A 61,481-nucleotide genomic window follows, 5' to 3' on the forward strand; every position below is an offset into this window, starting at 1 on the left:
CCACCCCGTAGCACTCACTTCTGTCATCATGAAGTGCTTTGAAAGACTAGTCAATGATCACCGCCACCTCACCGGCCACGCTAGACCCACTTCAGTTTGCATACCGCCCCAACAGGTCCACAGATGATGCAATCGCCATCGCACTGCACACTGCCTTATCCCATCTGGACAAGAGGAATACCTATGTAAGAATGCTGATCATTGACTACAGCTCAGCATTCAACACCATAGTACCCTCCAAGCTCATCATTAAGCTGGAGGTCCTGGGTCTCAACCCCGGCCTGTGCAATTGGGTCCTGGACTTTCTGATGGGCCGCCCCCAGGTGGTGAAGGTAGGAAACAACATCTCCACCTCGCTGACCCTCAACACTGGGGCCCCAAAAGGGTGCGTGCTCAGCCCCCTCCTGTACTCCCTGTTCACCCACGATTGCGTGGCCATGCACACCTCCAACACAATCATCAAGTTTGCAGACGACACAACAGTAGTGGGCTTGATTACCAACAACAACTAGACAGCCTACAGGGAGGAGGTGAGGGCACTCGGAGTGTGGTGTCAGGAAAACAACCTCTCACTCAACGTCAATAAAACAAAGGAGATGATCATGGACTTCCGGAAACAGCAGAGTGTGCACCTCCCTATCCACATCGAAGGGACAGCAGTGGAGAAGGTGGAAAGTTTTAAGTTCCTCTGCGTACACATCAACGACAAACTGAAATGGTCCACCCATACAGACAGTGTGGTGAAAAAGGTGCAACAGTGCCTCTTCAACCTCTTCAAACTCAGGAGACTGAAGAAATTTCGCTTGTCACCCAAAACCCTGACTAATTTTTACAGATCCACAACCGAGAGCATCCTGTCGGGCTATATCACAGCCTGGTACGGCAACTGCTCCTTCCTCAACCGCAAGGCTCTCCAGAGGGTGGTGTGGTCTGCACAACGCATCACCGGGGGCAAACTACCTGCACTCCTTGACACCTACAACACCCGATGTCACAGGAAGGCAAAAAAGATCATCAAAGACAACAACCACCCAAGCCACTCCCTGTTCACACCGCTACCATCCAGAAGGCAGGGTCAGTACAGAGGTGCATCAAAGCTGGGACCGAGAGAATGAAGAACAGCTTCTATCTCAAGGCCATCAGACTGCTAAACAGCAATCACTAACTCAGAGGCTGCTGCCTACATTGAGACCCAATCACTGGCCACTTTAACAAAGGGATCACTAGTCACTTTAAACAATGCAACTTTAAATAATGCCACTTAAATAATGTTTACACATATCTTACATTACTCATATCATATGTATATTCTGTATGTTATACCATCTATTGCACCTTGCCTATGTCGTTTGGCCATCGCTCATCCATATATTTATATGTACATATTCTCATTTACCCCTTTCAGATTTGTATGTATTAGGCAGTTGTTGGGGATTGTTAGATCACTTGTTAGATATTACTGCACTGTCGGAACCAGTAGCACTAGCATTTTGCCACACTCGTATTAACATCTGCTAACCATGTGTATGTGACCAATACAATTTGATTTGATTTGATAATGTGTTTGTTTTTGAAAGGTTTAATTTACAGGGTTCATAGTACAGTGTATTGGCTGACTAAAGAGTACAGTTGGTAGGGGAGGCTTATAGAGAAGGTGCTTTTTGTTCACCATTTTCTTTCTAGCCTGTTATTGATGGTTTGACCAAGCTATCAGGAAAGAGTGTCCTATAACACTGTTCTAGGATCAGCTTTCCCAAACACAAAGCATCCTGTTATAAGCTATCAGGCTTGCTGGCCTTGAAACAGTGTTTAAGAGCACACTAGTAGCAACACTTTCTGCATTGTAATATGGCTGGAATAGTTATTGGGTCTAAGCATTTGTCAGGACTCCTCCTTTGTCTAATTTTTGTATATTTTTTTATTTTAAGCACTGGAAACACACATTGTCTACCTGCATTTTCCCTAATAATTTCTTTACAGTGGGTCTTGTATGTCTCTGTATTTCTGTATTTCTTGTGTTGTTGGATAGTCACTTTAAAAAGTGTAAACACATTGGCTGTGTTAATGTGTTAATGTTTCGAAATAAAAGTCAAACATTTTAGCATTTAAATATATTTACGCTTCTAGCCTACTCTTTATGAAAACACAATAATCTGACATAAATGTAATCAAATCAAGTTGGTAACATACATTTATTTCATGACATATGTTAGGATACCTTTTTCGTGTTTGTGTGTATTCAGGATAAGGCCATTGTGGAAATACTTTCAGTGAAAATACGATCAATATTGAAGGATATCCCAGCAAGTTCTCCTTCTGATGTCAACAGCTCCTAAAGCTTTAGACCAAAGAGCCATTTTCATGTTTTTCCCGAGATCAATTCATTGCAACTCTTAAGTGATTTCAGTTCTTAATTAATTAGGTTAATTTCGGTAGATGGTGTAATGGACCATTAATGGCACGTTCTTTATTTGGGAGGACCTGAATGACTTGAGCAGTTACAGAAAATGGACTGTTGGTGAAATGATTGGCCATATGCTCACTTCACTAACTGTTCGAATTGAATGGCAGTGTGGCATTTCAAAATAGGCCTATCAGTCAAAATAGGGCTGTTAACCACCGCATGTTAGTTATTCCACCTTTTCCTGCAGTATAGAACATTTCATTCCGATTTGCCTAAAAATGTAAGAGGAGAGGGTCAAATAAAATCCTAATGCTCGCGACCAAAAGCCCATGGCTAGATGTTATCAGTGGAAACTGGACAGGAAGGCAGACAGACAGTGGGAGAGTTGGAAAGATTTTTGCACGGCTTTTAGTAGCTTGGATCAAAGCGGCCACGGTCATTCACATGCCTCGCCGTTCGCACCTCTCCCAATTTGATGATCAGGTGTGAATCTGGACAGTTTCCCTCCTGCGGTGATGGTCACCTCTGGGGTTCCGCTAATCTGGAGTCGGCTACATCGTAAACTGACAACAAACAGTCTGTGAATGTCTCCTAATAATGTGGATTTCAGGTAGAGAATTAATATACAATTCATCCAATTCATTATAGTCACCTTAGCTAGGCTATATGTTATAGAGAAGGTGTTGGATTGTTGATATGTGTTATTTAAACGCTAGCTAGGGTACTCTTGCAAATGAGCCATATAACTTACTGAACGTTGCGTATAGGCTAATGAAATGGCATTATAACTTATCTTTAGACTTTTTTTCACATGCATGAATATGTATTCGATTATAAAATGAGAAGAACAATTATCATTGGAATAACGAAATAGTCTTTAGAAAAACATTGTTTATCGTCTGTGGTTTGGAAAACTAAGAGAGGAATAACAGGGTCTTAACATGTTTATGTTGGTGGGAGTTGAGACGTTGCTAGTATATGGAGGTGTCAGAAGTGACACTTAGGGACATCAGAGAAACTTCCAAGGTGCCACTAGGTCGTCCACTGAACCCGAAGAGAAGCGCTTTCATATTCAGTGTAGGTATCTGTGGTGGGCTGTTGGGGGTCTGTTGAGATCTTTCATGCTCAAACAGTATACTTCTTCAAAGATTACAACACATGTGCTAGTGCTTTCTAATTTTGACTGAACGGGAGGTCATATTATCTGAGGTCATATTATCAAAGATGGTGGATAAATAAAGATGTCTTACTTGGAGTCTCGGTCGTTAACCGTTGGGAAAAAAAGGTCACAGTTCTGGTCTTCTTCAGGGTGGCTCTCTGTGTCTGGTCTGCTTAGTTCATTGTCTGGATATGAACCAGAAATAAATAGGGAGTGGGATGGCTCACTTTACGTTTCTTATATTACCCCACACAACCTAGCGGTGAACTAACATCTCATGATATTGACATCTCCTTGGCATATTTCAAGGAATCAAAGCTGTCAGAATATCAATGAAGGCCCAGCCATCAAATGAACCAGCTGTCAGATCTCACTGCATTGTAGAGAAGCCCCAAGGCAGACATTCTCACCTCATAATGGCCCACTGGCCCAGCTGTGCTAAAATAGGACTAAATTAAAACTTCCAAGCCTACCTTCACACACAAATGCCATACAAATGTTCATGTATGATTCAGATCTTAAAAACAATGCTACCAGTGTAAAGCTGAAATGTTATTACTGTGGAATGACTGTTTGAGTTTAGCAGGCAATCATTTTTGCCATTTCTGCTCCCTGTTTTAGAAGTGTGCTATGCAGTAGACTTCCTTGAATGGATCGATAGTCCATTACTTTGTGTTCAATTCTTCACAGCTGTCAAGTGTTGGTCCCATATTTTATGAGCTGAAATAAAAAAGCCCATAAAGTTTCTATAAGAACAAAATCTTATTTCTCTAAAATGTTGTGCAGAAAAATGTTTACATTCCTGTTAGTGAGCATTTCTCCTTTGCCAAGATAATCCATCCATCTGACAGGTGTGATATATCAAGAAGCTATTTTAAAAAACATGATCATTACACAAGTGCACCTTGTGCTGGGGACAATAAAAGGCCACCTTAAAATATGAAGTTTTGTCACCCAACACAATGCCACAGATGTCTCAAGTTTTGAGGGAGCCCTTTTGTGGGGAAAAACTCATTCCGATTGGCTGGGCCGGGCTCCCCAGTGGGTGGGCCTATGCCCTCCAAGGCCCACCCATGGCTGCACCACTGATTGACTGATTTCATTAAATGAACTGTAACTCAGTCAAATCTCTGCCATTGTTGCATGTTGCGTTTATATTTTTGTTTAGAATAAATAGGATAAACTGAGTCCAATATGAAGAGAAAATGCTTTTAATAAAATTAACTAAGTCAGTGTTTGACAATTTATGTCTGAAATGAGATATGGACATGACATAATCAGGCACAAACACTTACAAAACGGTGTATTATGTTACAGACTAATGTTACATTTATTTTCCTCAACCTAAACATATAAAATAATTTACACATTACTATGTGTGGTTTAATGGGACAGGTAATTTTCTATACAGCCATTCTATTAACAATTACATATTTACATCTGCATTCAGGCCTACTGTACCCTCCCTTCACTGAAGGTAAATAAACCACCTATATCTGGCAAAAAGACATCTCAGATCTATAACAATGTGGAATTATTCAAAGTTGAACTATTACATACAATTAATTCATTAAATAGCTTGAATACATATTAGTTGTTCAAACGCATTATTAGAATGGTTCAAATACAAAAAAGAGCTTTTTAAAATGATGCCACCTCTAGCCTATTTGCAACACTTTGCATTGCCAAGTGAAGTTATAGTGTCCCACTTCACATGCTAGTCCTACAAAATCTCTCATCCAACAGCCTAACAACATTCCAAGGAATTTGATCTTCAGCATTACAGAATAAAACCCAATATACAAGAACTATTGCAGGCTATTCCTCTAGTACAGGACAGTTGTAGGCCTCATTTGGGGCTCTACCAGGGTCTCCACATGGACTCGGAATAAGCCGCTGTGGGCATGTTCAGAACATCCTGGTTCTCAGCGTCCACAGAGATGTGGTTCTGCTCAGAGTCAGTCTCCTCCAGATCCGAGCACAGGTCATCGCTGGAGGTAGTGGAGGGCGCCGGGGAGAGGGCTGAGGAGCTGCCGCTGGAGATGCTCTTTCCCCCAGGGGAGACCAGTGCTGCGTATATGCCCTCAGAACTGGGCCAAGTGCTGTTACTGTTAGTGGAGCAGTCTGTCATGATATCTTGGATCATCACCTGGAATTTGTCCTCGTCGTTTAGGGGCATACATTCGAGGAGGTGGTTCAAGAGCTCTGCCGCAATGGTCACGTCAATTCCAGGGCAGTTGGACACGAAGGTGTGCACCTCATGCATGCACTGGATGTAGCCCGCAGCAAACCTTTCGTGTGCTTCCCGGTTCACAGTGTCCACCTCTGACAAAGCACAGACAGAAAGGTACATTTATAACCATCTTCATTTTATCACCCTGTTGCAGGAGAACTTACTGCAATGCATGAAATGTAACACATGCTGTGTATTTGAGGTTTAAAAATTTATTCTGAAGTTTGTTATTAACGCTTTGAAATTTCAGACTTGAATCAACCTCTACAAAAATGTCCATTAATTATAATCCACATAATTCACATTTCCTGTTGCCGCTGGATTATGTTCCTGCTGTAGCAAACTGTTTTAAATTAAGATCCTACATATGTAGGCCTACACACTACTTTCCACTAGTTGTATGAAATGTCCACGTGCATAATACCATCGCGTGCATAAACCTAGCCTATGGGCCTATCTTACCTTGTGCTCGGCTTTGAATGATACTCTCCACTCGTTTCACAGTCATCTCCAGCACTTCGGCGTTCTCCATCTTTAATTGTAACTGTGAATGTCAGATTGATCAAATGTAAATAACTGGTTTACAATGTAACGACAATAGGCTACACAAAGAGAGGGAGAGTGTCAGATAACGTGACATAGAATGTGCAAAAACGTACATCTGTGTCTGCGAGCAGAACTCGGAGTTCTTGCAAACTTTCATTGATGCGAGCCCGTCTCTTTTTCTCAACCAACGGTTTTCTGGTCTGAAAAAAACCCAAACATTGACCGCACATGAATAAATTATATTAAGTTACACTAAATAACACTCAATACACAACAATCAGCGATACTTTGGCCTACCTTTCTGTCCACTTTAATGCCATAGTATTCACCCTCGTCTCTTCTCAGTCCGTTTTTATTATTGGGAGTGGGGGCCATGTTGGAGAAGTTTAACCCAGACACTGCCAAAAACGGAGGGTTGATAAATCCACACGACCGTTACACACCGTGAATGGGACAGATGGCCTCCGGTCCCTGTTGCAAACAAAGCCAAACTGTACTTGTGCAGACGGGCACTTGATTTGTTATGCAGCCTCAAGCGCAACGATAGTGCCAGTAGTAGGTATTTATAACGCCTCACCCAATTTACATGTGAATAGAGGGGCTGACTACGCGAGCAGAAGATTGTTGAGCGCAATGCGAATCAGCCAATCGCTGGTCTAGCATTTTGTCCTCTGAGCGCTATGGCAGTTGTCGGCAGAGAGAGAGAGAGAGGACTTGGCTCGACCGTAAGAGGGCTATTCTTTGGTTTGTGTCCCGGCCCGAAATAGTTTATTATTTCATAACCCACCATTCTAGTAGTGCTCCTGAGACCAATATGTTTTGAAAGAGATGGAATGAAATTATGATAATAAATAGCAAAGAGACAGTATTTTATCGTCAACTTTAAAAACAGCATTATAGGCCTATAACTTTACTTAACACATAAAACCAATATTTATTGAATTAGCAAATATAAAAGGCTAAGTAAAAAAAATACCTAAAGGATCATTTTGAATGTGCCCTATAAATGTTTTATATCGTAGGCCTACTCACCATACCTTACAACTCAAACAAGCACTTAGCCTCGTCACAACCAATTGCCAAATGCCATTAGCCTCTTGCAACAGTCACAGACAATTCTCATGGTATGTCATTAGTCACCTTTACGTGTATTTCAAGTTTAATTGTGGGCCATTGCATATGCTGTCCAAAGTTGAGGCCAATTCCAACCCAATCCAACACAATTAACAGAATGGGACATTAAATCAAATCAAAGTTTATTTGTCACGTGCGCCGAATACAACAGGTGTAGTAGACCTTACAGTGAAATGCTTACTTACAGGCTATAATCAATAGTGCAAAAAAGGTATTAGGTGAACAATAGGCAAGTAAAGAAATAAAACCACAGTAAAAAGACAGGCTAAAGACAGTAGAGAGGCTATAAAAGTAGCGAGACTACATACAGACACCGGTTAGTCACGCTGATTGAGGTAGTATGTACATGTAGATATGGTTAAAGTGACTATGCATATATGATGAACAGAGAGTAGCAGTAGTGTAAAAGAGGGGTTGGGGGGGGGCAAACACAATGCAAATAGTCCGGGTAGCCATTTGATTACCTGTTCAGGAGTCTTATGGCTTGGGGGTAAAAACTGTTGAGAAGCCTTTTTGTCCAAGACTTGGCACTCCGGTACTGCTTGCCATCAAATCAAATCAAATGTATTTATATAGCCCTTCGTACATCAGCTGATATCTCAAAGTGCTGTACAGAAACCCAGCCTAAAACCCCAAACAGCAAGCAATGCAGGTGTTGAAGCACGTTGGCTAGGAAAAACTCCCAAGAAAGGTCAAAACCGAGGAAGGAACCAGGCTATGAGGGGTGGCCAGTCCTCTTCTGGCTGTGGAGATTATAAAAGAACATGGCCAAGATGTTCAAATGTTCATAAATGACCAGCATGGTCAAATAATAATAATCACAGTTTTTGTCAAGGGTGCAGCAAGTCAGCATCTCAGGAGTAAATGTCAGTTGGCTTTTCATAGCCGATCATTAAAAGTATCTCTACCACTCCTGCTGTCTCTAGAAGGTTGAAAACAGCAGGCCTGGGACAGGTAGCACGTCTGGTGAACAGGTCAGGATTCCATAGCCGCAGGCAGAACAGTTGAAACTGGAGCAGCAGCACAGCCAGGTGGACTGGGGACAGCCAGGAGTCATCATGCCAGGTATTCCTGAGGCATGGTCCTAGAGCTCAGGTCTTCCGAGAGAGAGAAAGAAAGAGAGAATTAGAGAGAGCATACTTAAATTCACACAGGACACCGGATAAGACAGGAGAAGTACTCCAGATATAACAAACTGACCCTAGCCCCCAGACACATAAACTACTGCAGCATAAATACTGGAGGCTGAGACAGGAGGGGTCAGGAGACACTGTGGCCCCATCCGATGATACCCCCGGACAGGGCCAAACAGGAAGGATATAACCCCACCCACTTTGCCAAAGCACAGCCCCCACACCACTAGAGGGATATCTTCAACCACCAACTTACCATCCTGAGACAAGGCCGAGTATAGCCCACAAAGATCTCCGCCACGGCACAACCCAAGGGGGGGCGCCAACCCAGACAGGAAGGTCACATCAGTGACTCAACCCACTCAAGTGACGTACCCCTCCTAGGAACGGCATGAAAGAGCAGCAGTAAGCCAATGACTCAGCCCCTGTAATAGGGTTAGAGGCAGAGAATCCCAGTGGAAAGAGGGGAACCGGCCAGGCAGAGACAGCAAGGGCGGATCGTTGCTCCAGAGCCTTTCCGTTCACCTTCACACTCCTGGGCCAGACTACACTCAATCATATGACCCACTGAAGAGATGAGTCTTCAGTAAAGACTTAAAGGTTGAGACCGAGTTTGCATGGGTAGGCAGACCATTCCATAAAATTGAGCTCTATAGGAGAAAGCCCTGCCTCCAGCTCTTTGCTTAGAAATTCTAGGGACAATTAGGAGGCCTGCGTCTTGTGACCGTAGCGTACTTGTAGGTATGTACGGCAGGACCAGATCAGAGAGATAGGTAGGAGAAAGCCCATGTAATGCTTTGTAGGTTAGCAGTAAAACCTTAGAATCATCCCTTGCCTTGACTGGAAGCCAGTGTAGGGAGACTAGCACTGGAGTAATATGATCAAATTTGTAGGTTCTAGTCAGGATTCTATCAGCCGTATTTAGCACTAACTGAAGTTTATTTAGTGCTTTATCCGGGTAGCCGGAAAGTAGAGCATTGCAGTAGTCTAACCTAGAAGTAACAAAAGCATGGATTCATTTTTCTGCATCATTTTTGGACAGAAAGTTTCTGATTCTTGCAATCTTACATAGATGGAAAAAAGCTGTCCTTGAAACAGTCTTGATATGTTCGTCAAAAGAGAGATCAGGGACCAGAGTAACGCCGAGGTCCTTCACAGTTTTATTTGAGACAACTGTACAACCATTAAGATTAATTGTCAGATTCAACAGAAGATCTCTTTGTTTCTTGGGACCTAGAACAAGCATCTGTTTTGTCCGAGTTTAAAAGTAGAAGGTTTGCAGCCATCCACTTCCTTATGTCTGAAAACACAGGCTTCTAGCGAGGGCAATTTTGGGGCACATGGGCTCCATCCATGCTTCTGTTTATTGAGAAGTGTACAATTAATTTTAGATAATATTGTTTTCTCTCCGTTTGTGCTCTATTCCTCTATACAGATCTGACAGACATACAGACATCTCATACACTGCTAGAGAGGTTGTTATTATCTCATATGAATAGTTCATTACTGCTCAGTAGGAAGATGCACATACGATATGGCCTTTATAAGAATAAAACAGCCCTTAAACCAAATAAAGTGTTACCACAACTTTTTCCACAGTGTGACATCACACCTTATATAGCTTAGGTCAGTGTACCTTTATCAGTTACTATACCAACTGAATTTTGCTCTGCCCGGAGTTCCCCTAAAGTACCCCCTCATGTGTATTTTACCAGTAAGCCTGTGGTCTCAAGAGTCTTCTCAAGTACCCCTGTGGATGGGCAGAGTACCCCCAAGGGTCCTAGTACCCCTGGTTGGGAACCCCTGATTATAAATGTGTGGTTACATTCACATACTCTCACATATCCAATTTCCCGTCAATAAAGAGATAATTTGAGTATCACTCCTGTATATGAGTATCATTATAGACTTCCGGAATATCAGAGCCTATTGAGGAAAATCAGCAGAGAAAAAACGATAAAAATAAGATAAGGAAGTTATACCCATATCTGGTGCAAAACTTCAAAATAAAAGTCCCTGAATGAATCTCGCAAATAAACCCCTATTTCTGAATCGAATTCATGCAGTGAATTCAGGTGCAAAATTGTTTATAGTCCAGAAATATCGATACAAACATCAATCAAATTATTATAAAACATAATAACATCGACAACAGGTTAATAAAAGCAACATGTTGATCAAGCCATATGGATGTCGACTCTTACTTTGAAATGCGATTGGGGTCTGATTTTTTTCCGAGTCCTACACAGAATTGTTCGTCACTGCTACGCTCATCTGAGGTCAGAGAGGAGCCTGATACGACGGGGGCGAGAGAACAGTGCAACTATATAATCTACCAGTGTCGAATGAGGAAGTCAGTGTAGTGAAAAAGATAAAACATACAAAGATGGTGAAGATAACTTTCCAGCCGATCACGGCGCAGAAACCAGAGAAGGAGCTCGATGGAGACAAAGCCGAGATTCTCATGCCCTATGAACACGTGAGTTCAGCGTCTCTTTTCTTTGTTCCATGATGTATTGACAGCGTTGGGGTAAAAATAGGGATGTTTTGCTGACCAATGCAATAATTAGATTATATCAGGGCTATGTTTTCTTATTTGCGTTATAGTTCAATCGTTCACAATTTGTTCATGTAGCCTAATGATTGCGTTGATGTAAATTGCAAAATATATTAAAAGTCCAAAAGAGCCCATAACATCAGTTGTAGACTAATTTGCATAGTAGGCTACCACGATATAATTTAGGCTACTGTTACAGTATCATGTGTTACTACTACTGTTACTAGAAATTATACACTGCTGCTGTGAAAGCGCTGGAAACACGCATACAAAGTAGCCTAACCTTTTAAAATCGATACAAGCTAGCCAGCGAAGCCGGAGGATGTTGACATTACGTCACCTTGTGAGGCTAGCTGGGGACACTGCAGATAACTCGGTGTGCAGCAGACGTAACCACGAATCGTAGGCTGGCTATCCTAGACCATGCTACTCGAGCAATTACTATGTTTATCTAAAACTTCCAAGACAACACGTTATTAGGTTGATATTGGGAAGTTGAATCTTCTCGACAGTCTGTAAATTGTGCAAACAAATGGGGACGTTATCGCTGCGTTATGGTTACGTCACCGAGGTGTTTTTCCCAAGCAAATCCAGCAGGCACCTGCGCAGTTGGGCTGTTTTTAGAAATAAGGGTGCATGTATTTCAATAGTGTAGTGGGATTTCCTTTCCTTGTGTCATTGCCCTCGTCTATGCAGTCTGCACTGATCTAAAAATACTTCCCAGGTGCAATATGCTAGAAGAAAGTCATACTTTGGTTGGCTTTCATCTGTTCTCTTCTTTTAAATCGGATAAAGGAGATGAGGAAAGGAAGTGACACTTGTTGAGAGAGTCATAAGAAATATGCATTTGGTTACAGCTGTCAGGGAGCTGCTAAAAGGGTGGCCATACTGCATTTGCATAGAAAGCCTCCCACACTGTTGTGTCTATATGAAGCTGCTCAATATGTTAGCACTGACATCACAGTTATAGGTCTGTCTGTCATTAGAGTGCACCTAGATGGGATATTGTCAGGCAGGCTAATACAATTCATAGTAAATCTGAAACTTATGCTGAACATTAAATTGTATTTCTGCAAGTGACAGAATCCATGCATTTACAGCTTTGCAGTTGAACTGTCAATCTAAGCAACTGTAGGAGCTAGATAACTCTACCCTCATCCATCAGATTCAGAAATGGTCAACATTGACTTGATTATGACCCCAAAATGGATGTGAGTTTCTAGGCTCTAGAAATTAGGCTGTATTTTGCTAGTCAGATTAGTTAGCTCAAGTAAGATCGAATCTAGATCTGACGTAGAACTACACTGAACAGAAATATAAACGCAACGTTTAAGGTGTTGGTCCCATGTTTCATGAGCTGAAAAAAAAATCCCTTTTAGTTTCCATATGCACAATAAGTTTATTTCTCTAAAATGTTGTGCTTACGTTTTTTTTAATATCCCCGTTAGTGAGCATTTCTGCTTTGCCAAGACAATCCATCCATCTGACAGGTGTGGCATATTAAGAAGCTGATTAAACATCATGAACATTACACAGGTGCACTTTGTACTGGGGACAATAAAAGGCCACTTTAAAATGTGCAGTTCTGTCACACAACAGGGGAAGGGGCTAATATTTCTGTATGTAAAACTCATTCTGATTGGCTGGCCCTGGCTCCCCATCCCAAGTTTCCTCCCAGGCCCACCCATGGCTGCACCCCTGCCTAGTCATGGGAAATCCATAGATTAGGCCCTAATGCATTTATTTAAATTGACTGATTTATTTATATGAACTTTAACTCAGTCAAATCTTTGAAATTGTTGCATTTATATATTTTTGTTCAGTATACATCTGTGTTTGGCAAGTCCCAATCTGAAGGTGTGAGATCGTGTACCTCAAATGAATGACATGGTTATGATTTTGACGTCATGTAGGGAGGTGGGAGACAGGGGATGCTCGCAAAGGAGACGTGTGGATACCAAATCTGTATGTGTGTGTATAAGGATTATTAATACCAAATCTGGCTTGAGATTCCACTTCCACGCAATCACTGTGATCACTCCCTCCCACTGGAGGTGTGTGTGATGTAACGCTGTCACAGCTACAAGTAGGGCATGTGGAAGTCGAGTCCTAAGAATAGAACTCCCAGACAACCGTGACAGCCTCCCTCGCCATCACTCGGCAAGCACAACGCAATCTGCCTCATCCCTTTTGATCCTCCATAGTCCCTAGCAACTGTGTGTGGGTACCGTTTCTAGGTGGCGAGTAGTGTGTCGCTAATAGCAAACAGATTGACGGTAGGCCTGAGAGACTGGGGGTGGGCAGTTGGGATGACAAGGCATCTTCAGCATCTCTAGCCTTCAGCCTATATTATAAAACAGATTTATTTCTGCTCTGATCAATGTGACTATCTGCTTATCTATTACCACCAACATTGAGTGAAACGGAAACTGCTCTTTCATAGTGGGAGCATCTTGCTGATGAATCAAATCAAATTTTATTTGTCACAGGCGCTGACTACAACAGGTGTAGTAGACCTTATTGTGAAATGCTTTACTTACAAGCCCTTAACCAACAATGCAGTTCAAGAAATAGAGTTAAGAAAATATTTACTAAATAAACTAAAGTAAAAAATAAAATAAAAAGTAACACAATAAAATTGCATAACAAAAAAGAGGTAATATACAGAGGGTACCAGTACTGAGTAAATGTGCGGGGGTACAGGTTAGTTGAGGTAATTTGTACATGTAGGTAGCGGTAAAGTGACTAAGCATAGATAATAAACAACAAGTAGCGGTAAAAACAAGGGGGGGGGGATGTAAATAGTCTGGTTGTCCATTTGATTAATTAACTCTTAAGTTTAATAATTGTATCTGACATTGGCCTGTAGGTCTGACCTGTATATTGTTTCTTTCTCCAGGAGGAGCTGGTTCTTCCCCTGAGGCCAAAGCAGTCTCATCTGAACGGGCTGTGTTGTCTCACCTTTGGCCTGGTGGTCTTCATGTCAGGACTGGTGCTGGCCTCCATATACGTCTACCGGTACTACTTCATACAACAGGTATACTACTATACTGCACCACTCTGCACTCCACTATACAACTACCACTAGTACCTCCTATTTTATACCACAGGTCAGATATTATACTATTTTTGCATACTACCTTACAACTATACTACTTTATACTACACTATACTACTGTACAACTGCCAGTAGTAGCTACTATTACATCATACCTCACATGTTCAATCATACAGACAGATTGGTTCTGATTGAAGAAATGATGCTTGCTATAGATATACCACAGATGGATATCCCCATGACTATACTAACCCTGCTCTGCTCTGTTCTCCCTCTGTGTGTTCTAGATTCCTGAGGACAGCCTGTTCCACTGCAGGGTTCTGTATGAGGACTCTGTGTACGCCCCCCTGCACGGCAGACAGGAGCTGGAGGAGAACGTGGGCATCTACCTGGATGACAACTACGAGCAGATCAGCGTGCCCGTGCCCCACTTCGGAGGGAGCGACCCCGCAGACATCATCCATGACTTCCAGAGGGTAAGTCATCCCTATGCCTGTCCCACACACTCATTGTGTAGTGTGATACAAGGTGGCCATTTTGTGTCCAAATGCTCGCCCATTGGTATACATATGAGAATAGGATTCTGGAGGACATGTCTATTAGGGTCAGTGGTCTATAAGGCAATGAACGTTTTATGTGATCATGTAGACCTTACTGTGAAATGCATACTTACAAGCCCTTAACCAACAATGCAGTTTTAAGAAAATAGAGTTAAGAAAATAATTACTAAATGAACAAAAGTTTTTATTATTTTTTATTAAAAAAACATGATTCATGTTTTGTTGTCATTTCTAATTCCAGGGTCTGACTGTGTACCATGACATTGCCCTGGACAAGTGTTACGTGATTGAGCTCAACACCACCCTGGTCATGCCACCAAGGAACCTCTGGGAGCTGCTGGTCAACGTCAAGGTACGCTATTGTGTTGTATCTGGGTTAGGTCTGTCAGAGGAAAACTGTTTGTGTGTGTGTGGCTGTCCATCAGAGGGACAGTCTGCCCATGCATATTTATTATACAAAAGGACATTGCGGTCATGTGTACCGTCTGTCCTGTGAAGGGCATTGTACTAACGGAGGGTTTCCAACTGGCGTTCCGCGGGCCGAACTTTGTATACAGTAATAAAAAAAAACACGAAATCAGCTCCAAGTGATTTTAATTTAAGTAGTCTGTTCCTAAGTAGTCCCATGTATAATAGAGAGACATGACATTATCGTATACAAATGTAAGCAAGGTTTGAAATGATTGTTTTAGTCAAACATTAAATCTGTTTGTGATTCTTGTGGTCAATTTACAGTCTACATATGATTTGTAATTATGTTCCGGGCCATCCGCTAGTTGATGATCCCTGTACTAATGTATGTGTTTGTGTTTCTCTCCCTCTCCAATAGAAGGGGACTTATCTGCCCCAGACCTACATTATCCAGGAGGAGATGGTGGTGACGGGGAGGGTGAGGAACATGAGACCGCTGGGGCCCTTTATCCACCGGCTCTGCTACGGCAAAGACACCTACCGCCTCAAACGCCGACGCGACGCACGTCGACGTAAGTACAACACACACACACCAACAACACATCATTGTTCCTTCTGTCTCACACATCCACATACACTTTCACACACATTTCACACACAGATGTCCTTGTCAACATGAGATGCATGTAAGTACTAGGTCATCAGTTAGGCTCTTCCTGTCCTGCACAGAGGAGAGGAGAACAAAGGGTCGTGTGTTTCACAGTAGTCACTGAGTCAGTCCGAATCCATGGGCTGGCTGACTGTCTGGTGACACCCCTCATCACAGAGGAAACGGAGATGGCCAGGTCCATATCGGTGCTTCCTGTGCTGGCTCAGAGAGAGAGTGAGAGAGTGTGTGGGCTCTGCCAGGCGCTTGCCTCCCACTGTATGAGTTCTAAGTGACCTCCGCACACAGATCCTTCTTGATCACCATGTCAGAACCATCGTGTGTGTGTGTGCATGTGAGTCATTTTTCCAACACACCACGCAGGTCCAATGATCAGACAGCGTGCGTGGGGGAGGAAGTGATGCGTAGTAGTGATGTGCTCCTTGAGCCTCTGTGATTGGCGAGTTGTAAAACCAGAGCATTGATGTAACATGCTTCCTCTGAGCACATATATGGGCTGACGAGCAACTACATTGATCCACGATAAGGCTGGTACTGGTAGTCATGGTAACAGTGAGGTAGGCAGTGGGATCCCCCTCAACTGTTTATATTGTTCAATATCTAGTCTTCAGAGGATGATACCATAATGGTTATTAGGCACCTACTATGTTGACATATGGGGAGTTACCTCTGTAACCCAGCAAAGCAATAGCACCATAGATATCCCAAACCCTATGGATCATATATCATAAGTATAACATCATTGAACATGACACATAAAACTGTGTGTAAGCTTACCTCTTCCATTCTTCTCTCCCTCCTCCAGGCATCAACAAGCGTGAGGCGAGGAACTGCCACAGCATCCGTCACTTTGAGAACACCTTTGTCGTTGAGACAGTGATCTGCGACAGGGTCTAAATACTGAGAAAGAAGATGGCCACCCTACACCACCAAGCCCACTCTGAAACCATACCTCGCGCATCCCTTAGGCTTTATATTGCACTTTAAAAAGCATGTGTTTGTCCAATAGTTTTTTTATTTGAATGTTGTTTTTTTTATTCCTTTTTTGTCTCAAGTTGAATTGTTGTTTACTGCTCTGGTGTTGTTTCTATTATTTGTTTGTTTTTTGTATTCCAATGATCTGTATATTTCGATAATGTCGGTAATGCGATGAATATGTAGCTTTTTTGTTTGGGATTTCATGTCATGTTGTTGCACTGATGTTTTTTATTTGTATCGATTTGAAGTCGACGCCAGCATAATCAGATGAGTTGTCTTAGGTTTTTACTTCAATCGATTCAGATTGAGTTAGTCCTTTCTGTATAGTACTTCTAACCCTGTGCAGTGTGTGTGACAGTGAGGAGAATTGGGCGTTACGATGCTGCGTGTGTTGTGCACACACACATGTTTTTATTTGTCTCTTGGTTCAACCAAATGAACCCATGATGATGTCTTGTTTTGGATGTCCAGAAATACCGAAACATACCTCATATATTTTAGATGTTTTTTTTCGCCTGCAATTTAAATCATCAATTGTTTGTGTATGTATTCTGCATCGTTCCTATAAGCAATATATACTGTATATGGATTTTTCTTGGATTTCATATTCAAATGTGCATAGATTTTTATCTGAGCTTCTTTTGTGATTGAATGATAATTTCTCTATGGTTTGTCCCTCTTGTGGTATCTTCCACTGGTTGACTCTCTGGGTCTCACATGGCTTTAGACTGTATAAAGTAGCAGTGCTTAGGACGGGCCAACGGAACCAAATTTATAGTCACTAACGCTATGTTGAGTCCTGAGTGTGTTACTTAGGCATATATAGATTATCTACAGATGTAGCCTCTTAATTTGATCAAGAAGAACATTCCTGAAATGTAAAACTTGTGTATTTGAGGTTTAAAAAAGGCTTCTGAAGTTTGAAATGTCAGACATTTTCTGTATCAACACCTACAAAAAAATATAATTTACATTTCCTGTTTGCTGCAGGATTATTTTCTTTCTGTAGCAAACTGGCTCAAATTAAAATCCTACATCTGTACATTTGGATAGGTTTTAGAGTTGAACTCTTTCTTTCGGTGTGTGTCTTTCTGGCTACGTCCTGATTCTGAGAGGGAGTGTGTAAGTGCACACTTCAGGAGAAGGGTGGAGAATTAGATGCAGCCGCCCTCTTTCTCCTGTCTTAGTAGTGGGCTTGGCCTCTTGTCTGCAGTTGAGTCCTTGTAGCCAGTCTCCATCCCCACTATCCAGACTATCTCTCTATTGCATGCCTGTTTCTCTCAACCTTTTTTTACAATCAATCTACTGTATGATAGAGAAATTCTGTTGCTGTTTTAAAGGGGACCTACTGTATGATATAGGCTTTCATGATCTGTCCCCTTCTGACTCGCCATGCTGTACAGTCATTTAGCTTATAATTGCGTATCTTACTACCTAATAAATAATCATGTAAAACATCCTTTCTTTGATTTTTCATTGTCGTGTGTTTTAGACAAACAAATAAACTTAGAATACAAGGGATATCATGGGTACCAAAATCTACAATGTTTCATATTTATCTTAAATAAAAATATAACAATTTCCGCAAAACACCATTAACTCAAGCACAGAAGTCAAACCAATTACCAATAATCATCGAAAATGACATTGCTACATTTCAACTACATCTCCCTTCAGAGGAAGACATTCAAGAGCTTTATAAAAAAAACGTTCTAAAACATGTATATAGACCGAAGCTGCAATGTAACTTGTAATAGACATTTGGTGCATGAATTATGTATCTAGGACACTTCAGGGATATTAGTGACATCTCTCTCTCCTGCCACACAAACTGCACACACTCAACACAAGTAAAAAAAAAATCCCCACAACATCCAAACATGACAGAAGTCAATTTCACAAGGGAAGCGAGACTAAGCGATACAGTACAAATGCGTGTGCTTCTTATGTCAACACCCTACCAAAGTCATTTCCTGACATTTGTCGTTTGACGTATCACACGCATACACAAATACAGCATGTGTAAGAACAACTTAGCATGCGCCATGTTAACACGTTCATGACCATCTACAGTGCCTTCAGAAAGTTACCATTTTGTTGTGTTACAGCCTTAAAAAACTCTTAAAGATCGGACCATTTTTTTCAATTTTCGCCTAAAATGACATACCCAAATCAACTGCCTGTAGCTCAGGCGGTGAAGCAAGGCTATGCATATTCTTGATAGCATTTGAAAGGAAACACTTTGAAGTTTGTGGAAATGTGAAATTAATGTAGGAGAACAATGCACTTTAGATCTGGTAAAAGAAAAACCAACCGTTTCTTTGTATTGTTTTTGTACCATCATCTTTGAAATGCAAGAGAAAGGCCATAATGTATTATTCCAGGCCAGATGCAATTTAGATTTTGGCCACTAGATGGCAGCAGTGTATGTGCAAAGTTTTAGACTGATCCAATGAACCATTGTATTTCTGTTCAACATTTTGTATCAAGTCTGCCCAAATGTGCCTAATTGTGTTATTAACTTTTCAAGTTCATAACTGTGCACACTCCTGAAACAATAGCATTATATTATTTCACTGTAATAGTTACTGTAAATTGGACAGTGCAGTTAGATTAACAAGAATTTAAGCTTTCTGCCAATATCAGATATGTCTATGTCCTGGGAAATGTTCTTGTTACTTATAACCTCATGCTAATCGCATTAGCCTACGTTAGCTCAACCGTCCCGTGGGGGACCAACTGATCCTGGAGAAGCTTTCATTAAAAATGGATTAAATTGACTTTTGCCCTCACCCAGCTACACATGATTCCTCATAATAACAAATATGCTTTTAGCACCATCTCTAGTGTCAGTGGCGTACCGCAGTTTCTGGGCCCCCGCAAGGTCTGAGCAAGACTCTCCCCCCCCAAACAAAAATAGTAGTATTCCATGGGGCAAAGATAAACATGTGCAGTTTTATAGCTAACCTCATGTTATTCTGCACATTGTGCAATGGGCCAGAGAGAAAAATATGCAGTGCAGAGAGGGTACCTATAGTGGGTGGTTTTGTATGTGATTTTGGACATCTCTGGAGGGCTGGGATGGACTGACTGACCTATTAACTGACTGATTAACAGACTGACGGACGCTGAACTACTGCAGCTTTCAGAGCTGGAGGTTGAAAGATAAAGGCATTTCCTCTTTTAGCAGTTCTTGTTTATGCCAGCTTCTAAGTTGTACTCAAGCTGTGCAATTGTTGACAACTGTGAGACAGAAGTGACTGTAAATGTGGAAGATTGTGCAAGAACTGAGGCACAGCTATCAGCCAGTGTCATGTTCAGTTTCTCATTAATCTTTTTCAAGCGGTGGATCAGCTTTAATATTGTGGATAGATTGTTGCTTCCATCAATATAATTTTCTGCATAAATTCTAATCTGCCATATATTTTTGGGGTAAATATATACAGTATATCACAGAAGTGAGTACACCCCTCACATTTTTGTAAATATTTGAGTATATCTTTTCATGTGACAACAATGAAGAAATGACACTTTGCTACAATGTAAAGTAGTGAGTATACAGCTTGTATAACAGTTTAAATTTGCTGTCCCCTCAAAATAACTCAACACACAGCCATTAATGTCTAAACCGCTGGCAACAAAAATGAGTACACCCCTAAGTGAAAATGTCCAAATTGGGCCCAATTAGCCATTTTCCCTCCCCGGTGTCATGTGACTCGTTAGTATTACAAGGTCTCAGGTATGAATGGGGAGCAGGTGTGTTAAATTTGGTGTCATCGCTCTCACACTCCCTCATACTGACTGGTCACTGGAAGTTCAACATGGCACCTCATCGCAAAGCACTCTCTGAGGATCTGAAAAAAATAATATATATAAATATATAAACATACATACATATACACACTTTTTTTAGAATATACCTTTACTATAAGCCGCAAACCCTACCATCCCTCCAACAATTGGAGTAAACTAATAAACAACACTTAATAAACAATCTTGTTGTTATTAGTCCCACCCTTCAGCTCCATTCAACCCCTCCCACCTATCGCTTAACACCATCCATTTTTATCATATCATGAATCTTTAGAAGAACAGATGTAAGTGCATTCATTTCAATCAATGCTTCAGCTAAGTTTTTCAGTCTGTTAAATGCCCAAATCAATGACTAGGTCCAAAACATTTGTTTTGCCTAAATGACTACCGACCCGTAGCACTCACATCTTTAGCCATGAAGTGCTTTGAAAGGCTGGTCATGGCTCACATCAACCCCATTATCCCAGAAACCCTAGACCCACTCTAATTTGCATACTGCCCCAACAGATCCACAGATGATGCAATCTCTATTGCACTCCACTCCACACTGCCCTTTCACACCTGGACAAAAGGAACACCTATGTGAGAATGCTATTAATTGACGACAGCTCAGCGTACAACACCATAGTTCCCTCAAAGCTCAACAATAAGCTAAGAACCCTAGGACTAAACACCTTCCTCTGCAACTGGATTCTGGACTTCCTGACGGGCCACCCCCAGGTGGTAAGGGTAGGTAACAGCACGTCTGCCACGCTGATCCTTAACACAGGGGCCCCTCAGGGTTGCGTGCTCAGTCCCCTCCTGTACTCCCTGTTCACTTATGACTACACGGCCAGGCACGACTCCAAAACCATCATTAAGTTTGCAGATGACACAACAGTGGTAAGCCTGATCACCAACCACGACGAGACAGCCTATAGGGAGGAGGTCAGACACCTGGCCGTGTGGTGCCAGGACAACAACCTCTCCCTCAGCGTGATCAAGACAAAGTAGATGATTGTGGACTACAGGAAAAAGAGGACAGAGCACTCCCCCATTCTCATCGACGGGGCTGCAGTTAAGCAGGTTGAGAGCTTCAAGTTCCTTGGTGTCCACATCACCAACAAACTAACATGATCCAAGCACAGCAAGGCAGTCGTGAAGAGGGCACGACAAAACCTATTCCCCCTCAGGAGACTGAAAAGATTTGGCATGGATCCTCAGGTCCTCAAACGTTTAACAGCTGCACCATCGACTGGTTGTATCCCTGCCTGGTATGGCAACTTTTCGGCCTCCGACCGCAAGGCACTACAGAGGGTAGTGCGAACGGCCCAGTACATCACTGGGGCGAAGCTTTCTGGCATCCAGGACCTCTATACCAGGCGGTGTCAGAGGAAGGCTCTAAAAATTGTCAAAGACTCCAGCCACCCTAGTCATAGACTGTTCTCTCTGCTACCGCACTGCAAGCGGTACCGGAGTGCCAACTCTAGATCCAAGAGGCTTCTTAACAGCTTCTACCCCCAAGCCATAAGACTCCTGAACATCTAATCAAATGGCTACCCAGATTATTTGCATTGCCCTCCCCCATTTTACACCGCTGCTACTCTCTGTTGTTATCATCTATGCATAGTCACTTTAATAACTTTACCTACGTGTACATATTACCTCAACTAACCAGCGCCCCCCCCCCTTACATTGACTCTGTAACGGTACCCCCTGTATACAGTCTCGCTATTGTTATTTTACTGCTGCTCCTTAATTACTTGTTACTTTAATTTATTATTCTTATCCATATTTTTCTTAAAATGCGTTGTTGGTTAGGGACAGGTAAGTAAGCATTTCACTGTAAGGTATTTCACTGTATTCGGCACATGTGACTAATACAATTTGATTTGATCACATTCACATTCACAGCAGATGTTAATGTGAGTGTAGCGACATGCTTGTGCTTCTAGTTCTAGTTCTGGGCAGTAATATCTAACAAGTAATCTAACAATTCCACAAGAACTACCTAATACACACAAATCTAAAGGGGTGAATGAGAATATGTACATATAAATATATGGATGAGCAATGACCAAGCGGCATAGGCAAGATACAATAGATGGTATAAAATACAGTATATACCTATGAGATGAGCAATGTTAGATATGTAAACATTATTAAAGTGGTATTATTAAAGTGACTAGTGATCAATTTATTTTTGAGTCTGTATATAGGCAACAGCCTCTCTGAGTTAGTGATTGCTGTTTAACAATCTGATGGCCTTGAGATAGAAGCTGTTTTTCAATCTCTCGGTCCCAGCTTTGATGCACCTGTACTGACCTCGCCTTCTGGGTGGTAGCGGGGTGAACAGGCAGTGGCTCGGGTGATTTTTGTCCTTGATGATCTTTTTGGCCTTCCTGTGACATTGGGTGCTATAGGTGTCCTGGAGGTCAGGTAATTTTCCCCCGGTGACACGTTGTGTAGACCGCATCACTCCCTGGAGAGCCTTGCGGTTGTGGGCAGAGCAGTTGCCGTACCAGGCGGTGATACAGCCCAACAGGATGCTCTCAATTGTGCATCTGTAAAAGTTTGTGAGGGTTTTAGGTGACAAGCCAAATTTCTTCAGCCTCCTTCACCACACTTGTGTGGGGATTGAGCTTGGGTTGATTCCAGTGTGTGTTTTTTGGCACAAATGTATTACTTGGGACTCTGGCCGTTTGTGGTTACTCTCTGGAAGATGATTACATGGGATGCTTTATATAATTAACATTTCAACATGTATTTATTTTTCCATATTTTCTCATTGTTTCTGTGATCCCCCCTCCTGTGGTGGCCCTGGTGCAGTGCATGCTGACCAGATTGCTGTACTGTGTTTTCTCCTACACGTTGGTGCGGCTGGCTTCCGGGTTGGATGCGCTGTGTTAAGAAGCAATGCGGTTGGGTTGTGTTTCGGAGGACGCATGACTCTTGACCATCGTCTCTCCCGAGTCCGTACGGGAGTTGTAGCAATGAGACAAGACAGTAACTACTAACAATTGGATACTATGAAAAAGGGGGTAAAATTAACATTTAAATTAAATTCTTTAAGAGTCCTGTTTAAGTAGTATTTTGATACTTTGTGCAAGGCAATTGATAAGCGTTAAAACCTTTGTGGATGGGGCCTCCCTAGTGGAGCAGTGGTCTAAGACTGCTTCGCAGTGCCAACTGCGCTGCTACAGATGCTGGTTCGATTCCCAGCCCAGCTGCGACCGGGAGACCCATTAGGCGACGCTCAATTGGCCCAGCGTTGTCCCGTTTATGGAGGGTTTGGCCAGCTGGGATGTCCTTGTCCCATCATGCTGTAGTGACTCTTGTGGCGGGCCAGGTGCATTCACTCTGACATGGTCACCAGGTGTACGGTGTTTCCTCTGACACATTTGTGCGGCTGGCATCCGGGTTAAGTGTGCATTGTGTCAAGAAGCAGTGTGGCTTGGTGGGGTTGTGTTTCATAGGATGCACGGCTCTCGACCTTCGCCTCTCCCAAGGCCGTAAGGAGTTGCAACGATGACAAGACTATTGGATATGATATAAAGGGGGTAAAAAATAAATTAACAAATAGTTTTAAAAATGTGTGGATGGGTATAATTTGTATGTATAAAATGTATAATAGTAATATTTAAAATTAGGGACTGATTTAGACCTGGGACACCAGGTGGGTGAAATTAACTATCAGGTAGAACAGAAAACCATCAATATTTCATACCTTGTAGGGGTACGATTTGAATACACTTGGTGTAGACATTCATGCCCTGAAATGATGGATTCGGAAAGTTGTGCTGCAATTGCAACTCCTGCAAAAGGTTTGCATTGTTGTACCAATATTTAGTAAACAGACAAATGCAGTGGGCAAAAAGTATCTAAATTATGAAATGCTTTTCACAACAACCATCCATTCAGTTGAAAGATATTGCTCATCAATATCCGGGTACAGTTTGCTAAAAAAAAAAACAACCCAACCCAAATGCTAGATGAGATGGGAATGCCTAAAGATTGTGGACCAAATTGTCAAGCTAAGCATTGCACATGTGTGTACAAAATGTAATTAAATAAACACTAAGGACGAAAAAAAATAATGACACTTAAAAAAAGTGAAATATGCCTTTAAGAGAAAGAATAAGGCAGTTACAGCAAGGTGGTAGATCTCCTCAAAAAAACAGGGTTTGATCAAAAGACTTTACCACTATGTTCTATTTGCCTTCTATGTTTTACACCATGAAGATGAAAACAGATTTTCCATCAAAGCCAGAATATGTGCATTTTTCTCTTGTAGGCCCATGTATTATCAAGATCCCAAGTGTACAGCTAGACATCAGTCACAATTTTTGTAGAACTGTAAAGGAAATGTGAAGGAAATGTTATTGTGTGAAGAGATAGCCTTGAAAATGTTCATCTTGTCTTTGGTGTCATAAACAATCCGTGCTTCCTGCCTGTGCTCGGTAAAGATATGAGGGGGGCATCATAACCCCTTCCTTAGGACCATCTGTCAGAACGCCCAGAATATGTTCTTTAAATTAAGATAGGAGACGGTGCCAGACACATGTAGGAACCAACCCAATGAATCATCTTTATGTAGGTTGTTATGCAGATGTATATAAGGCTGTATGTAAGGAAAGCCATTTTAGAGCTCACTTCAGACCCGTACTTTATGCATCTAAGTTTGACTGTGACCTCTCCAGTTTGCTGACAATAAAGAGTGATTTGTTTAATATTGGCTTCTCGTGTCCCTGTGTTGAATTTCCACAACACTTCCTAGCAGCTTTAAAACACCAGATTAAGTTAAGGTACATGTAACGTGATGATAGGGATTGTTTTGAACAACCACTTTTAAGAAAACATGGAAAATAATACTGTTTAAGTTGTTAGAATAAAATTGAATCAAATAATTTAATCTAATGACATAACAAAACGTATTTAGGCAGTCAGTAACATAAGTTTGAAGGTTGCTGTTATATAAAAACAGTCTAATATAGGTTTTAATAACAGGTGGACTTCTCTTTGGACTGTTGTCTAACAAAACAGTCGTGAATTATCACAAGAGCGTAAATTAATGCTAAAACAATAATGCAAAGGCTTTTTATACAATTTAGCAGGGTTGGGGTCAATGTTCATCCAGTCACGTATCTTTTGCAATCCTATCCTTCCTATACAGTACATACAGTTGAAGTCGGAAGTTTACATACACCTTAGCCAAATACATTTAAACTCAGTTTTCACAATTCCTGACATTTAAACCAAGTAAAAATTCCCTGTCAGTTAGGATCAACACTTTATTTTAAGAATGTGAAATGTCAGAATAAAAGTAGAGAGAACATTTATTTCAGCTTTAATTTCTTTCATCACATTCCCAGTGGGTCAGAAGTTTACATACACTCAATTCGTTTTTGGTAGCATTGTCTTTAAATTGTTTAACTTGGGTCAAACGTTTCGGGTAGCCTTCCACAAGCTTCCCACAATAAGTTGGGTGAATATTGGCACATTCCTCCTGACAGAGCTGGTGTAACTGAGTCAGGTCTTTAGGCTTCCTTGCTCGCACAGGCTTTTTCAGTTCTGCTCACACATTCTCTATAGGATTGAGGTCAGGGCTTTGTGATGGCCACTCCAATACCTTGACTTTATTATCCTTAAGCCATTCTGCCACAACATTGGAAGTATACTTGGGGTCATTGTCCATTTGGAAGACTCATTTGCGACCAAACTTTAACTTCCTGACTGATGTCTTGGGATGTTGCTTCAATTTATCTACATAATTTAACTTCCTCATGATGCCATCTATTTTGTGAAGTGCACCAGTCCCTCCTGCAGCAAAGCACCCCCACAACATGATGCTGCCACCCCCATGCTTCACGGTTGGGATGGTGTTCTTCGGCTTGCAAGTCTCCCCCTTTTTCCTCCAAACATAACGATGGTCATTATGGCCAAACAGTTCTATTTTTGTTTCATCAGACCAGAGGACATTTCTCCAAAAAGTACAATCTTTGTTCCCATGTGCAGTTGCAAACCGTAGTCTGGCTTTTTTATGGCAGTTTTGGAGCAGTGGCTTCTTCCTTGCTGAGTGGCCTTTCAGGTTTTGTCGATATAGGCCTTGTTTTACTGTGGATATAGATACTTTTGTACCTGTTTCTTCCAGCATCTTCACAAGGTCCTTTGCTGTTGTTCTGGGATTGATTTGCACTTTTCGCACCAATGTACGTTCATCTCTAGGAGACAGAACGCGTCTCCTTCCTGAGCGGTATGATGGCTGCGTGGTCCCATGGTGTTTATACTTGCGTACTATTGTTTGTACAGATGAACGTGGTACCTTACGGCGTTTGGAAATTGCTCCCAAGGATGAACCAGACTTGTGGAGGTCTACAAAACATTTTTGATGTCTTGGCAGATTTCTTTTGATTGTCCCATGATGTCAAGCAAAGAGGCACTGAGTTTCAAGGTTGGCCTTGAAATACATCCACAGGTACACCTCCAATTGACTCAAATGATGTCAATTAGCCTATCAGAAGCTTCTAAAGCCATGACATAATTTTCTGGAATTTTACAAGCTATTTAAATAACAGTCAACTTAGTGTATGTAAACTTCTGACCAACTGGTCAAAACATATTGATACAACAGTAGCTAAGCTGGGGAGAAGTCTGTCCATAATGAAGCACTGGTTTTCCTTCTTAACAGCACTATCAACAAGGCAGGTCCTACAGGCTCTAGTTTCTACCTTCTTAACAGCACTATCAACAAGGCAGGTCCTACAGGCACTAGTTTTGTCACACCTGGACTACTGTTCAGTCGTGTGGTCAGGTGCCACAATTGCAATTGGCTTAGAACAGGTCAGCACAGCTGGCCCTTGGATGTACAGAGAGAGCAATACTTTCTGAAGGCATAGTTTGTGTTCAGCATATGCACAGACAAATTAGGTTTTCTCTGTATGCAGTCCGAAACTAGTGGTGTGCTGTCTTAGCCTACATCACTCATCTGATGACAAAGTCTCATGAGTCCCTTCTCAGAACATACAGTACACATTTAGATGGCATTGCACAAGGCACAAACAATTGTGATCAAATGGAACAATTCCAAGAAAATGTTGTTTGAATTGCTTCAGCTCTTTAAAAGTATTTTGTGGTAGTCAAAGAAGTTTAAAACGTTTTACTTAAGCGAAGCAGTGAAATATAGTGAAAGTTAAATATATTAAAACATATTAAAACACCTGGTCTCCTAGGGTTAACTCTTGTCCGAGGTAAGGCTGCAGAAGGTCAAAAGGAAAAATTGGGCCAAAATGCATAGGTTTTCAATAATAAATACTCCTATTTCCTACTCAACGTACCTTGTCCTCAAACAGTGGCAGAATTTTTCACACAGCTAGTAAGATTTCACACACACAGTAATTTCCCAGTGGGCAAAACTGGTTGAAACATAATTTAAACCAGTTCGGCTCAGTGTTTGTCCCTCCATGGGTCTTGTCAGAGCTCTGAGGTGCTGGTGGTGGCTCTTCTCTGGCTGCTAGACCTGGACCTCCTGAAGGTGAAGGTCTGCTTGGAGCTCCTCACTTCCCTGGTGATGAAGTAGTAACACAGAGCGTCTAGACAACACGTGATGTTGGCCAGACTCATGGCCACCTGCAGGAACAGGCTGATATTCGTCTTGGCCATGCAGTCCTGGATCACGTCTTGACGTACCTGGGAGGAGATATTATTCCTGTAAGGCTTAGAGTTTTTCCTGGTCAAGTCACATGGCCAGGGGAAAAAACGTTGTCCCAGACATATTAATGCACATAAGATAACAGCAAGAACGTTTTTACAGTGCCTTATACTAAAAGGGATTCAATTGTTTTTTCCCCTCATCAATCTACACATAATACCCCATAATGACAAAGCAAAAACAGGTTTAGAAAATGTTACTAATTTTCTAAATGCAAAAATGGAAATATCCCATTTACATAAGTATTCAGACCCTTTACTCAGTACTTTGTTGGAGCATCTTTGGCAGTGATTACAGCCTCGAGTATTCTTGGGTATGACGCTACAAGCTTGGCACACCTGTATTTGGGGGGGTTTCTTCCATTCTTCTGTGCAGATCCTCTCAAGCTCTGTCAGGTTGGATGGGGAGCGTCGCTGCACAGCTATTTTCAGGTCTCCTCAGAGATGTTTGATCAGGTTCACCTCCAGGTTCTGGCATGGCCACTCAAACTTCAGCTTTTTCAAATGCAAACTTCGTGTTTTCTGCTTGTTTTAGGCAGGTATAACCATGTCTAAAGATTACTTTTCAACATTGCCTGCTCCCGCGTGTTCTCATTACTTAGAAAAATGTAAAATTGTAGGGCTTCCCTCATGCCCCTTTTCATGACGGTGCTAACAGCCACGTGAGTGAGTGCTAGCTGGCTGCTGACCGGAATATGAAGATAGGCAAGACCAACAACACAATCAAATGGACTATACAGCTACAAGTAGTGAGTGGAGTTACAAATGGACTATACTATTCCACACACATAGCTGCAAATAGCCTGAAGCCACAGGGCTTTTCTCCCAGGTTCTATCTGCCTACATGTGATCCTTGTGAACCGTAGGTTGGGATTTGGACCTGGTCACATGTACATTGAACAACACAGCAGCTTTTCTGACGTTTTAGATATTTCTGTATAACATACATGTTACAACGAAGTTAGCTCTTTTACAATGGGGCCAATGGGAAAGAATGTTTGTTTTCCACAATTTGTGTGCGTGGTCGAGAGGAATTCCTTCTTATGACAAGAATACAGGCAATGACCAATGTAGCCTATTGATTGTGCTCTGAGGTGACGTTGAAATTGGCAGTGAATATCACGTTGGGGGCGAGGAAACAACGGAAGCATTTTCAATGAAGGAAGCGAAGTGGGCGACGGGAACATTGGGCGATGTGAGCATTGGTGAGGGACGTGAACAGGGTGGGACCAAATTTGGGAAAAACTGAACTTCATGCAAGAACTCTACAACGTTGTGTTGCTATTGACCAATCAAAGTGCACTATAGTTTCCAGACCATAATGGATTGGCTGCTGATACCTAAACTACCTAGCCTGCGTGCTAGCTTGACTATCCAAATTCATGGATAGAATCTCAGCCCTTATCCTTTCATCACGCTGACTGGCGGTAGCCTTTTGTCCATGGTCCTGAATCGATGCTCACAGTGAGTGCTGTTTTTATGAGCGCATCTTGGGCTACCAGTCTTTTTGGGGCTTCTTTTAATCTTAAGGATCAAACCATTTTTTTCAATTTTCGCCTAAAATGACATACCCAAATCTAACTGCCTGTAGCTCAGGACCTGAAGCAAGGATATGCATATTCTTGATACTATTTGAAAGGAAACACTTTGAAATGTGAAATTAATGTAGGAGAATATAACACATTAGATCTGGTTAAAGATATTACAAACCAAAAACATGCGTATATATATATATATTTTTTCATCTTTGAAATGCAAGAGAAAGGCCATAATATAATTTTGCAGTTTAGGCGCAATTTATATTTTGGCCACTAGATGGCAGCAGTGTATGTGCAAAGTTTCAGACTGAACCAGTGAAAAATTGCAATACATCAGAAAATTTGTCTTGCATGGAGCTTCTATCAGACTGTTAAATAGGCATCACTAGCTGGCCTCCAGCCAGTACCCTGCCCTGAACTTACTCACTGTTGCTATCCGGCTACCACACGTTTTTTCAACCCTGCACCTTAGAGGCTGCTGCCCTATGTACATAGACATGAAACACTGGTCACTTTATCAGTGGTGGAAAAAGTACCCAATTGTCATACTTGAGTAAAAGTAAAGATACCTTAATAGAAAATGACTCAAGTAAAAGTAACCCAGTAAAATACTACTTGAGTAAAAGTCTAAAAGTATTTGGTTTTAAATATACATAAGTATCAAAAGTAAATGTAATTGCTAAAATATACTTAAGTATCAAAAGTAAAAGTATAAATCATTTAAAATTCCTTATATTAAGCAAACCAGATGGCACAATTTTAAATTTGTTATTTTTGTACAGATAGACATTATTTACATACAAAGCATTTGTGTTTAGTGGGCCTGCCAGATCAGAGGCAGTAGAGATGACCAGGGATGTTCAATTGTTAAGTGATAATATTTCTCAATTCCATTATTTTACTTTTTAGATGAATGTGTATTGTTAGATAATACTGCACTGTTGGAGCTATGGACACAAGCATTTCGCTACCACCGCAATAACATCTGCTAAATATGTGTATGCAACCAATAACATTTGATTTTATTTGCTATAGCGTGTGTGTTTGTGTGTTGCTTTCGGAATGGCATTTACTCTTATTCACCGCAGATTCAAATTAGCTACTGTCATGTAAGACATTTCACATCAGCTATGACTATAGAATATGCACTTTGTTTTATTTAGTCAGCTTTTCTGAAACTCTCTAGAGAAGTAGCGGCTTGGTTACGCTCATTGCGTAGCGTACTGTCACAAATTCGACAGAAATGTAGCCTATAGTTGTAATAATTGAAGTTTAAGTTATGAAGCCTGTAAGAATCTTTGATAAGTTAGTGGTGCTCAACCTGTTGAACTGATCTGTGTGTGTTTTTAGGTGCAAGTTATGTGTAGTCTAGGCCTACTGGAGCTTGGCTGCATTTCAGATACACATGTTGTAGTGGGGCCGCATATCTTTCTTGTGCTATTATATCAAGCGATGGTTGTTGATGTGTACGGCTACATTTCAGATACATGTGAACAGTCGTAGGACCAATCTACCTTGTGGTATTAGGGCTCTAAAGCAAAACTAGTTGTTCCCCCCTATGAATTTAAAATGCCCACTCAGGCATGTCATCCTGTTAGTAATTAACTCACCAAGAACTGCAGCAGGATGCCCAGGTGGCTAGGCGTGAAGGGGACCAGGAAGGCACAGAGACTGCTGTAAATGATCCTCACACAGGCTCTGTTCTTATGGCTCTCTTTGCCGGACTGCCTCAGCGTCCGGATGCTCTGGGCCGAACACACCACCAGCACCAGGGCAGGCCCCACAAACCCAAAGCCCAAGAGGCAGCTGATCACATCTGGGCGCCAGCCCTTCTCTGAGAAGCCGTGGAAGCAGTGGAAGGACCCATTTCCCGCCGTGCGGAACGAGTAGATGGGTGAGGTGCCCCCCAGCACCACCACCCAGACCAGGATGCAGATCCCCAGAGCGGCCCGGCGGGAGCGGAGCTGCTTGGCGCGGAAGGGGTGGCGTATGGCCACCCAGCGGTCCATGGCTATGCAAGCAATGGTGTAGATGCTGCCGTACATGCCCACAAAGTACAGGCTCTCCAGGAAGGAGCAGAGGAAGCGGTGGTGGGCCTCCCAGTGGTGGATGGTGGCGTGCATCTTAAAGGGGAGCAGGAGGAGGAGAAGGAGGTCCAGGAGGGCCAGGTTGGTCATGTAGATGGTGGACTCTGTCCACTTGCGGAGGAGGAAGCAGAAGACAACCAGGGCCAGGATGTTGAGGACAAGGCCGCACACGAAGATGGGCACATAGATGGCAAGTTCCAGTGATTTCATGAGGCGGTCTACCTCGGTGAAGGAGCAGTTGGTTTTCATGGTGCCGCTGAGGAGTAAATGGGAGATGTTGGGTAAGCCAATTCAAATAGACTTTGTCATTTAATTTTCTAAAAGGGATGGTGTTTTGATTATGAATGAGTCTCACAAAATGTAGGATAGAAATGATGGCCATACTATCTACCTTTTTGATTTGTCTTTTTTTCTCACAATAATTTTTTCACTACTTTGATAATTACTTGTCCCCATATACCCCATGTATCATTTTACTGGCACTGAGATTGAAACACCCACATGCACGCATGCATACGCACGCACGCACACACAAACACTCACACGTGCCAATATGCAAAACCTCCTTTCTTTTCTCAGTTGTGTGGGTAGCCTACAGTAGCTGTACCCTCCTCACATATGAAAGCAGTGCCTGCCAGATTTAATGTGAGAACCCTTAAAGATGCAGTCCGGGGTCTCAAGCACAACAAATGTGTAACATATTGTACGAATTGGATTTCTAACATATCGTACGAATTGCATAAATAAATATATTTGTTGTATTTTTTTGGCGCAACACATATCATGCGCAATGAATGATGTAGTACACAATTGGGTGACCCGTTTTAGCTGTTAGCACCACTTTCAAAACTACTGGCTGAAATGTTACTAAAGTTCCGGAGCATCACTTTAACTACTTCACTACCAGTCTGCATGCCGTATGGCCAAATACTATTCCGAACCAAAATATTTTTGTGTCTGGGTCTCATCAAATACTGTAGAACTAAATTAAAGTAACCTGGTAAAATAACAACCTATACATTTTTTATTAGCTAGTCTTTTTCTAAGTTTAAGATGACTTCGGATTATGTTTATTATGTTGTTGGAGATAACCTATTATATTGGTTTGATTTGAATAATCACTCTTCTCTGAGTGTGTTTTCTGTTGTAATGATGTAACACCATCATTGGTGTGAAGTAATTAGATAAAAATACTTAAGTCGTTTTGGGAGTATCTGTACTTTACTATTTATATTTTTGACTACTTTTACTTTCCTACATTTCTAAAGAAAATAATATACTTTTTACTACATACATTCTCCCTGACACCCAAAAGTACTCGTTACATTTTAAATCCTTAGCAGGACAGGAAAATCTTCTAATTCATGCATCAAGAGAACATCCCAAGTCATCCTTACTGCCTCTGATCGAGCAGACTCACTAAACACAAATGCTTTGTTTGTAAATAATATCTGAGGATTGGAGTGTGCCCCTGGCTATCTGTAAATAAAATAAAAACAAGAAAATGGTGGCGCCTGTATATTTAACACCAAATACTTTTACTCAAGTAGTATTTTACTGGGCGACTAACTTTTAATTTATAATCTGCGGTGAATAAGAGTAAATGCCATTCCGAAAGCAACACACAAACACACACGCTATAGCAAATCAAATCAAATGTTATTGGTTGCATACACATATTTAGCAGATGTTATTGCGGTTGTAGCGAAATGCTTGTGTCCATAGCTCCAACAGTGCAGTATTATCTAACAATACACATTCATCTAAAAAGTAAAATAATGGAATTGAGAAATATTATCACTTAACAATTGAACATCCCTGGTCATCTCTACTGCCTCTGATCTGGTGGGCTCACTAAACACAAATGCTTTGTATAAATAATGTCTATCTGTACAAAAATAACAAATGTAAAATTGTGCCATCTGGTTTGCTTAATATAAGGAATTTTAAATTATTTATACTTTTACTTTTGATACTTAAGTATATTTTAGCAATTCCATTTACTTTTGATACTTATGTATATTTAAAACCAAATACTTTTACTCAAGTAGTATTTTCCTGGGTTACTTTTACTTGAGTCATTTTCTATGAAGGTATGTTTACTTTTACTCAAGTATGAAAATTGGGTACTTTTCCCACCACCATACAGTATATACAGTAAGTGAAACCTTACCTTATAGATGCCAGTCTGCTGGTGTGTGTCTGTCTGTCAGTCTGTCTATCTGTGCCAGACAAATTAGTTTAACACTTCTGCTTTCAGTACCTTTGTTTTTTTTCATGACCACTTCCTATGTGAGAGAACTCCAATAGTCTGAATTGGTGCTCTCTACACCAGCTGCAGACAAGAGGTTATGTCTGGGACATAACTTAGAGATACAAACACAAATCAGAACAATCACAATTGTTTGAGAACATAGTGTCATTCTTCTACCACATATAACATATTATATACAGATTTAAAAAGTCAAAGGCCTAGATTCAATCAGATCAATCGTCAACCGCATTAGAGCTGTCAAATTAGTGAGCAGCTGCACTGCTTCTTGACACAATGTTCAGCCGCACCAATGTGTCAGAGGAAACACCATACAACTGGCAACCGAAGTCAGCGGGCATGCACCCGGCCCGCTACAAGGAGAGGACATCCTGGCCAGCCAAACCCTCCCCTAACCCGGACAACGCTGGCCCAATTGTGTGCCACCTCATGAGTCTCCCAGTCATGACGGCTGTGACACAGCCTGGGATCAAACCCGGGTCTGTAGTGACGCCTCTAGCACTGTGATGCAGAGCCTTAGACCGCTGCGCCACTCGGGAGGCCACGAGCAGCTACTCTCTTGAACATTGTCACGAAGCCACACCCGTCCCACTCACATTTAGGTCAGAACGAGAAAATGATACTAACCCTATATAGAAATAATGCCGCTCAAATTCTAAATCATTCAACTAAATAATGAGGATTTCTATCAGCCTAATCGAGGTGTAGATTACATCTCAAATTCCAGTGTTCTAACTTGTAAACAAGGTTGCATGGGATTTCTCTTAATGCAACTCCGTGCAACCAGTAGGAATACTTTGGGTATAATGCCAGGAGCCACTTGTAGATTTGATAGCTCAAACGCAGTTCCGACACCACCAAAACAACCGCCATACCTATGCCGACTAAAGCGGTTTTGATTGAATAGAGCCCAATGTCTGTCAGCACAGCAGCAACATAGCCAGAAATAATTGGGGTTAGACAGCCACATCCCTTTGAACAATTGAGATGAGTTCAACAGTGAGGTTTTCACCAAGAGGTCCAAACGTCTTGCAATGTCATTGATGTACATACACTATACAGCTGTCACTAGCTTTCTTTTTAATAATTTTACGTGTATTCATTTTTCAATGTAATTTGATTAACAAACTATGAACCAGAAAAGTGAATCTACAGCTTTAATCCTGGTTACTGTAACCAAGGGCGTAGGAGCCAGGAGGGACAGTGGGGGCATGCCCCTCCCCACCCTCCTATGTTAGAAGCAGGTAAAATGGTCCCCCCCAATAAAAATAACATATAAAACATTGCAAGACTTTTTAGAAAAATGTGTCACCAGATGTGTTGAAGGACTTTTATTTTGAAAAGGCCTCTTCTGCTGGAACGTGAGTCTCTTCCCCTGCCCCATGACTGGTTCCTTCTCACTCTTGGTTGTTACAAGTAGTGTGTTAGTGAGAGAAAAAGCACTGTGCAGCAGCACCACCAACATCACACACACAACACTGGGAAAAGTAATTGTTATTTGCAACAACAAAGAAAGTTTGAGTAAAAAATGTATGAATGTAAATACACTTTGATATGTAGAACAAAGATTAGCAACTATACACTTTCTCGTGTCTAGTAGCTAGTTAGCTTTACATTTACAATTTAGTCAATGTTTACTTGTGTCAGCTTTTAGCTAATGCTGGGTAGTTCTGGCTATGTGAATAACTGATAGGGAATGTTTTGAAGCCAAGAATAGTTACTAGCTGCACAATCACTGTCAGCCTTCAAGTTAGAAATGGATGTGTCACCAGTCAAAAAGAGAAAAACATAGGAAGTACCAGTTTTTTCCAAATGAGTGCAATGGACTGTAAGTAAGGCTCTTGACAACTGTGCGCACACCACCCCTGGCAAACTAGCTGGCAAATTTGATTGCATTCAGTTTAGATGTCTCTCAGTGATTATGGGTCATGAAAGGGAAAAGGGATACCTAGTCAGTTGCACAAATGCATTCAACCGAAGTGTGTCTTCTGCATTAATCCCAACACATCTGAAGGTTGATCCATATGTTAAGACTTTGTTTGGTGCATGATCTGGCAGGAGAGTGACAGCCTTGAACAGACAGAAAGGGAAAGCGAGAAAGGCCACAAACCAACCATAGATTTCTAGAATGCAAACACATTTAACCGTTCTGATTGGTCCCAGAAACCAATGGGTTGGGCTCGAGCCAGAACATACATGGGTAAAGCAGTGTTTAGAAAATGTGTCATTGACTTTGATACTCTGATTACTTAGAGATGGTCCAATCACTGATTACGTTTATTTTTTTACCATTTTACCTCTTTTTCTCCCCAATTTCGTGGTATCCAATTGTTTTAGTAGTTACTATCTTGTCTCATCGCTACAACTCCCGTACGGGCTCGCGAAAGACGAAGTTTGAAAGTCATGCGATACACAACCCAACCAAGCCGCACTGCTTCTTAACACAGCGCCATTCAACCCGGAAGCCAGCCGCACCAATGTGTTGGAGGAAACACCGTGCACCTGGCAACTTTGGTTAGCGCGCACCATGCCCGGCCCGCCACAGGAGTTGCTGGTGCAATGAGACTACGATTTCCCTACCGGCCAAACCCTCCCTAACCCGGACGACGCTAGGCCAATTGTGCCGGTCGCAGCCGGTTACGACAGAGCCTGGGCGCGAACCCAGGGTCTCTGGTGGCACAGCTGGCGCTGCAGCCCTTAACCACTGCGCATCCCAGGAGGCCCACTGATGACTTTTAACTGTGTATATTGCTGGTTATTATTACAGTATAACAACAGTGTTATAAGTTGAAAATATTACGTTAAGTTTCCAACCATACAGTATGTAGAGCAGCAGTGGTAACAACCTGACATGGGGGAAGTGAGAAAACGACTAGGAAATGAAACCATACAGTAGCAGAAAAAGTGTAGAATATATGCACATTAACAGTCACACTGGTATTGAGTACAGTATGAATGGCCATAGTCCTCAAACTGATTGCCAGTCAGAATCTGCTAAATAGATATGATCTTACAGCCCAGCCTAATGCAATGTTGTTTTGACACTTCAACTTTTGTTGGTGCCTGTTGAAAACAACCCAGATGACAGGGGTCTGGTTCAAACCAGAACCCACAGAACCAGCTCTAGTTCTAATCTAGAACCACGATGGGATGTACAGTACTTGAATTGTGTGTTGCAATGACTCGTTGTTCCCGTTTCGCTGAGAGACAAACTGAACACCTACTGTATGTTGTCTAGCTAGCATATCCAGCTTTGAGCACCTGTGAATGACTCACTCCCACTCTTCAGTGTGTATTGCATCAGTTCAATATCAGATATATCAGTTTAATTCAGTGTAATGAAACTACCGGTTTGTACTTTCATTTTCTATTCTATTTCCATTTTCTATACATTTTAAGTCAATGTCAAGACGAACTAATAACTACTATTTGGTTGTACAAAGGGATTTGTTTAATCTTTTATTTTTTTAACCAGACCGTTCAAACCAGTGATATTATTACATTAAAGAATATTTGTTTCACAAAAGCATTAGGGCTGTTGGAGTTGGAGTGGAGTTAAACCAAACCCACATTGCAGTATTTATGCAGTAGCTCTTTTTCCATCGTCAAATGAACACAGACTGGTCTTGGGTACTGTATAAAACCTGCAACTACACCAGGGCGATCCTCCTCAGGACTGCTTTCACTTTTCAGAATTGTGGGTGTGGGCACGGGATGAAGTGTGGGCACGGGATGAAGTGTGGGCACGGGATGAAGTGTGGGCACGGGATGAAGTGTGGGCACGGGATGAAGTGTGGGCACGGGATGAATAGTGTAAATAAAGACACCTCGTAAACATTTCTATGGCAGGTAATGAATCCCAGCCTTAGTTAGTCGTTTGGTAAAAGGCCACAGAGGAATACAGAAAATGGTCATACCGTGACATAACGTATCAAAAAGTATCACACACATGCACTCATACACAAACACACTCACAACAGTTGTCATTGTCTTTTTAGACCAGAGGTTAAAATGTGATTTGCAGGTTAGACAAACTAATTACCCCGTCTACGTTTATTTATTGAAGCATGTTCATCTTAAAATATTAGATTTTTGGGTCAATATGGGTCACCTGTAAATAGGCAAACGTTCCTTTTTAACACCTACAGTGCCTTGCGAAAGTATTCGGCCCCCTTGAACTTTGCGACCTTTTGCCACATTTCAGGCTTCAAACATAAAGATATAAAACTGTATTTTTTTGTGAAGAATCAACAACAAGTGGGACACAATCATGACGTGGAACGACATTTATTGGATATTTCAAACTTGTTTAACAAATCAAAAACTGAAAAATTGGGCGTGCAAAATTATTCAGCCCCTTTACTTTCAGTGCAGCAAACTCTCTCCAGAAGTTCAGTGAGGATCTCTGAATGATCCAATGTTGACCTAAATGACTAATGATGATAAATACAATCCACCTGTGTGTAATCAAGTCTCCGTATAAATGCACCTGCACTGTGATAGTCTCAGAGGTCCGTTAAAAGCGCAGAGAGCATCATGAAGAACAAGGAACACACCAGGCAGGTCCGAGATACTGTTGTGAAGAAGTTTAAAGCCGGATTTGGATACAAAAATATTTCCCAAGCTTTAAACATCCCAAGGAGCACTGTGCAAGCGATAATATTGAAATGGAAGGAGTATCAGACCACTGCAAATCTACCAAGACCTGGCCGTCCCTCTAAACTTTCAGCTCATACAAGGAGAAGACTGATCAGAGATGCAGCCAAGAGGCCCATGATCACTCTGGATGAACTGCAGAGATCTACAGCTGAGGTGGGAGACTCTGTCCATAGGACAACAATCAGTCGTATATTGCACAAATCTGGCCTTTATGGAAGAGTGGCAAGAAGAAAGGCATTTCTTAAAGATATCCATAAAAAGTGTTGTTTAAAGTTTGCCATAAGCCACCTGGGAGACACACCAAACATGTGGAAGAAGGTGCTCTGGTCAGATGAAACCAAAATTGAACTTTTTGGCAACAATGCAAAACGTTATGTTTGGCGTAAAAGCAACACAGCTGAACACACCATCCCCACTGTCAAACATGGTGGTGGCAGCATCATGGTTTGGGCCTGCTTTTCTTCAGCAGGGACAGGGAAGATGGTTAAAATTGATGGGAAGATGGATGGAGCCAAATACAGGACCATTCTGGAAGAAAACCTGATGGAGTCTGCAAAAGACCTGAGACTGGGACAGAGATTTGTCTTCCAACAAGACAATGATCCAAAACATAAAGCAAAATCTACAATGGAATGGTTCAAAAATAAACATATCCAGGTGTTAGAATGGCCAAGTCAAAGTCCAGACCTGAATCCAATTGAGAATCTGTGGAAAGAACTGAAAACTGCTGTTCACAAATGCTCTCCATCCAACCTCACTGAGCTCGAGCTGTTTTGCAAGGAGGAATGGGAAAAAATTTCAGTCTCTCGATGTGCAAAACTGATAGAGACATACCCCAAGCGACTTACAGCTGTAATCGCAGCAAAAGGTGGCGCTACAAAGTATTAACTTACGGGGGCTGAATAATTTTGCACGCCCAATTTTTCAGTTTTTGATTTGTTAAAAAAGTTTGAAATATCCAATAAATGTCGTTCCACTTCATGATTGTGTCCCACTTGTTGTTGATTCTTCACAAAAAAATACAGTTTTATATCTTTATGTTTGAAGCCTGAAATGTGGCAAAAGGTCGCAAAGTTCAAGGGGGCCGAATACTTTCGCAAGGCACTGTATTTGCCAATAAACAGTAACACATTGTGGGCATTGGGGAAATAAATGTGGCATTTTGTATGGTAGCCTGCATTTGGAAATTTATTTCATTCTCATTCTATTGTCAATAACACTTGCCTTTTAAGGCACTCAGTATTACTGCAACATAATGAACATGGTGGAACAATCTTCACAAAGACACACTCATCACACCCTTTCATCCACAAGACAAACAAAATCTGAGACAGGATACTCTAACCCACAACATAACCGTCAGAAAAAAAAGACTTCTACAAAAACAAATCACAATACTCGACAAAACACTTGGACACACAACTGTAAACTACAGATCATTAGACATACATTTTGTTTTCAAAAGAGATGAATTACAGTGGGGGGGGGGCTCATAATAATACCTGGAATTGAATCACTGGAATGGTATCAAGCACTTGTAGACTGTTTTTTAATACCATTGCATTAACACCGCTCCAGCCATTACTTTGAGCCGGGGGGAGGGCGTGATCTCAGCTCAGCCTATCAGAAAACTCAGGTGGCCCATCTTGGTAAGGGGACCAGCCGTTGCCCACTGATCAGCCAAAAGCTCATTACAGATTAGTATAACAGATACATTGTTCAAAAATCTTTAAGAAACCTTGACAGGCATTGGATTTCTCTTAATGTGACCAAGGGAGATGTCTGCTTTTGGTGTAATGCCTGGAGCCACTAGATTTGACAGCTATAATGCAGTTCACCTCTGGCATTATCCACTAAGCGGATGTTGGCTAAAGCGGATCTGATTGTAACTGCCAAAATAAAGGAAACACCAACGTAAAGTGTTAATAGGGGGCGTCGGGCCACCATGCGCCAGAACAGCTTTAATGCACCAGATTCCACAAGTGTCTGGAACTCTATTGGAGAGATGCAATGCCATTCTTCCATGAGAAATTCCATAATTTGGTGTTTTGTTGATGGTGGTGGAAAATGCTGTCACAAACACCACTCCAGAATATCCCATCTGGTGACAGACGGCCATTGCATTTGGTTTACATCGTTTGCTCATCAAACCACTCAGTGACCATTTGTGCCCTGTGGATGGGGGCATTGTCATCCTATGGGGGCATAGTCATGTTAGCCAAAATAATGGCCTGATAAGCATTTTTATACATGACCCTAAGCATGATGGGATGTTCATTGTTGAAATAACCCAGGAACCACACCTGTGTGGAAGCACCTGCTTTCAATATACTTTCTCTCTCATTTACTCAAGTGTTTCCATTATTTTGGCAGTTACCTGTATACACTGGAAGAACCTGCCAGTCTCTGTTGTAAGTCAATTTTGACTTGAGTGGAAGCTAGGATTGACCCTTTAGTAACAAGCTGACATGTGTGCCAACATAAACAATATGATTATAGTAGCTAGAGTCTGAAGGAAATTCATTGTCGGTTGCGCTTCAAGGCCAAAGGGACCTGCCATTATATTAGAGCGTCCAGGGGTTATAGAAGGGTTGTCACTTTCACAATATGTGTGGGTATAAGAGAAACTGAGCAAAAGTGAGAGAATGGGCAAGAAAGACCATGAAGATAGATGAATGAGAGAGAGAAGTGGAGGTAAGAAAAGTGTGAGAGATTGAAAGGGAGGAAGAGGAAGTATTGGCTCTAGGAAGCGGTGAACTTCCTGAGTGTGATGACAATGAGGGCGAGGAGGACTGAAGCCCCCAGGAAGACAGCGATGACAATAGCTGTGATGGCGCCCGGGCCCAGGACACCTGGACACACATAGTACATGCAACAGGCAAAGGTTAGACACTAGTGTATAAACCATGATTGTCAAGTCAAATGGCAGAATATATAATTTTCTTAATCCTCTGGGTACAATCAAAATGATTTATATTAATAAACTGGTGATGGGAAATGTTCTGGAAAAATGAATGACATGAAGCGCCTGTCTCACCTTCCTCCTCATCCATGACCTGTGAGTGGGTGGTGTCCTCATACTCGAAGGTTAACACTCTCTCCGTCATGTCCTTGAAGGGATCTTTGGTGGTGACGTCATATGTCCCACCACCGGACAGTGTGTCCTGGTTGTCCCCTTGTAAAGTTGGCGTGGGGTCTTCCACGGTCTCTGTGAACAACAACCGTGTGTGTTCACAATTTGGGCATGTTTGTAGACAAGTCTAAAGTGCCTTCAGAAAGCATTCATAAACCTTGCCTTATTCCACATTTTGTTGTGTTAGAGCCTGAATTCAAAATCTATTAAATAAAATGTAAATCACCCATCTACACACACAATACCCCATAATGACAAAGTGAAAACATGTTTTTAGAAATGTTAGCAAATTTATTGAAAATGAAATAAAGAAATATCTAATTGTACACCCTAGTTAATACATGTTAGAATCACGTTTGGCAGTGATTACAGCTGTGAGTCTTTCTGGGTAAGCCTCTAGAGCTTTGCACACCTGGATATTTGCACATTATTATTTAAAAAATTATCCAGGCTCTGTCAAGTTGGTTATTGATCATTGCTAGACAGCCGTTTTCAAGTCTTGTCGTAGATTTTCAAGACAATTTATGTCAAAACTAACTAGGCCACTCAGGAACATTCAATGTCGTCTTGGTAAGCAACTCCAGTGTATATTTCAAATCAAATCAAATTTTATTGGTCACATACACATGGTTAGCAGATGTTATTGCGAGGGTAGCGAAATGCTTGTGCTTCTAGTTCCGTCAGTGCAGCAATATCTAACAATTCCACAACTACCTAATACACACACCTAAGGGACAGAATAAGATAATACGTACATATTTGGCTTTGTATAAGGTTAATGTATAAGGTTAAGGTTAATGTCCTGCTGAAAGGTGAATTCCTCTCCCAGTGCCCGTTGGAAAGCAAACAACCTGGTTTTCCTCTAGGATTTTGTCTGTGCTTAGTTCTATTCCGTTTCTTTTTACCCCCCCCAAAACGCCCTAGTCCTTGCCGATGACATAACATAGTGCAGCCCTCACCATGCTTGAAAATATGAAGAGTGGTACTCAGTGATGTGTTGGATTTGCCAGAAACACAACCCTTTGTATTCAGAACATAGTTAATTTCTTTGTCCTTTTTGTTGTTGTTGCAGTATTACTTTAGCCTTTTAGCAAACAGGATGCATGCTTTGGAATATTTTTTATTTTGCACAGGCTTCCTTCTTTTCCCTGTTATTTACGTTAGTATTGTGGATGTTGATAAACCTTGCTCAGTTTTGTCCTATCACAGCCATTAACCTAACTGTTTTAAATTCACCATTGGCCTCATGGTGAAATCCCTGAGTGGTTTCCTTCCTCTCCGGCAATTTAGTTAGGAAGGACGCCTGTATCTTTGTAGTGACTAGGTGTATTAATACACCATCCAAAGTGTAATTATTAAGTAGACTATTCTGAATAATTTCATTTATTTCTGAACAGACAGGAGTAGCCTAATTCTATAACTTTGGCAAATGTATTTCAATTTATCAGGGGTGCTACAGTCCCTCCAGAACCCTTCTCGCGGCTATGGTTCTATAAGGAAATAAATTATCAAGTGCAACGCTGGAGAAATGCGTTGCGGAAAGAGATCCTAAAGTGAATCTCATTCTAGTTATGTGAGAGATAAAAGGCACACTTCTCACACAGCCACACAATGGTGGTTTCAAACATAGGTTACAAAGTTGCACAAACCATAAACCCAAATAAACTCTTAGAACATCAGGCCCGGGGCTGAAAATCTACTTTTTCACAAATTAACAGAGTCAACTCGAATGACCTTTAATCACTTTTATTCAAATTTTTACATTGCAAAAAATGAAAAATATTTTTCCAGCCACTTGATGTACTGTTTCTGGCCAAACAGGTTCTGGAAAGAAACAGTCCAAAACGGATGTGTTGGATCCTGTTCTGGCAGGATCTGGCTCATACTCAGCACTGGATTGAATATTCAAAACATTTCAGCCTAACATTTCCAAATATGTAATTCCACTGACATCATGGTGTATTTCATGTTTTTTAACCTTTTTTTGTGATATCCAAATTGGTAGTTACAATCTTGTCCCATCGCTGCAACTCCCCTACAGACCTGGGAGACATTATGGCTATTGTGTGTAGGCCAGTGACATCAATATTATCCATTTTAAATTCAGGCTGTAACACAACAAAATGGGGGAAAAAGTCAAGGCGTGTGAATCATTTCTGTAGGCTCTGTATAAACTGTTCAAATGTTGCATTGTGTACATATTCGTAGTGCAAAACATGACTTGTACAGATCTCTTCAGGAAATAGATATTCTACCATCAAAGGGACTACCTGGCGAAACAACGGTTAAATAAAACATTTCCCTGAGGGTAACTGAACAAGCTCAGTCAGACCTGCTACTCTCTAGACTTGAAGTTGCTATTCACATACTATCAGCTGGATAAAACCAATCCTGGAGAAAGAGTGTGAACTGAAAATATGACTCATGTTATGTTACACATATTACGGTAGCTTTGCTGATGGCTGCTAATATATACTAATGTATGCGAATTTAGGAATGTAAGCCACTGTATGCTCCTCTAACAGAGAGCCAGTGAGTGACAGAGCTGTGAATGTAAGATACTGAGTACAGAGCTAAGTATTAGCCCCAATCTTTGATGCTACAGTGGAAAGTTGCTAAGCTACTAGCTTCTCTGCGAGCAGCCTCAGACCAGGGCCTGAAAGGATGTCTTCGTATGGGGATCAACACTCTCTGTACACAGTACAGGTAGCCTCCGCTGTGTGCTCTCTCAACTCCTTTGCACACCTCGCTCTTCTCTCCAGCTCTCCACATTCTGCCCCTCTCCTCTCCCCCCTCTCCTGCGTCTCTCACCCACATTCCACAGGTCCTAGCACGGAAGTGCTACACAACTTTTTACACCTTCATTGCAGCCATGAAAACATGATCCAGATCTCTTAAACATCCCTCTCTCTCTCTTGCTACCCCAGTAGAGGAGAGTGAAGGGCCAAGAATAGTAAAAGAGGATTCTGGATAAGGCGAATTGAAGTTACTAAACTGCGACTTGATTTGCTTCAATGATCTGAGAAGGGGTATTGTGTTAAGTGCACAGCTGAGTGAGCTTGACTTTTTAATTGAAAGAAACAGGGAAAATTCTACAAAGAAAAAAAACATCCACGCACACACGTATGCACGCACAAGTGCACACTTTAGGAAGTTGGGGGCACCTTAATTGGGGAGAACAGGCTTATGGTAATGCCTGGACTGGAATAGTATCAAATACATCAAACATATGGTTTCCATGGTTTCCAGGTGTTTGATTCCATTCACTCCGTTCCGGCCATTATTATGAGCCATCCTCCCCTCAGCAGTCTCCTGCTGCGCACACACAAGCCCACCTATCCACTCAGACTTACAAATCCTACCCGTGCTCACGCGGCACATACCAACAAAACCATACACCAAACATATTTAAACTCAACAGACATCATTTACCGTTCAGTTATAAAACCGCCCACTCTAAACCTTACACCTTACTGAACCCTGACAATCTCACAACCAAGCATTCCCACCATAGCCTCGGGAAGTAGGCTAAAAACAACTTCCCGCTATGATTTCCACTCAACCTTGCCAATACGGTTTTATTTGATAAATCTCGAAAATACACATAAAACATATCACTTCAAAAGACTCTCTCACACATAGCCACATTCAATTCCAACTATCAAAGATAAAAACAGAATAATGTCCAAAGACTTGTGGGCCCATCACTTTGATTCCAACATCACACACAAACTCCGATAGCTAACTCTGTTGGTGAGGGCCTGTGTACTGTTGATGAGCCGAGCCGAGGCCGGTCGGGGTGGGTATTTCTGATGTTGCTGTGTGTGTTGGTTGACCCATGTGTTAGCGTGTGACTTCCTGTGCAGGGGCTGGCTGCAGGTACAGAGCCCTGGGCCCCTGGCCAGCCTTGCCATCAATGAGGCCTTCAGCCTGTGGCACAAAAGGCTGCTTGTGTGGTCATGGAGGGCGGCTGCAGGTCTGCAGTAGAGGCAGGCTCCAACTGGTAACGGCCGGCCAGGCTCAAACCTAGAGTAGCCCCAGCCCCTCCACGTCAAACAAGCTTGTTTATCAAATTGTATGAGTGTGTGTGAAAAGGTTGTACCTCCTTGGATAGCTTGGTTTACTGAAGACAGAGAAAAAAGCGCTGCAATGTTTTTCCATTGGTGTTTGTTCACCTTATCAAGGAGGGCAGGAGGAGTTTGCTTCTCAGTAAATTTCCAGTAATGGCTCCCATTTGTAACTGCAGCACTACCATTGGCCAGCTAAATAATCTCCATCTACTACAGATTGACACTAAACTATATCTCATGACGAAGTTTCCAAAAGGTGTTCTTGCTATCAGTTTCAGGTAATTCCAGTCGACAAAATCCTTCTACAGATGTAGGATGTTCCTTTGATCACCCTGTTGCAGAATAACTTTTGTTCATTTCAGACTTGATTTTCCCTTACGAAAAATGTATCATCAACCCATAACATTTTTTCCATTAATTAGAATCTATTTAATTCACATTTCCAGTTGCTGCAGGATTATTTTCCTGCTGTAGCAAACTGGTTTAAATAAAGATCATATATCTCTGTACATGGGTCTAATATTGGTACCCACGACCAGTCGGTCATAAGACATTAACATGGGTCTATGAGGTGAGGAAACACATAGGCTCGCTGTCACTCATTTCAAGTGTGGCAGTTACACTGTCTGTGTTCACAAAGGCAGCCCAATTCGGAATGTTGTTCCACTAAGTGGTCTTTTGACCAATCACATTAGATATTTTCACATCAGATCTTTAAAAAAATGTTTTTTAGAGCTGATTTGATTTGTCAAAAGATCAATTAGTGAAAAAAACATCATAATTGGATTGCCTGTCTAAACCAGCCTCTATGGCATACCATCATGTCTCATTCACCCAGAGGAACAGATCCAAATCCTACTAACATGCACAGCTAATCTGCTTCACATCCAAAGTCTAACTCACTGATGACGGAACATACTATCTCAGTAGTCTCGTGCCTCTTGTCCACATCCGATACTGTACTACAGACGTCTTGTCCACATCCGATACTGTTCTACAGACGTCTTGTCCACATCCGATACTGTACTACAGACGTCTTGTCCACATCCGATACTGTACTACAGACGTCTTGTCCACATCCGATACTGTACTACAGACGTCTTGTCCACATCCGATACTGTACTACAGACGTCTTGTCCACATCCGATACTGTACTACAGACGTTTGTATCTTTGACCTCTCCAGTCAGGATTTCACACAGCCTGGAGAGATGACAAAGCTTTCATAACGGGTTTATGTGAATGCCACCCTGCACGGCACTATCCCCCACCAAAAAAAGGTGCACCGCCCATGCCCTCACCTGCTTTGACTACCTCCTCCTCACAAAACTGGGTGTTAGTTACAAATATCGTGTGTGTTTGTGAGCTTCAGAATTTATAGCAGACCTCTCGTCACCAACTGTAAGCTGGCACAGGTCACAAGTCAGCCAGGAGGGCTCTGGTCTCGGGGGGGGGGGGGGGGGGATAAATTAAGGTGTGACAGTCAAAAGTTTTAGAACACCTACTCATTTAAGGGGTTTTCTTTATTTTACTATTTTATAGTAAAAGGTGATTCGACTCAAGTTTAAAACAACTCACAAATAGAAATGATTACCAAGTGATAAAACAAGAGTCAACTAAAAGGATCATTAGAGCCAAACAGACAGGGTTATGGAAGACAGATCATCAGGAGTGACAATGTTATCAATATGCAGGACTTACTGTATATCCACTCAATGCATTTTTCTGCCCCTCCCAGTTTCATTTCACCTTTATTTAACCAGGTATTCAACTCTCTAGAGACAGCAGGAGCGGTAGAGATACTCTAAATGATCGGCTATGAAAAGCCAACTGACATTTATTTACAGTATTGACAGTACTGACAGTATTTATGCTGCAGTAGTTTATGTGTCGGGGGGCTAGGGTCAGTTTGTTATATCTGGAGTACTTCTCCTGTCCTATTTGGTGTCCTGTGTGAATCTAAGTGTGCGTTCTCTAATTCTCTCCTTCTCTCTTTCTCGGAGGACCTGAGCCCTAGGACCATGCCCCAGGACTACCTGACATGATGACTCCTTGCTGTCCCCAGTCCACCTGGCTGTGCTGCTGCTCCAGTTTCAACTGTTCTGCCTTATTATTATTCGACCATGCTGGTCATTTATGAACATTTGAACATCTTGGCCATGTTCTGTTATAATCTCCACCCGGCACAGCCAGAAGAGGACTGGCCATCCCACATATGCTCTCTCTAATTCTCTCTTTCTTTCTCTCTCTCGGAGGACCTGAGCCATAGGACCATGCCCCAGGAATACCTGACATGATGACTCCTTGCTGTCCCCAGTCCACCTGACTGTGCTGCTGCTCCAGTTTCAACTATTCTGCCTTATTATTATTCGACCATGCTGGTCATTTATGAACATTTGAACATCTTGACCATGTTTTGTTATAATCTCCACCCGGCACAGCCAGAAGAGGACTGGCCACCCCACATAGCCTGGTTCCTCTCTAGGTTTCTTCCTAGGTTTTGGCCTTTCTAGGGAGTTTTTCCTAGCCACCGTGCTTCTACACCTGCATTGCTTGCTGTTTGGGGTTTTAGGCTGGGTTTCTGTACAGCACTTTGAGATATCAGCTGATGTACGAAGGGCTATATAAATAAATTTGATTTGATTTACTCCTGAGGTGCTGACTTGTTGCACCCTCGACAACTACTGTGATTATTATTATTTGACCATGCTGGTCATTTATGAACATTTGAACATCTTGGCCATGTTCTGTTATAATCTCCACCCGGCACAGCCAGAAGAGGACTGGCCACCCCTCATAGCCTGGTTCTTCTCTAGGTTTCTTCCTAGGTTCTGGACTTTCTAGGGAGTTTTTCCTAGCCACCGTGCTTCTACACCTGCATTGCTTGCTGTTTGGGGTTTTAGGCTGGGTGTCTGTATAGCTGATGTAAGAAGGGCTATATAAATACATTTGATTTGAGGTAGGCCAGTTGAGAACAAGTTCTCATTTACAACTGCGACCTGGCCAAGATAAAGCAGTGCGACAAAAACAACAGAGTTAAACAAACAAACGTACAGTCAATAGCACAATAGAAAGATCTATGTACAGTGTGTACAAATGTAGAAGAGCATGGAGGTAAGGCAATAAAAAGGCCACAGAGACTAAATAATTTCAATTTAGCATTAATACTAGAGTGATAGATGTGCAGAGGATGATGTGCAAGTAGACATACTGGGGTGCAAAAGAGCAAGAGGGTAAGTAATAATATGGGGATGAGGTAGTCAGGTGTGCTATTTATAGATGGGCTGTGTACAGGTAGAGTGATCGGTAAACTGCTCTGACAGCTGATGCTTAAAGTTACAGAGGGAGATATAAGACTCCAGCTTCAGAGATTTTTGCAATTCGTTCCAGCCATTGGCAGCAGAGAACTGGAAGGAAAGGCGGCCAAAGGAAGTGTTGGCTTTGGGGATGACCAGTGCAATATACCTGCTGGAGCATGTGTTACAGGTGGGTGTTGCTATGGTGACCATTGAGCTGAGATAAGGCGGGGCTTCACCGAGTAAAGACTTATAGATGACCTGGAACCAGTGGGTTTGGCGACGGATATGTAGTGAGGACCAGCCAACGAGAGCATACAGGTCGCTGTGGTGGGTAGTATATGGGGTTTTGGTGATAAAACGTATGGCACTGTGATAGACTACATCCAGTTTTCTGAGTAGAGTGTTGGGGGCTATTTTGTAAATGACATTCGCCGTAGTCAAGGATCGGTAGGATAGTCAGTTTTACGAGGGTATGTTTGGCAGTATGAGTAAAGGAGGCTTTGTTGCAAAACAAGAAGCAGAATCTAGATTTAGTTTTGGATTGGAGATGCTTAATGTGAGTCTGGAAGGAGAGTTTACAGTCTAACCAGACACCTAGCTATTTGTAGTTGTCCACATATTCTAGATCAGAACCATCCAGAGTAGTGATGCTAGTCGGGCGGGAGGGTGCGGGCAGCAATGGGTTGAAGAGCATGCACTTAGTTTTCCAAGCATTTAAAAGCAGTTGGAGGCCACGGAAGGAGTGTTGCATGGCGTTGAAGCTTGTTTGAAGGTTTGTTAGCACAGTGTCCAAAGAAGGGCCAGATGTATACAGAATGGTGTCGTCTGCATAGAGGTGGATCAGAGAATCACCAGCAGCAAGAGCTACATCATTGATATATACACAGAGAAAAGAGTCGGCCCGAGAATTGAGCCCTGTGGCACCCCCATAGCGACTGCCAGAGGTCCAGAAAAAAGGCCCTCCGATTTGACACTGAACTCTATCTGAGAAGTAGTTGGTGAACCAGGTGAGGCAGTCATTTGAGAAGCCAAGGCTATTGAGTCTGCCGATAAGAATGCGGTGATTGACAGAGTTGAAAGCCTTGGCCAGGTCGATGAAGACGGCTGCACAGTAATGTTTTTTTGGTTTGTTTTTTGTTGTTGAATTTTACCCCTTTTTCTCCCCAATTTCGTGGTATCCAATTGTTGTAGTAGCTACTATCTTGTCTCATCGCTACAACTCCCGTACGCGCTCGGGAGAGATGAAGGTTGAAAGTCATGCATCCTCCGATACACAACCCAACCAAGCCGCACTGCTTCTTAACACAGCGCGCATCCAACCCGGAAGCCAGCCGCACCAATGTGTACCTGGCAACCTTGGTTAGCGCGCACTGCGCCCGGCCCACCACAGGAGTTGCTGGTGCGCGATGAGACAAGGACATCCCTACCGACCAAGCCCTCCCTAACCCGGACGACGCTAGGCCAATTGTGCGTCGCCCCACGGACCTCCCGGTCGCGGCCGGTGCGAACCCAGGGACTCTGACGGCACAGCTGGCGCTGCAGTACAGCGCCCTTAACAACTGCGCCACCCGGGAGGCCCACAGTACTGTCTTTTATCAACGGCGGTTATGATATCGTTTAGGACCTTGAGCGTGGCTGAGGTGCACCCATGACCAGCTCGGAAACCAGATTGCACAGTGAAGGTACGGTGGGATTCGAAATGGTCGGTGATCTGTTTATTAGCTTTTGATAATTTTAGAAAGGCAGGGCAGGATGGATATAGGTCTATAACAGTTTGGGTCTAAGGTGTCTCCCCATTTGAAGAGGGGGATGACCGCGGCAGCTTTCCAATCTTTGGGGATCTCAGACGATACAAAAGAGAGGTTGAATAGGCTAGTAAATGGCGGTTGAAACAATTTTGGCGGATAATTTTTGAAAGAGAGGGCTCAGACTGTCTAGCCCAGCTGATTTATAGGGAACCAGATTTTGCAGCTCTTTCAGAACATCAGCTGTTTGGATTTTGGTGAAGGAGAAGCGGGGGGGCAAGTTGCTGCAGGGGGTGCTGAGGTGTTGGCCGGGGTAGGGGTAGACAGGTGGAAAACATTGCCAGCTGTGGAAAAATGCTAATTGAAATGATCGATTATCTTAGATTTATCGGTGGTGACAGTGTTTCCTATCCTCAGTGCAGTGGGCAGCTGGGAGGAGGTGCTCTTATTCTCCATGGACTTTACAGTGTCCCAAAACATTTTGGAATTAGTGCTATAGGAAGCAAATTTCTGTTGGAAAAAGCTAGCCTTAGCTTTAACTGACTGAGTATATTGGTTCCTAACATCCCTGAAAAGTTGCATATCGTGGGGGCTATTCGATGCTAATGCAGAACGCCACAGGATGTTTTTGTGCAGGTCAAGGGCAGTCAAGTCTGGGGTTAACCAAGGGCTATATCTGTTCTTAGTTCTACATTTTTTTGAATGGGGCATGCTTTTTTAAATGGAGAAGAAAGCACTTTTGAAGAGCAACCAGGCATCCTCAACTGACGGGATGAGGTCAATATCCTTCCAAGATACCCAGACCAGGTCGGTTAGAAAGGCCTGCTCGCTGAAGTGTTTTAGGGAGCATTTGACAGTGATGAGGGGTGGTCGTTTGACCGCGGACCCATTATGCACACAGGCAATGAGGCAGTGATCGCTGAGATCCTGGTTGAAGACAGCAGAGGTGTATTTAGAGGGAAGGTTGGTCAGGATGATATCTAAGAGGGTGCCCATGGTTACAGATTTTGGGTTGTACCTGGTAGGTTCCTTGATAATTTGTTTGAGATTGAGGGCATCTAGCTTAGATTGTAGGACGGCCGGGGTGTTAAGCAAGTCCCAGTTTAGGTCACCTAACAGTACGAACTCTGAAGATAGATGGGGGGCAATCAATTCACATATGGTGTCCAAGGCACAGCTGGGGGCTGAGGGGGGTCTATAACAAGCGGCAACGGTGAGAGACTTGTTTCTGGAAAGGTGGAAGCTCAAATTGTTTGGGCACAGACCTGGATAGTATGACAGAACAATGCTCTTAAAGAAGAAGTTACAGGTCTGTGAGAGCCAGAAATCTTGCTTGTTTGTAGGTGACCAAATACTTATTTTCCACCATAATTTGCAAATAAATTCATTAAAAATCCTACAATGTGATTTTCTGGATTTTTTTTCCTCATTTTGTCTGTTATAGTTGAAGTGTACCTATGATGAAAATTACAGGCCTCTCTCATCTTTTTAAGTGGGAGAACTTGCACAATTGGTGGCTGACTAAATACTTTTTTGCCCCACTGTATATTCACAGTAAAATGAGTCCTATATCGACATAACCTGAAAGGCCGCTCAGCAAGGAAGAAGCCACCGCTCCAAAACCACCATAAAAAAGCCAGACTACAGTTTGCAACTGCACATGGGAACAAAGATTGTACTTTTTGGAGAAATGTCCTCTGGTCTGATGAAACAAAAATAGAACTGTTTGGCCATAATGACCATCATTATGTTTGGAGGAAAAAGGGGGATGCTTGCTAGCCGAAGAACACCATCCCAACCGTGAAGCACGGGGGTGGCAGCATCATGTTGTGTGGATGCTTTGCTGCAGGAGGGACTGGTGCACTTCACAAAATAGATGGCATCATGAGGATGGGAATTATGTGGATATATTGAAGCAACATCACAAGACATCAGTCAGGAAGTTAAGGTTTGGTCGCAAATGGGTCTTCCAAATGAACAATGACCCCAAGCATACTTCCAACGTTCTGGCAAAATGGCTTAAGGACAACAAAGTCAAGATATTGGAGTGGACATCACAAAGCCCTGACCTCAATCCTATAGGACATTTGTGGGCAGAACTGAAAAAGCGTGTGCGAGCAAGGAGACCTACAAACCTGACTCAGTTACACCAGCTCTGTCAGGAGGAAGGGCCAAAATTCACCCAACTTATTGTGGGAAGCTTGTGGAAGGCTACCCGAAACGTTTGACCCAAGTTAAACAATTTAAAGGCAATGCTACCAAATACTAATTGAGTGTATGTAAACTTCTGACCCACTGGGAATGTGAATAAAGAAATAAAAGCTGAAATAAATCACTCTCTCCTATTATTCTGGCATTTCACATTCTTAAAATAAAGTGGTGATCCTAACTGACCTAAGACCGGGCATTTTTTACTAGGATTAAATGTCAGGAATTGTGATAAACTGAGTTTAAATGTATTTGGCTAAGGTGTATGTAAACCAGTCATATGGCAGCAAACTGAAGCATATCAACTTTCCCACAAGTTTATTAAATGCTGTGCCATTATGCAGAATTTATATTGTTTGGCCTTTTATCTTGCAGCGATGAGCACTCGATTGTCTTAATTATAGGCTACCCCGACTTTCTCTGTCTCCTATTTCTGTCCTGTTAAATATTAGTCACTATCAGTATCGACTGTCAGTAAACATAATAACCACACATATTCAACTGTCAATTTACTGTTAGTTCCATTCAGTTGGCAGAGTTTACATAATCATTTAATTACATTGTTTTGTTTACCTTTTAGTTTTCTCTGTAAACGCGGTCTAGGCCGTGTGGTTGTTGCTGAGGATCATTAGTAACAGATGATAATATAACAGAAGACATAGGCTATTAAATGTTTATGGAGCAGAGCGTGGACCAAGACCTAACAGTTTGAACCAGACGCATGGAGCAATACCTGACCGTGTCATCACACAGTTCCATGGTTAATGCAGGCAATAGACAAGGCTACTATTGTAAACTATTCTCCCTATTAGAATTATATATATATATACACACTAATCTTCCAACATTAACATGGATTAAATAACTGAATGTGGCAATTTTCAGAATGACTCAAACCACCGCTTTCTTTCTTCCGTACGTAAAGACTCTCCAGATCAGAGTATATTTAAATCTACCAATTGGAGCTGAATATGCATATATTTAGAAGGCTTTCTTTCATTGATCCCTAATATTCTGAACATGTTCTCTCTATATATTCTAGTGAGTCTGTCGGCAAAATTCTAACTAAAAGGTACAACGTATTTTAAAGGGATGGTTTAAGATAAATGTACTGAAAACCCTATTGAATGAAAATCCAAGAGAAAATCTGTTGACCAGGAAGTGGGAGGGTTCTCAGCAGTTGAATGAAATGTATTCAGAGCGAACAAGGTAGCCACACCTGCAGAGCGCCTTATGCAACAGAATAAGGTACACTACATGACCAAAAGTATGTGAACACCTGCTCATCGAACAGCTCATTCCAAAATCATGGGCATTAATATGGAGTTGGTCCCCTCTTTGCTGCTATAACAGCCTCCAATCTTCTGGGAAGGCTTTCCACTAAATGTTAGAACATTGCTGTGGGTACTTGCTTCCATTCAGCCACAAGAGCATGAGGTTGGACACTGATGTTGGGCGATTAGGCCTGGCTCACAGTCGGCTTTCAAATTCATCCCAAAGGCATTCGATGGGGTTGAAGTAAGGGCTCTGTGCAGGCCAGTCAAGTTCTTCCACAGCGATCTTGACAAATCATTTCTGTATGGACCTCGCTTTGTATACGGGTGCGTTGTCATGCTGAAACAGGAAAGGGCCTTCCCCAAACTGTTGCCACAAAGTTAGAAGCAGAGAGTTGTCTAGAATGTCTTTGTACGCTGTGTAGTGTTAAGATTTCCCTTCACTGGAACTAAGGGGCCTAGACCGAACCATGAAAAACAACCCAAGACCATTATTCCGCCTCCACCCAACTTTACAGTTGGCACTATGCATTGGGGCAGGTAGCGTACTCCTGGCATGCGCCAACGTTAAATTCATCCATCGGACTGCCAGATTAAGCATGATTTGTTGTAAAGGTGGCATCCTATGACTTTCACGTTGAAAGTCACTGAGCTCTTCAGTAAGGCCACTCTACTGCCAATGTTTCTCTATGGAGATTGCATGGCGGTGTGCTCGATTTTATACACCTGTTAGCAACAGGTGTGGCTGAAATAGCCAAATCCACTAATTTTAAGGGGTGTCCACATACTTTTGTATATATCATGTATGTCTGAATACCAAATACTGAGAAGTACGTAGGAAAGGAGTGCATAAGGCATAGATTTCCTAAGTCTGAATCAGCCCCCAGGAGAACAGCCAGTACTATGGCTGGGTCCCAATTCTGTAAAACAGTTTAATTTCCTTGTCTACTTTCCTTATTGATCACAGAGATATGGGTCTCTGGGAGGTTAGTACAACAGAGGAGTATTTTGGTTGGGTCCAAATAATTCTAAACTTATTTTTTTGATTTACTTCCCTTCTCAAGAGATGAGGGCTTGGGTCTCTGGAATCTTTGCAAGTGGAGAACAAGAGTACTTTGGTTGGGTCCCAATACTGTTAAAACTGTTTTCTTTCCTTGTCTACTTTACTTCGTGCCCACTAAGAGATGAATGAGCTGGATAGGTCAGAAGTTGTAGATTGAGGAAATTAAATGAGGAAAGAAAGATTTGGTGGCAACGATTTAGTAAGCAGTTTGTATTACGGTCAAGACAGCAGTCCTAGAGGAAATGAGTGGCACCATAACTGGCATCACTGGTCCAAAACAACATGTAAAGTAGAAGTCATTCATATGAGTCATCTTGGAGATTTACTTATCTTGTGGAATACGGAATGCGGTGGTGCCTATACAGAATCTGATGCTTGTGAGACCATAGACATTCATCATAAAAGGAACTGCAAATCCCTAAAATAACAAATCATCATAAAAGGAAGTGCAGTTTTAAGAGACAATGTACAAAGTTCCAAGTTCAATGTTAAACTGGACATCATGATCATGCAAATTTAGATACAAAAATTAAACTGCGAATTCAGTAACTAAATTGTCAACAACACGGTTTATCATCAAACTAACCACCTCATCCTAAAAATGCTTAGATGCTACTATCATTCTGGTGTTATATTTTCCTCACTGCATAGTGACAGTTGTGTACAGGTCATTGTTTTGAGGAAAAAGTGCCATGTTCCTGGTGGCTTGCTGTGGCTCTAACCCTTGCCCTGACCCCTAGGGCTTTAATGCTGCTGTGCTGTGTTCCCAAGGCCCTCACAATACCGGACTTTGTGGAATCCCCTCTTCTCCCATGCCGCTCTTTAGGCTTATCACTCAAGTGTGAGAGTAGGAGTGACAGATATAGAAATGAAGGGAGAGAAAGAGAGGGACATGGATAGAGGAAGAGAGAGGTAAACAGAGAACTAGAAAGAGGGAAGAAATAAATAGAGGGATATAGAACTAGAAGATAGTGAGACAAATAGGGGGAGAGAGAAACAAGGGGAATTAGAACAAGAAAAACAAAACGAGAGGGTGAGATAACTCCAGCGAATCTGTTGACACCGTATCTAGATCAGCAGTAAAACCACACACAAAGATGGTAAAAAAAGGTTCTTCTAACAAAGCCACTAACACTGATAATAAAAAATAATCAAATAAACCACTACAAATTGCTAGTACTTGGCATCCTTTTCAACCATTTTATCAGTGCATTCTTCTGAAGTAGTCACAACTCGCAAATAGCAGCGTATTTGATATTCTCCTCTCATACATAACACTTTTCAAAATAAAATGTTCATAAACCCGTATGAATAAGCACAGAAAGGTTGACAACTCTTGACTCTTGGCAGATGGAAACCACTGGCAAAATGAGCCAATATTTCAGTTTCAGACAGCTTCTAAACGTGAGGCATTATGAAAGCAAGTGAGTCACCGTGTTTGTCAAAGACTAGCTTTCAGCCTCCAAACTTCCATTCGCTCAAACAACTGCATCATTTAGGGTGAGGGCACTCGCAACCGGGCCTCTAGATCAATAGTGGGGGGAAATGACACGTATACACACCTTGAGCTCAGCTAAATATGACCATATTTACCCAAAGCCCACTCAATGAGCAACATTCAGAATAATAGATTTTTCTGCTAATTTGTCCACAGAAATAACAAGTCAAACATGGATTTGAATTCAATTTGAATGTCACTGAAATTGCAGATAATAGAAGACTAGTTGATGATGTTCTTGTTGGAGTGGATGAAAAGCAGGCAGCATATTTTCTGCCTTCAACTTTGCAACAACTGACTTCAACAACCCTGCATTTCTGGTGGCAAATGTAGTGTTTTTCAACAAACATTGTGTCATTTCTCATCTACTTCTCTCTATAGAAGACTCAACCAAACTGTTGTGTTTTCCCCTTGCCCCAACAATCTTTCCAATCCCTTGAGCTTTTGAGGTGAGGTCTGAGTAAGGCAATGTTCCGAAACATTATAAACACACATAATGTAGTAATAAATTAATGTATCATAGTGTGGACGGTTTTTATTGCATTCACACTTAGGGTATTCAAAAACATGCAGACCAATAAATGCATGTATCATATATTACACTCTTTCCATGACTAATACAAGGACAACCAGGATACAACGTCCGGCAGGGAGCTTACCTGAGTGGATGGTGGCTACCCAGAGGCCTAGCAGGACCAGAAGGACGAGTCTGGATACACTGCTGCAGTTGGCCATGATGGTTCCGGTGTTGAGCTAGGACGACTGGACTGAGTCTCCAGAGCTCCTGAAGCATGTGCTAGTGAGTGCTGGATCAAAAAAAGAGGGGAAGAGAGAGGTGGAAGAGGGACTGGGTATTGAGAGAGAAGCTTCTGGATGGGGCAGACTTTGCGAACACCTCTCATGAAGGCCCACCCACTTCATATTACTCAAATAAGGAGTTGCCTGTAGACGCTGATCCAAGCTCTGTTCCAACTATTTTCCACCCAAAGTTATAATCAGGACTGGGGCAGGGTACGCTGATCCTAGATCTGCTCATGGGAAACTTCTAACCAAAGAGTGGAAGACTTTAGGACTGGCCATTGCAACGCCTCCCCAGTCAGTCAGTCCATCGTCCTGTACCTTCCAGTTAGTAGACGTCACTGATACATGCTCAGATATTTTCTCAAAGTTCAGGATTTGGGGTAGGCTTATCAGACCCTAGATCTGTGGTAAGGGGTTATGGGCATCAAGCTTGCCACTTGGGAGATATTTGGGGGTTTTGGAAGAAGCTGTGTGTTTCGATCTATCCCTGTTACGAGTCGACACAGATGGATGTGGGTTATTTAAGCAATAAGGCCCGAGGTGGCATGGTATATGGCCAATATACCACGGCTAAGGGCTGCTCTTATGCACGACGCAATCCGGAGATCTGATATTCCACAGCTGTCAGCATTCAGGTTTCGAACCACCCAGTTATAGCCCTGAATGCTGATTGGCTGAAAGCTGTGGTATATCAGACAGTATACCACAGGTATGACAAAACATTTATTTTTACTGCTCTAATTACGTTGGTAACCAGTTTAGAACAGCAATAAGGCACCTTGGGGGTTTGTGATATATGGACAATATACCACACATAGGGCTGTGTCCAGGCACTCTGTGTTGCATCGTGTGTAAGAACAGCCCTTAGCCGTACCTCCTCGGGCCTAATTGCTAAAGTATTATTGGAAATCAGGGTAGGTATGCTCAGTAGGGTGAATTGTTTAGGATATAACCCAAAATTACATCAATGCAGGGAATGATAAACTCAGCAGGGAAAAATCATTTGGTTTGGTATTAGATCAATTATAGATGATAACTACCAATCTAAATCAGTAACTGGGAGGAGATATATTCACAACTATTGCATTCAACTTTGGACTTACACACGATTTATGTTATTTCTCTACAGCAAATCAGCATTAAAAACTGTTGAGTACAAATGTAAGTAAAGTGTTGTGCGTGGAAGGAGATCATTCATTGATTCAAAGAGAGGTGTGAACAGCCCACACAAGAGACTGTTTTATTTCATACCGCAATAGAAAAGTATGACTCCAGTAGTTCATCATTTTCATATATTATAATACAGATGCAGAATTGAAAGGTTATTCTTTAAACAGCCTAGTATTTTACAAGAAATGGATAACTACTTGGAACTGTCAAACATATCCTTAAAACAGGACATCAGTGGGCACACACATCCTTGGCTCCTACAATACCACCACCATCCACAAACAGGCAGAAAACAGGAGTGAAGGAAGGAGGAGAAAAGAGGGGGGAGAAAAACATTCAATAAATAAAAATAACAAAACAGAAAAAAGTTCTCTACCCCCCCAATGCGTTCAACTTCATGGGGAGAAGATTGCATCAGGTAACGTCTCTCTTTTGCATACTTTCAGACAAGATACTGGGAGGGGACTGAACAGCCGACCACAGACAGGGAGAGACATCCATGTCCTGCCCTCAGCTCTTTTCTTTGGGAGAAGTCAGATTAGGCCTTTACATTGATTGATTTGTTGTTCGATTCAATGCTTGGTTGGTTTTTATGGTTCTGTTTGATTGTTTGGCTGCTTCGTTAGCCTTCTCCCTGTCTCATATAGGGCAAAATACTCATTAGGGATGTTTTTTGAGGGGTCCTCTAGCACTGGAAAGCGTCCCCAGCTTCCAATGACAAATGTTAAATTAAAGTACAAAACAGAACGGAAAGAGGATGCTGTTCACAAAAGGAAAGGGACATTGGGGTGTGAAGGTGGTGGTTGTAGGGGGTACAATGGCAGCTGTTCAGAACGATATGGTCAGTGGGGTTTGGCAGCAGAGCAGCCCCTTTTAAAAGTCCTCCACCGTCTCGATCTCACCCATATTCAACCTCTCAGACGCCGCGTTCACAGAAAAACCTGGCAAGATGAGAGAGAACAGGGAAAGTTAATTTAGTATGAGAGGTATGCATGTGGTAGTCAGAAGAGATGCTAATCCAATTAGCATTAGTCGTAACGCCAATGAGAACAGTACATTCTGAGTCAAGGAGTGCACAGGAGTGAATGGGAATCATTTGGGCGCTAGCTCAACAACCCAACACCAGCATGAATTACGTGAACAAGACGCACAACATTACAGATCTTTTCTGAGATTATCAACTTTTTCTCCTTAAAACCTGTAGTGTAGGGGGCAGTATTTTGATGTTTGGATGAAAAACATACTCAAATGAAACTGCCTATTTCTCAGGCCCAGAATATGCATATAATTGTCAGATTAGGATAGAAAACACTAAAGTTTCCAAAACTGTCAAAATATTGTCTGTGAGTATAACAGAACTGATATTGCAGGCGAACACCTGAGGAAAATCCAACAAGTGCTATTTTTCCTGAAAGCTCTCTGTTCCATTGGATGTCTTGCCTCCATTTAAAGGGATATCAAACATATTCCTTTTCCTATGGCTTCCTCAAGGTGTGAACAGTCTTTAGACATAGTTTCAGGCTTTTATTTAGAAAAATTTGCGAGAAAGAACCCATCGCGTCAGTGGATGGCTGGGTGCCAGCAGTTTTTCATGCGCAACAGCCATTTTCTCTCTCTCTCTCCTATGGAAGAAGCTACATTCCGGCTGACATATTATCGATTATATATTGTAAAAACAACCTGAGGATTGATTATAAAAACGTTTGACATGTTTCTACGACCATTACGGATACTATTTTGAATTTTCGTCTGCGATGTCGTGACCACTCGAGCCTGTGGATTTCTGAAAATAACACGCCAACCAAATGGAGGTATTTTGGATATAAAAATAATCTTTATGGAACAAAAGGAACATTTATTGTGTAACTGGGAGTCTCGTGAGTGCAAACATCCAAAGATCAAAGGTAAGCGATTCATTTTATTGCTTTTCTGATTTTTGTGACCAATCTACTTGGCTGCTAGCTGTTTGTAATGTTTTGTCTACTGAGAGACTAATGTCCTTACATAAACGCTTGGTATACTTTCGCCGAAAAGCTTTTTTGAAATTGACACGCCAGGTGGATTAACAACAAGCTAAGCTGTGTTTTGCTATATTGCACTTGTGATTTCATGAAAATTAAATATTTTCAGTAATTTAATTTGAATTTGGAGCTCTGCAATTCAGCGGATGTTGACGAAAATTATCCCGCTAACAGGATGGGTGCATCAAGAAGTTAATATCGCATAGCTTTGTAATCGTGACATTGTGTACTTTTAAGGAAAATAGTTTGACGAATACCCTGACTTTCTAGAGGGTAGTGGTTGACGAATGGCTTAGCATCTGCGT

General features: G+C 42.0%; 5 protein-coding genes across 29 annotated transcripts in view; 1 reads left to right on the forward strand and 4 right to left on the reverse strand.

The window, feature by feature from the left end:
• Positions 1 to 4,758: 4,758 nt before the first annotated feature.
• On the reverse strand, positions 4,759 to 7,015 carry LOC139377304 (transcription cofactor HES-6-like). Of its 2 annotated transcripts, XM_071120321.1 has the most exons (4): positions 6,640 to 7,015; positions 6,456 to 6,542; positions 6,259 to 6,340; positions 4,759 to 5,888 (listed from the first exon to the last, which is right to left on the reverse strand). In XM_071120321.1, exons 1-4 carry the CDS (start codon positions 6,715 to 6,717, stop codon positions 5,425 to 5,427), a joined length of 711 nt encoding a protein of 236 aa, XP_070976422.1. In that variant the 5' UTR covers positions 6,718 to 7,015; the 3' UTR covers positions 4,759 to 5,424. The 2 variants fall into 2 exon arrangements, with proteins under 2 accessions (XP_070976422.1, XP_070976423.1); XM_071120322.1 differs by lacking the exon at positions 6,456 to 6,542 and having other exon boundaries at positions 4,765 to 5,888; positions 6,640 to 6,895.
• Positions 7,016 to 10,827: 3,812 nt separating this feature from the next.
• LOC139376019 (integral membrane protein 2C-like) lies at positions 10,828 to 18,299 on the forward strand. The gene is made up of 6 exons (XM_071118073.1): positions 10,828 to 11,088; positions 14,066 to 14,203; positions 14,512 to 14,700; positions 15,026 to 15,136; positions 15,614 to 15,767; positions 16,668 to 18,299. The coding sequence occupies exons 1-6, from the start codon at positions 10,996 to 10,998 to the stop codon at positions 16,757 to 16,759; spliced, it is 777 nt and encodes a 258-aa protein (XP_070974174.1). The 5' UTR covers positions 10,828 to 10,995; the 3' UTR covers positions 16,760 to 18,299.
• Positions 18,300 to 28,102: 9,803 nt separating this feature from the next.
• LOC139377305 (G-protein coupled receptor 55-like) lies at positions 28,103 to 34,143 on the reverse strand. Its single transcript, XM_071120323.1, has 3 exons — positions 34,138 to 34,143; positions 31,488 to 32,220; positions 28,103 to 28,318 (listed from the first exon to the last, which is right to left on the reverse strand). Exons 2-3 carry the CDS (start codon positions 32,211 to 32,213, stop codon positions 28,103 to 28,105), a joined length of 942 nt encoding a protein of 313 aa, XP_070976424.1. The 5' UTR covers positions 32,214 to 32,220; positions 34,138 to 34,143.
• Positions 34,144 to 41,106: 6,963 nt separating this feature from the next.
• On the reverse strand, positions 41,107 to 57,998 carry LOC139377306 (secondary ossification center associated regulator of chondrocyte maturation). The gene is made up of 3 exons (XM_071120324.1): positions 57,844 to 57,998; positions 41,933 to 42,103; positions 41,107 to 41,747 (listed from the first exon to the last, which is right to left on the reverse strand). Exons 1-3 carry the CDS (start codon positions 57,917 to 57,919, stop codon positions 41,638 to 41,640), a joined length of 357 nt encoding a protein of 118 aa, XP_070976425.1. The 5' UTR covers positions 57,920 to 57,998; the 3' UTR covers positions 41,107 to 41,637.
• A 1,196-nt stretch (positions 57,999 to 59,194) lies between these two features.
• The window catches only part of LOC139376020 (GRB10-interacting GYF protein 2-like), a 26,309-nt gene continuing 24,022 nt past the window's right edge, over positions 59,195 to 61,481 (reverse strand). For 20 of the 24 annotated variants that reach the window (XM_071118074.1, XM_071118095.1, XM_071118092.1 and 17 more), the window contains exon 28: positions 59,195 to 60,096. In XM_071118074.1, coding sequence (XP_070974175.1) covers positions 60,029 to 60,096 — 68 coding nt within the window. In that variant the 3' untranslated portion in view covers positions 59,195 to 60,028. The remainder of the gene's footprint in view (positions 60,097 to 61,481) is intronic. The other 4 variants (XM_071118098.1, XM_071118097.1, XM_071118099.1 and 1 more) reach the window with 1 other exon arrangement.

Source organism: Oncorhynchus clarkii, chromosome 20 (assembly GCF_045791955.1).
Source record: "Oncorhynchus clarkii lewisi isolate Uvic-CL-2024 chromosome 20, UVic_Ocla_1.0, whole genome shotgun sequence".
Lineage (NCBI taxonomy): Eukaryota > Metazoa > Chordata > Actinopteri > Salmoniformes > Salmonidae > Oncorhynchus > Oncorhynchus clarkii.

Coding starts and splice junctions, on each gene's coding strand:
- LOC139376019 (XM_071118073.1), top strand. CDS start 10,996: ATGGTGAAGATAACTTTCCAGCCGATCACGGCGCAGAAACCAGAGAAG. Junction 11,089..14,065: donor TTCTCATGCCCTATGAACAC/GTGAGTTCAGCG, acceptor TTCTTTCTCCAG/GAGGAGCTGGTTCTTCCCCT. Junction 14,204..14,511: donor GGTACTACTTCATACAACAG/GTATACTACTAT, acceptor TGTGTGTTCTAG/ATTCCTGAGGACAGCCTGTT.
- LOC139377304 (XM_071120321.1), bottom strand. CDS start 6,717: ATGGCCCCCACTCCCAATAATAAAAACGGACTGAGAAGAGACGAGGGT. Junction 6,543..6,639: donor GCATTAAAGTGGACAGAAAG/GTAGGCCAAAGT, acceptor GGTTTTTTTCAG/ACCAGAAAACCGTTGGTTGA. Junction 5,889..6,258: donor CATTCAAAGCCGAGCACAAG/GTAAGATAGGCC, acceptor GTGCTTTGTCAG/AGGTGGACACTGTGAACCGG.
- LOC139377305 (XM_071120323.1), bottom strand. CDS start 32,213: ATGAAAACCAACTGCTCCTTCACCGAGGTAGACCGCCTCATGAAATCA. Junction 28,319..31,487: donor GCATCCTGCTGCAGTTCTTG/GTGAGTTAATTA, acceptor ATCTCCTCCCAG/GTACGTCAAGACGTGATCCA.
- LOC139377306 (XM_071120324.1), bottom strand. CDS start 57,919: ATGGCCAACTGCAGCAGTGTATCCAGACTCGTCCTTCTGGTCCTGCTA. Junction 42,104..57,843: donor GGTAGCCACCATCCACTCAG/GTAAGCTCCCTG, acceptor TGTTGTTCACAG/AGACCGTGGAAGACCCCACG. Junction 41,748..41,932: donor GGTCATGGATGAGGAGGAAG/GTGAGACAGGCG, acceptor ATGTGTGTCCAG/GTGTCCTGGGCCCGGGCGCC.